This window comes from Desmodus rotundus, chromosome 3 (assembly GCF_022682495.2).
Source record: "Desmodus rotundus isolate HL8 chromosome 3, HLdesRot8A.1, whole genome shotgun sequence".
Lineage (NCBI taxonomy): Eukaryota > Metazoa > Chordata > Mammalia > Chiroptera > Phyllostomidae > Desmodus > Desmodus rotundus.
This window is the reverse complement of record NC_071389.1, coordinates 132,424,543-132,495,599: the sequence shown is the minus strand read 5'-3', so window position 1 is coordinate 132,495,599 and position 71,057 is coordinate 132,424,543. Positions and strand designations below refer to the sequence as shown.

Here is a 71,057-nt window from a genome sequence, read left to right as displayed (position 1 = left end):
AAAAATACGCAGTTCTCAGATTGCATGTGACGACAAATTTCTAGAAAGAAGCACTGGACTTTTTCATCGGAGGATGCACAATGGGTTTCCAGTGCTCAGTTGACGTATGTTCACCCGGAAGTGTTCTCAAACACAGTCCTCTGTGGTGTTTTATGTCTCTTCGAATCCTTTTGAAACCATGTGGAGATACTTCATAAAATTGAAGGGAAAAAATGATGTTCAAAAATCTTTAGAATTGTATTTTTATTCTGTCTCTGCTACCACCTCTCTGGCTAATCTTGGACAAGACACTCTCACTTGTTGGTAACTACATGCTCGTCTGTAGTGTGAAGTATAATTGACATTCAATAAACTGCAAACATTTAAAAGGTAATTTGATAAGTTTTGACATAGATATATACAATAGTGAAACTGTCACTGCAATCAAGAGCATAAAAATATTTATCTTTCCCTAAAGTTTTTGTGTGCCATTTTCTTTCTCCTTCCTCCTGCCCCCCATCCCCCCTACCCTCTCTTATCCTCAGGTAGCCACTGGTGTGCTTTCTGTCACTATAAATTCGTTTGCATTTACAGAGAAGAACATAAATTTTAGGCTAACTAGTTTAAGAGACTAAAATAAGATATGGAAAAACTTAAAATATGTTTAAATATTACAAAAACATTTTTTGAGATCTCCTGTCTTGAAGCCTGAGGCAGCAATGTGATGCTATGTTTAAAGACCATAACTTTAGAGTCAGCAGCCATGAACTGAGTGTGGGCTCTGTCATTTACTAGCTGCGTGACCTTGGGCAAATTGCTCAACATCCTAACTGGGGTTAACAGTTTCCTCATAATTAGAGGAAAGGATAATAATAGCATCTATCCTCGTAAAGATGTTGTGAAATTGTATGCAGAGCAATTAGCTCGGTGCTGGGCTTGCACATAAAATACACCCAACCAAACGATAGCCTGTCTCTAGACATTTCAAAGAGCACCCGGGCAATGTCAGAGAAAGGGAATGATGGCCCTGACCATGCGGCCAGGTTAATCTTAAGGCGATCATTGTAGAAGTTGCACATGAGGATTGAAACATTCACTGTGCTAGATGACTCTGACTCGAGTCCCTTTCGTAAGCTCCCATTAGTTCTCCGTCCTAGCCACACGTGGTTTTCCTCGTAACTCTTCTCCCAATTGTCAGATTTTCCTTCCTTTGTGTTTCCATCCCTACCCCGCCCCCAAACATATGACCTGACTGTCATTTCAGCTTCATGATTTGACAAATGCCTTGGCCAGAACAGAGTCAATGATAGTTACTCCACCAGAGCAGAGTGAATGGTAGTCACTGCTTGAGGTGACATGAAGGCAGAGATAACTGAAGGAACTGCTGTTTTGTGATAAATGTTCCTTAATGGTTTTCTCCTTCATGTTTAAGTATCTCTGTTGCTTTCTTTGAGCTTTCCAGCTCTGCCAGGTTGATATTTTATAAAATTCTCTCTCTGCAACAGAAACTAAGTGAGCTCCACTTGCCAGCCTAGTCCAATCTAGTGTCCAGTGAGGGTTCTGGCTTTATGAACGAGAGAGTTAAGATACTATATCTTGGAATGCTTTTGTGTGCTTCGTTAAAAATAGTCTAGGGAATTTATATGGGAAATGGGATTGGGGGCATCATTCTGTGGGGAGAACTTCCTGCTTACCACCCCTCCTATTTTGTAGGATACCATTTATGCAGGTTTATGCTCCTTCTAGCTTAATCTGAACTCCACAAGAAATTAGAGTCTGAGACGGTAACTTGTGTGCAGGTAGTTGACTGCGGGAGGGGACCCTGGTGAACAGGAGTGGAGAACTGGGAAACCAAAACATGGATGGAAGGAAAGCCATTCAAGGGTACATTATCAGTCTAAGTGTTGCTCTAGGCTTCTAGGCCTTGGTTTTTGAGATCTTCGATTAGTTGTTTAGAATTCATCTAGAATTGTCTGCCTGAGGAAGAAGCGGGGAGTATCTATCCACTTGTTTCCACCCCCATTGTTGGGTGTGGCAGAGAGACCCTAAGATAACTAACTCCCAATGATCTCTGCCTCCCGGTATTAATGGTCTTCTTTAAGCTCCTATCCCTGAATGTAGGTAGAGCCTGTGAATTGCTTCCAACCAACAGAATACAGCAAAGGTAATGGGATGCTTCTCCCATAATTACATTACATTATATTACATTATATGCCTGATGGGGTGGGATACGTTACTCCCATCATGATGCTCCATTTCCTAAGAATGCATCCTGCTGGCAGAATTGTTCTGTTTCACTTTCCTGCTGGCTTTGAAGAAGCAAGACACTGTATTATGAACTGCTTACGGAGAGGCATGTGGCAAGGAATTCAGATGGCCTCTAGAAGCTGAGGACAGCCTCTGGCTGACAGCCAGCAAAAATCTCTGAAGCTCTCAGCTGTACAACTGCAAGGAAATTAAGTCTGCCAACAACCTGAAAGAGTCTGGAAGCAGATTCTTCTCTCAGTCAAGACTCCAGATGGGAACACAGTCTAGCCAACACATTTAATGCAGCCTGGGGAAACCCAAAAGTGGAAACCCGACTAAGCTGTGCCCAGACGCTTTACCCGCAGAAACAGAGATAATAAGTATGTGTCTTGTTTTGTGCTGCTACGGTTATGGGATTTGTTACACAGAAATAGAAAACTAATGCAGGTCTGGTACCTAGAAGTGGGGCACTGTTATAACAAACGCCTAAAACGTGTGTCTGTGGTTTGGGAATGGAGCAGTGAGTGGGGCAGGAAGAAGGTGAAGAGCGTGACGGAGAAGGCCTAAATCACCACGCCCAGATCATCAATAGAATGATGGGCACTGAGGACACTGCTATGGAGGACTCAAAAAGAAAGGGAGGAACACGTTCGTGGCAGCTAGAAGAAAGGCAATTCTTGTTATGTGGTGTCAGAAACTCAGTGACGTTGTCTCCTGCAGTTCTACTGAAAGCAGAACCTGTAAGTAATGAACTTGGTTATATAGTTAAGGAGATTTCCAAGTGAAGTGCTGAAGGTGACACCTGGTTTATTCTGGCTACTTGTAGTGAAATGAAAGAAAGGAGAGACAATTTAAAGAAAGAACTATTAAACAAAAAGGGATCAGGACTTAATGATTTTGGAAATCTTCATCTTCCCCGGGTGGTAAAAAACTACCAACACCAGGAGACGGCTTCTGAGCACTGCCAGGAAAGCCTGCTCTAGAGAAAGTGTCCGGGAGTTAACTCCATTACCTTTTGTACAACTTCAACATTGATTCAAAGGTCAGGGAGCTTAAAGTTATTTACACAAAGGGACATTTCAAGAGATTAAGGATATGTCTCAGATATTCTCAATCAAACCATTGGCCCTCTAAGAAATTTAAAGGTATTTTCCTGAGCTTTAGGTTCTCAGCAGGAGCCAAAGATAGAGACTGGAGTGTATTGAAACAATCTGTGGATTGTGTAGTTTTTTGTTTAATGTAGTGGAGCCCATTGAAATGCAGCAAGACTCACAAAGTTCTTAAGAAATTTATTAGCAGAAATGATGCCAACTTGGAATTGGAAGCACAGAGAGATACAAAACAAAAGAAGGCTGTCGGACCCCCCCAGTTTCACCCGCAGGAAGCAGGCTGGTAAACCCGCTCATCTTTGAATCCGCGCCACCCTCCGTGAAAAGGAAGGATGACTCCGTGACTCCGAGCGCTGAGCCAGGAACCCAGAGGGCAGAGCCAAGAGCGATGGAGGATTACTCCCAAGTCAGAGAACCTAATTGAGGAACTTCCAACATTCACCCAATTGTATTTCAAAACTGTTGTGGACCAGAGACTCCTTTTACCTTCATTTTAAAAGGGTTTATTTATTTATTTTTAGAGAGAGGGGAAGGGAGGGAGAAAGAGAGGGAGAGAAACATCAATTGGTTGCCTCTTGCACACCCCCAACCGGGGACCTGAGCTGCAACCCAGGCACGTGCCCTGACCAGGAATCTAACCCCTGACCTTTCAGTTAGTGGGACAACACCCAGCCCACTGAGCCACACCAGTCAGGGCTTTACCTCCCTTTCCTCCCTTTTGAACTGGAATGTCTATAGCTGTTATCCTGCATCGGTCTCACCATTGAATTCCGGGTATGTCGGAGGCAGATAACTTGTTTTTTTTATTTTCTCAGGTCTAGAGATGAAGAGTAATTGTACCCAGGAGCAATCTTTGTTTCTGAATTCAGTCAAAACTGGCAGCCTTCCAAGTCACTCCAAGTGTTGTACGTGGTGGATCACTGTGCGTTCTTAGTGGCAGGACGCTTTTCCTTTCATTCTCCCCTCCAGTCCCCACCTGTACTTCCTGTTGCCTGAACCTAAACAGAAGCCAACTGGCAAAGCATAGTGAGAAATATAGTTTAGCCTAGACATGTGCTGTGATTCCGAGTAGAGCAAGGAAAGGGCTTGGAATAATGGATCTCACAGCAAATCGGCTAGTGACCACCACAGTCTGAACTTAGAACGCTTTTGACACCTAGAAATTTGGTGCAACTCAGCCCTGATTTGATTTATGTCTCTTCAGAAAGATTGATCCCTCCTCCCCATTTCTATCCATTTCTTTTCGGTGTCCTTTTGCCTCTTTCGTCAACCATCACTTGCTTTTCCTTTATTAACTTTGTCTCGTTGAGAGGCCCATCGCCTATCATCAAGACAAATAACTAGACCGTTTTTCCTTTCACTACTGAGCCCCCTTATACCAACCACAGAGCTGTGGACCTTCCAATGCCAGACCTCCCTTTCCCATAGGCCGCGTTTTTCATTTTCCTCATCCTTCATCCCGTCACTGCCCTTTGCCGTGCAGGACTAATTTGGGGAGCTATGAACCATTCGAACCGATGTACAAATGCTCAGTCATCAAATGAAGCAGGCCCCAGGGTCTAATCCAACTTAAATATGGGAAACTCTTGCAGACAGGACACTAAGTTTGGGGCTCTTTATTACCTCTCATTCCGAATACCCTCTAAAGCAGGGGTGTCAAACTCATTTTCACCAGTGGCCTCATCAGCGTCGTGGTTGCCTTCAAAGGGCTGAATGTAATTTTAGGACTGTGTAAATGTAACACTCCTCAACTAGGGGCAAGGAGCTCGGTGCTGCCGCTGGATAGAAACAAGGTGCAGGGCCGGATAAAACAAGGTGGAGAGCTGAATTCGGCCCACGGGCCTTGTGTTTGCCTGTGCTCTAAAGATCATCCAGTCTCTTCTTGGGCCTCCTTCCCACCATCAAAATCATAAAACTACAGCTCCTCCCCATTTTCTATTGCTGTCCCATATTTCACCAGTGTCTCCTCTTCTAAAGCAAAAAAAGCACCCAGTTTCCTGCAGTGCGTATTCTTTACTCCCATTCTGGTGAATGATGTAGATTGTGAGTTTAGGCCATCTGATGTCTAACTATAGTGGAGATACTTGTAGTTTTATTAACTAGAAAGGATATGGTTAGAAGAACAACACTAGACCCTCAGCACTCGAATATACACACTGCAACTAGTCTGGGAGAGTCTCTTGCCATTAACCTTGCCTAAAACATATTTTTCTGCCTTTATTTCAGGCTCCTTCATTCTGTGAAAAGGAAAGGCAGGGGGGAAATCAATGACTAAGTAACTCAGGAGAACCATAGACCTCATGTTCTCTAAAGAAGAGTAGGGAGAATAACACCCTAAGCAGTAGAGGTGAATTGTTCTTCCCTCAGTTAGTGTCTGGCAAGAATCCCAGAAACCAGGAAAAATCAAAGCCTTGAATATTATGAGATGGTTGAATAAGGCATCCTAATTTCCTTGACATGATTACCGATAAAACCAGAATGGCATTCTAGGTAAGCTGGACGATCCACAAAACAAATTTAAAAGGACCTGCATTGGATTTCATATCTATTAATATCTGTATATCATACCTAATACCTACATTATACTTGCTCATTGAATAAATATTTATGAATTCCCTCCTCCATGCCAGGCACTTGGGGATACAGTATTTATAAGGCAGATACAATTCTTTATGCACTGGTAGTCTGCTAGGGAAAACAAGCATTAAATAAACAACTGCATTCATTTTTACCTGTATAACTGTGTAAAAAATGAACGAATATTTTTGAGGTATTATGCCAGGTGTAGGAGATACAAAAACAGCCATCCTCAAGAAGTGCAAGTTGAGTCTCCCTGGCTGTGCATGTATTACGTCAGCATCAAACGTTTCCAGCTGTCACCCTTGATACCTAATAATGCGTCTCCTTCGCCTCCTCATGATTCAACTCAAACCCCCTTTCTGTTGGAATCCCCATCTCGATCCACTTGCACCAATGACGGAATACTATCACTTCTTACCTCTGAAGGTCAGTCGAAGGAGCTTGTGAATTCTTCCATTAAACGGAATTTCTCTGCCATACTGAACCTCAGCTGATGTGAAACAGGCCAATCCATTCCTGTTTCAGAAAGCAGAGGGCTGCACGTTCTTTGATCTGAGGGTTATGGAACCCATACAATCTGAAAATCCTGTTTTAGAATGTGGCACAGTAGAGAGCTTTATGTCTAGGACTTAGCCTTCAGCGTTAACAAGAGATTTGGATTTAAAACACGAATTCCCTCACATTTATCCTTTAGGCCTCTTTATGGCAGTGTAACTGAAGGCAAAGGTAAGCTCATCACCCTGCCCTCAGAAACATCAGAGGGACTATTTCTGAGCCATCAGACAAATACAACAAGAACTTACAGCTCGGCAGTCCACCCCTTTAAACACAGACTAGGAAAGTCTCAAAGAGCATATTTCTCCATTGAAGCATATATAAAGCTTTTAGATTCCTGGGTCCTGACTTTGGAGCTGTATAGCCATTCTTTGAACCTATTAGCTGACAATCATTATTACAAGAAATCCAAAAGCCAAGACTGGTAATGGTTCTACTAAGACTGCCACAGTTTGAGATATTTTACTTTTATGTAGTAATTTTAATAATGAATAATCTTCTTAACATTCAGTTGGGCTCCCCCAACTAAAAGAAAAAATATAGAAAACTAAAATAGCTTTTCCTAAAAGATTTCGTGGTCTTCTAAATTTTGAAATGTGTGTTTAAGCAAAACAATTTTTTAAACAAGTATTTCATGGAATGTATTTTTTTTAATCGGTGGAATTTTGAGAAAAGAGATATGTGCATGGTGTGCTGGTAAACTGACCTTCTGAACAAAAAACTCTGGTTTGACATTTTTGTTGATTTGTTTTAGTATAAATACTTCTACGTGGCCAGTTTCAAGCTATCAACCTGCAATCTCTGAACTCAGGCTTGGGAGGAGATGTGCTCTCCATGAGGCAGCCTGAGCCAATTCCAGCGCAAGCTGGCTGCTACCCGGGGTGGGCGGGGGTGGGGGGTTCCTGTCAAAGAGCCCGAAGGCTACATCCTCTCTGATGTAGTTCCCCGAAAATGCAGTTTTTGAAATTATACTTAAAATTTCAAAATATACTTATAATTTTTGATTTTATAACTACAAAACTAGATTCCTTTCATAAACCTTTTCACTGCTGCACATTTGGTGTGGCAGTCAACTTTCCCCAATGAGAGACATAAAGAGGTAAGTGTTTGCCAGTAAGACACATAATAAAAGTTGTGTTACTCGTCTCGGCCGCCACATTTCCAGTCCATTGGATGAGGTACATTCACAGTGCTTTCCATGACTGTCCACCAGATGGCAGACAATTCACAGCAGCCTTAAAATAAGGCGCATCTCTTCTGCTGCTAACAGTAATGTCTGAAGATGCGAAAGGAGATAAAAGCACATCTGATTAAACAACAACAAAGGCAGAAGCGCAGTTACAACTCGAAAGTGCACTCTTATTTTTTCCCTCTTCAGCACGCACCTCTCTCTCTGGGGTTCCAGAGGGCTTTATCCTGCTGCTCTTTCCCGATGTTTTCATCAGGAAACTTCTGCATTTGAACATGGCTAAAACTGAACTTTTGATCTTTCCTTCCCCTCCAATTCCACTTCTCTTGCAGCCTATACTTCCAGCTGCTCATCCCAGAAACCTGGAACTCATCTTTGATGATTTTACTGTTCTTACCTTTCATAGCTAATCCATCGTCAGATATTATCGATTCTTGTCTACCATCTTTCCTTGGGATTACTGCACCATAGCCTCCTGACTCCTCGCCCTTCTTCTATTTTATTTTATTTTTTTAAAATTTTTATTGTTATTCAATTACAGTTGTATGCCTTTTCTCCCCACCCCTCTACCCCACCCCAGCTGAACCCACCTCCCTCCCTCACCTCCACCCTCCCCCTTGGTTTTGTCCATGTGTCCTTTATAGTAGTTCCTGTACCTTCTTCTATTTTATACACCACAGAAACACCATTATTTTAAAATGTAAACCAGAACATGTTATTCTTTTGTTTAAATCCTTCATGGCTTTCTTTGACTTTTTTACTTTAAAGTAATTAACATGTTACTTCTTGTAGCAAAGTCTCAGAATAAACTAGCAAATGTGAGTAGATAAAAGCAAAAGGAATAGCCTTCACTAGCCCACTGGATACAGCTACTTGGTTCATGAGGGTAGTGCCGATGCTTACAACAGGAAATAAGTTGATACTCAGTGTCCTCAAGGTCATGATCTACCGTCCCCGTCCCACAGGGAAATCATCTGCTTGCTCACCTCCAAGAGGTTAAAGGCCGATCTCAGGGTTTTGTTTTGAAGGTGTGAAAGTCCCTTGAGAGGAATTGTGAAAGGAACTTTGGGATGATGGTTAGATCTGAAGACAGTGATATTAAGTGTTTCCTCTGCCCTCTCCCCCTTCCCTCCTCTACTCCTCCCCTGCCCCTTCCCTCCCAGTGCTTATTAGCTTGAAAACACACTTTTAATTTTTTAGTGAGAGTTCATGTGGGTCAGAATTACACATTAGCTCATAAACTTGTATTTTCCAAATAAATCCGTTGAAGTGTGAGCATTAATTTATTGGAGTGGGGCTGTCAATGCTGAGCTAAAAACCAAACCATCACAAATAAGCACTGAGAGCAAGCCTGAGATGTTTCCATACAGATGTACATGTGCTGGGGTGACTTTACCCACGAACGGTAGAAATGCCATCGCCTGGGAGAGGGTCGTTTTGCAAGAATCTGCCTAGGAGTTGGAGAGGCAGCCACAGCATATCTGCCGTGCCCAGCCCTCCAGCTTCCTGGGAACTGAACTCTTCCTCCACATTCTGGGAATCTGGGGCTCACCTTCCTACACCATAGAAAGGTACATTCTTTCTAAACCATGATGCTCTTCCCCTCTCTCGGGGACGGACACTCAACCTGGGGATCAGGCTGGACCAACGATGCTCCTCCCTTGGAGATGTGGAATCAGGGACGGAAGATTCCAACAGTCTAGAACAGAGAGAGAGAGATAACCTGAAAAGGGAGCTGTTGGCAGGGGATGGTTTCTGCCCTTGGTCTGGAGAACAGAGACAGCCGGTGTGCAAGGAGGAGGAGAATGGACACTTGGAGAGGAAGCAGAGACCGGGGCAGAGAGTCTCTACTGACGTCCCAGGGGTGCTCCAGAACCTGGTTGCAGGTGACAGCCGAGGTCCTGCTGCGTCTCTGCCCTTGGGTTCTGGGAGGCAGTCTACTGAACCTCCTACTGAATTCCCCTGTTCCCTCTTCATGCAGCTCTGTTGGGTCTCTATCAGTTGCCACTGGAGGTTCTAACAAGCATGCTTTTCTTTAGAAGTTTAGGCTTCTCAAGCCCGCCCTTTTCTCTCTGATGCCCCTGAACATTTTCAGAAAAGCAGAGGAGGCTTTCTTTTCCCTCGCAGAGAAGCAGACAGTGTGCAGCAGCATAAAGATGTTTTTAATGCACTTGTAGAGATATTGTAACCTGTACTGCTTTCTATTATTATACAACAAAACTCTCTTTGAAAGGTATGTATAGAAAGGAGTCTTTTAAAAACAGCCAGACTTGAGGGATTGTTGCTGTGTACTCTGAAAAGCTCGCTGCAACAGTCTGCGATTCCCTAGTAATTGTATTAAAATGGACAGCTCTACTTTTTAAAAGGTAATTAACTGTGAGGTTTCTTTGTGAGGTCAAGAAGAGTTCTAGAGTGTTCTTTACCCCCTTTGCACACAAGTGAACAGCACACCCACCACTCCTGGTTTCTTTATTCAAACAACTAGGGAAGAGCTTCTGTCTGCTTAATGGGGCCCAGTCGGGGCTGCCACTGCTTTCCGGCTCAAACCCCTTCTCATTGCTCTCACTCAGTGTATTCGAATGAACCGATCCTCTAATACTGGCAAAAGTATTTTAATTCTACGGGTATTTATTTCTATTGCTTCCCAAACGATATTAGAAGTTGGGAGTTTTCATTTCTGTAGCATAAACTCACTGCTTATCAGAACCCTGGGCCCTAAGCATGAGTGCTGGTGGAAGAAAAATAACTTGATTTCTGTAGTCTCTTAGGGGAGCGGAAAACGCTCTGTAAAATCGTTTTGTGAGAAAAGCAAGCTCACTTTCGGGTGCATTTTCAAGTAGTATTTATCTTATCTTGTGTGCTTGAATGGTATCTCTTGAATCTGAGGGACCTGCTTGGTTCTGTGGGTACTGGACGCACAGTCCGGGCCTGGACAGCACAGAGCGGAGAAGGGGGCCGACCCGCTGCTGGTGGCCTGAGGTCACACACCTTCGATGAAACTGGGCCGGCATGTCCCTTCAACTGAAGCTGCCCGGGGTTTCCCAAGCACTTACTTTTTTTTTGCCATATTCGTCTGAAAATGGGCTTTGCCTTCTCTTTTCTTCATCACCCTTGACCCCTGCTGGGTCATCTACCTATCACATTTCAGCCAGGCATTGAAGGCACAAAGCTGTTGGATATGGGCGAATCTTGGTGCACATATTACATACACAAAAGCAATCGGATTCACAGACTCTAGTTCCCTCATTTCCCTCCAGTCCAGGCAGAGAACTCTCTTTTCCTGATTTCGTAGGAAGTGAGATTTCTTTCCTTCATTGTTTTTCTAGGTTAACTTGTGGGCTCAGAATGAAGTTCATTTTATGACAGCTTGTAACCTCCTGTATATTTATATCCTTTTACTCTCTCACTCACTGAAGCTCCTCTTAATCATTTCCTCATTTTCCTGGGCCTGTGGGCTGCATAATTCTCTTTATATTTTTCCTTTTTAAAAAGAATTTCCCAGTTGTTAGATCCTCAAGGACACATCCTATTGGAGAGCAACAATGAGAAGGGCCTTTTCCACTGGGGAGAGGTCCACCAGGCAGTGAATGACGTTGACTTGGCACACGCTGACTTCCAGGTCCTGCAGCTCTACCCCAGCAACAAAGCCACCAAGGCCCAGCTGGCTGGCTGCCATCAGTGGGTCCGCAAGCAGCTCGCACGGGTGAAGCAGCTCTGTGACTGCCCCGAGGTCAAACTGCAGCACCCCAGCTCATGTACCCCCACCTAATCCTGCAGGTTCTGGAGAACTACTTCTGTGTGCCTGACCTGGGCCAAGTGCCCGAGATCGACGGGCCATGACAGCTGCCTAACCTGCCAGGCATCGCCGATGACCTCAGGTACAGAGCGGATCTGGGCCCTGGCATTGCCCTCTCTGCCCCAGGTACCATTCCAGAGCTGCCTGCTTCCCCACAGAGGTGGCCAAGCCTTTCCAGCCAGGTGAGCCAGAGTCAGGAATGGGATTTGGGCCACTTTCTTCCTCAGATACCTCACGTTTCTCACACCTGTTACAGACCTAGAAGATAGGGTGCTCCTGGGATCCACCCTGCCTGGTTTCAGAAGCTGTAACCTCCCACGGCTAAGGCTAAGTGAGAGGCCTTGGGACCATAAGCCACTTGGAGACAAAGCTTATCTCCCTGGCAGGGGTGCTGCCTCTGCCGACTTTACTGTTGCTTGGCCCTGAGCCAGTTAGCCAATGATGAGTAAGATTCCTCAAGGGAAGGACGACCTAAGACAGGCACAGTCACGAAGGGGCCCTCAGGGAAGGACTTGGGGGGCTATAGAAAAAGGGGGTGATGGACCCTTGCCCCTCGGCTTTAACATAGCCTGAGTCCTCATTCTGTCTGCAAGAAGTCTCCTAATCTCTTGGCTGCCTTACTTCCCCTGCCTGATTTAAGCCTGAAACAATGACAGAGGGCAGTGCAGTCCTGTGTTGGAAAGGGCGGATTCCCCAGGGTGATCAGGCCTAAGAAAGAATACATAAAACCCTGTGAAACCTGCTTTGCTAAGAATGCCCTGTTTTCTGATAAGGGTCCAAGCATGAAATGAGTTTGTTTCCCAAAGTTTTATAGCCCTGTAGCTAACTGACGCTGACTCAGAACAAGCCCTCAAGAGTTCTTTGTATGTTATCTATGCTTCGATCCTTACTGCCTGACAATGACTGATGAGCTTTACCTGTATTCCTGTGCAAACTGAATGCAATAAAAGCCCATTGAGGAAAAGGCTCTTGGTCCTTCTTCTTTGAGAGATCCGCCACCTTTCTCCCCAAGCAGATCATATCTTGGTAGACTTATTTTCATCTGCGGTGGACGGGGGGCTCTGTGGGCAAAGCTCCCTCACAGGGTGCTAATAGCAGCACCCCCCCCACCCCCAACTGCCTCTCCCAGCTCCAGCAGTGCTGGTTCAGTGCTCCCTCACCCCCACTGCAGACCCTGGCCTCTCCAGGAGGCTGACAGCAGCTCTTCTCCTTCAGGCAGGAGCAGGGGCAGGGCCCATGGGCTTGTGTTGGCGGGGGGGGGGGGGGGGGGGGGGTAGGGCACTCTCTTTGAGGGTACCTCCAAGTTTCTGGACCCCTGAAGGATTTTCTGTAGTTTGGTTAAGTGGCCATAAATTCTACAGTTTCAGGACAGTTCTAATTTTAAATCTTGTTCCACTGGGGTCATTAATGATGGTTTTCAAACCGTGTCCATAGAGCTCCAGAATTCTACCCTCTAGGGTGGAGAGAGCCCAGGCAGATGGGGCTGTGGGTCCCCCACTGACACCAGTGGAAAAAGAGGGGCCGCTAAAATCATTGAAAACTGCAGCAACAATATATCCATGTGTTTCTTAAATTGCAGAATTTCAGTTCTAATGTATCTCCCCCTTCCAGAAGTAGCACAAAAATTCCTTGTTGGATCACGTGTCATGTTTAGATATTCACCGTATCAGAAATTCTCAGGGCTCCTTCTGCAGGTGGCAGCTAAGCTGGGTGGGGATCAGAGAGGGTCCTGGGCTCCTGGACACGACTTCCTGAGCTCGGGTGGATGCAGTCAGCATCCAGGCTTCACCAGCCGGCTTCCTATTCACGGAGAGCCCCTCCTCACAGTCAGACTGCTGATGGCTCCTTGGGACCCCCAGAACCTTACACTGGGTAGGGCTGTCCCACAGCCCAGCCCTGCCTGAACAGCCTTTCTTCCCAGTCCAGGGAGCTCCCAAGGAAGTGGTGGACCCCTCCAATGGCCGGGCCCCTCTGTTGCAGTCCATTGCCAGGCTGGGGGCACCGGCAAGCCCACACTCCGGAGTGTCAGGGAGCACAAGGTAGAGAATAAGAAAGAGGAGGAGCAGGAGCAAGGTGAGGGGACTCTGCTGCACCGACTCCAGGAGGGCTCTGAGAAAAGGCCGCCTCTTCCAACCACCACCAGACTCCAACAGGGTGCTCCTTGCCACCCATGTCGAAAGGCCAGCCCCCTGCTGTCCCCTGGGTGCTTGCTGGAAATCCTGGGTGGCCACCTTAACATCCTCTTCTCTGCTGCCTGGGCAATGGGCTCCTGCTGGGTTTGGGAGTTGCTTAGTGGAACTTTCCTCTCTAAGCTGGTAGGCGACAGAGCCTCATCCAGCTCCAAGTACAAGAGAGAATCTTCTCATACTCTGCCAGTTGCCTGAGGAACGGACAATGTCTCTGGTCGGGACCTGAGATATTTTAGAAACAGAGGACCCGGAGGAGTAGCTCGGTCCTGCTTCTCTAAGCCCCTGGGGCTACAGATTTCTTCCGCTGGGACGCTGGCATAAATGTAACACCTGGGCAAGAAGCAACACTCCTGCGCGTGAGTCCCCGCTTGGCTTCTGAACTTTGCACTGTGACCCGGGCAAACTCCCTGACCACTCTGGGCGCCTCACACACTGGGGCTGCTCGTTGGCACCCCTTCATCTCACACGGTGGCTATGATGGTGTTACTCAAATGTTAACCATTTTCTATCAGTGCCCTGGTGCCGGATCCACTGACAGACTGAAACTCCAGGAGCCCGTGGTGACCTGGTGGCTGTGGAGAGGGCTGGGGTGTGTCAGTAGTGAAGGAAAGAGGACAAATGTGACTGAACCCTGAGGTTGTCACCCAGGAGCAGGTTTCATACCTGGTCCCTTCGTCCTTCCTCTCTGGTGGTTTCTCCGGTTGCAGTGACAGCCACAGGCCAAGGTGGGGCCTGATGTCACGTCTCTCCAACATGCTGGTCCTGAGGCACACAGGTAGGTGGAGCACCGCTGCCTTCCAGGGAGCTGGGGTGCAGTGCACCGTGCACACTCTGCCTTTTCTTGTCTCTAAGTCTTCAGGGGCTTCTAAGTCTCTAGGGGCTGGGTGAACTGGTGCCCCAGAGCAACCTCCTCACCCTCCATCTTTTCCCTCCCAGGCATCTCTGGAAAAGGACCTGGGTCCAGGGCCAGTGAGGGACCAGGGAGGAGCCTGCGCTCTAATGTGAGACTCCATCCCGCCTCCCTCAGAGCAGCCACCTGGAGAGGAAGATGAAGATGACTGGGAAATTAGGGGCTCAGTGGCTCCTTCTCCCCAAACCCAGGCTGAGGCTCTTGCCCTCACATGGAAGCAGCTGGGATGGGCTCCTTAGCCTGCAGGTCTCTCAGCCCCTGCTGCCCTTGGAGCGGTGGGGATCCTGGAGGACCACCAGGGCTGTGGCTGGGCCCTCTTGAATAGCAGGGAGGCTGGCTCCTGAGGGGTGGGGAGGGGGCCCTGGCTCCATGCCCGTGAGCCACCCACCTCCTTCACTGGTGTGCTCCGCTCCTTCCTGAGACTCTGAGATACAGCAGTGCACGAATCAACAAAGAAATAGAAAGCAGAGCTGGGCATCAACCGACAGTGCACTTTTAATTAAAGAACTAGAGCCATGCAGAATGCAAACTCCTCCACGCCAGGGCCTGTGCTCCTGCTACCACTGGTCTCAGGCAATGGGGCCGGGTGCCCAGGGGACCAAGGCCCCTTTCTCTGGGGTCAGGGAGAGAAGAGGTGTAGTCAACAGGGGCAGTTGTTGCAGATGGGGGCTGGGGTATTCTCACACAGGAAAAAATGCCTGGCTGGCAGACACAGAGTGTGTAAAAGTAGTCGTGCTGAAAGCCTAATGACCCTCGGTGTAGCTGCTGGTGTCAGGGGAAGAGGTGTCTCGGAGTCTGCCCAAGTGTTTGCGAAGGGGAGAGATGCTACAGACTTGCAGGACCTGGTACCCATCCAGGGGGATAAGGATGCTGTGCAGGGCCTGAACAGGCTAGGGAGCAGCCTAGAAGTAAAGAAGTGAGGCCAGCAGGTGGCGCAGCAGCACATTGGGCCCTGCTCCCAGTTCTCAGTGACTTCAGTGCCTGATTTCTCAGAGGTGGTGCTTAATCCCCAGATGGCAGTTGGATGAAGAAACCAGAAGCCTGAGGGCAGAGGAGCCCTGGACACCAGGGGTGCTGGGGATGGGGAACGTCCTTAATTTTGAGGAAAGGGTGAAGGTCTCAAACAGCTAATTTGAGCTAGGCAAGGGGGAGGAGGACAAAAGGGAGGCAGCAAAGGCCTGCTCCACCTCACCTCTGATGAAGTAGATGCTGAGAAACGAGCAGGGACAGAGACCCCCGCAGTGGAAGGTGCAGCTTCCACAGCCGCCCAGAAAGGCTGGCCAGGAAGCAGGGCAGGGAGCTCACTGGGCTGTGGTGAACAGGAGGAAAGATCCCAAGGATGGCAGGACCCAGTGTTCACGAGTAACCTAGTTTTCGCTTATTGGCCTCTGTGCCTATTCCTGGGTCCTGGTGGTCCAGTGATTCCAGAAGGGGTCTGGTCTGCATGCCAGACAAGTGTGGACGTCCTTCAGGAGAGGCCAGACTTCTCGTGATGAAACTGGGGAGAGAGGGCAAGACCATGAAACACTAGATGGGGGTCTTGGTGGGGAGTTCTCCGGGAAGGGAAAGGCAGGACTGACCTTCCGCAAAGCAGCGAAGGCGGGGCCAAAGGTGGCTTTGACCTCTACACGGTCTCGGATCCAGGCAGGCAGTTTTGCCAGGATAGGTGGACGGGCATACCGCTGGTCCAGGAGCACTATGCTGGCGAAATCCTTCTGGTGCCTGATGGCCCTGCCTGGATGGGAACAGGTCGGGGCTCTGATTAAACCTGCCTCCCGGACAGAGCACTGCTGTTGTGTCCCTTTCCCTTCCTCAGCCCCCAGAATGGAGAGATGGCCAGTGAGAGACCCCATCTTGTCACCTCCCTCTTCCTCTCTCCCTCCCCAACGATTCATCCTGATAGCTAGGAACAGTCCCAGGCTCACCTATAGACTGATTGACAGCCTTCATACACAGATTCTCCACCAAAGCCTTTCCTGGGGCGGGCTGACCTGGGGTTCGGGGCTGGGAAGGGCAAAGGAGATGACCTATCGGAACTGTTTCTTGCCTCCTGCCTAGTGTCCTGAAAAAATGACACTCCTGGGGTGTGAGCAAGACCAGTAGCTTCTGGGGTGCAATGCCAGCAGCTGATAGGATGATGTCACGTGCGGCTCCAGAGGGCACGGAGGACGCCACCATCCCTCTGAGCAAACAGGAAACTGGCACACAGCAAGGGGCGGTGGGAAGTCCCAGTGTACCGTAGTCCTTGGGGCTACTGAGCAATCCCTGCCCTCTCCCCTCATCCTCCGAACACTGGAGGTACTCACAAGGGTCTGATCCAGGTAGGCCATCTTCTCTCGGAGCTCTGGAGACTTGATGTTGGGGTAGGGCATGCCCACCATGACCACACACCTGGGGTGGAGGCACACCGGAAGGGCTGGGTCCTCACCCACACGTGACAAAGCCTGCGTCTACCACTCCCGCAGTCCTCAAGCTATGCTCAGCGGCTCTGCATCTTCCTCCCCACCCTAAACCTACCACCTGGAAAGGGGTTTTTTGCCTAAGAGATCCCAGCTAGATCAAGGAACTGAGTTCAGTACAGTTTGAGTCTGCCTCATTTTTCACCTGGCCTCAAAGGGGCAAACCCAAAGCTGCCGAACCACTTCCCCATGTAGCTGACAGACCTGCACGGTCAGCCCAAGTGCAGACTCAGATGGCAGCAGATTGCAAAGGGCTTGGGGGGCGTGGTGGAGAGAAGCTTGGAGTGGGGGGTGGGTGGGTATCAGTGTTCCAGGAGACATGGAGCACACTACTTACCGGCCGAGGTTGTCAGAGAAGTTGATGCCTTCGCTCATCTTGCCTCCGACCACTGAGAGCAACAAGGCCCCTGTCACCGTGCCTCCTGCCTGAACAAGGCACTGTGGGGACCACCCAAAGCTGGGACGTCATCAAAGCGTTTTTAGACGCCAACCCCATGAGTCTGGACCCAAGGCCTGAGTTCCACCTCTCACCTGAATGCACTTGGAATACTCTGTCAGCACCTGTTCCACCTGGTTTGCTCTCTTAGGTTCCTGAAATATCTGGACATAAAGAGATGTTTCCCAGAACAGGGTTTCGGGATGCCTGGCTCACAGGTCTGCTCCAGGCCTTGTTTGCCAGCCCGTAGAGCCCCGGGGGCTTCACAGACTCCTCTGGTCGGTCCTCAGGGATCAGAAGTGGCAGGAGAAGCCCCCATGTGTGAGGCCCGACCATCTGGATTGATGTGCACGAGAAATCCCAGGAGGAACTCTGGGTTCGCTGTCCCCACAGTGGAAGGTCCTGCTAAGGGGTAGCTCACCTTTTTCCTGACAGCCAGGCGAGCCAGCAGGCCACTCTTGTCCCAGTGGGCATGGACCTGGTGTTGGTACTCATAAGAGGGGAAGAAGCAGATCACCCCTCCGGGGACCACATTGCACAAGTTACAGAGGATGCGACCTATCTCATCCATCTAAGAAAAGAAGACAAGGAGCCCTCCAGGAGGTCACTCCTGAAGCCACGCCCCCCAAAGGCTCCTAACCTTAGTGTTCAGAGCCAAGTACAGAGACCCACAGATGAATGCAGTCAGGGAGGCCTGCAGCTGGGCAACGCCCCCACGGCTGGGAATCAGATTGAAACGTGCCACCCTCCCTACCAAACACACCCAAGGGACGTCCCGGTGACTGGCGGCATCTGACACACCGCTGCAAGAGTACAGCAGAGCTGCACTGCTGTGGGTGTGTGCCAAGGCCGCCCTACCCCAGCTCCCCATGTCCTGTGGGCAACTTGGGATTAAGCACCGTCTGTGACAGATCGGGCACTGAAAACCCGAGGTATGCCACTAGAGAAGTGCCCCCACACCTGCGTCCCTGCCAGGCAGGAGCCAATATAACCAAATGACAAGAGAAGCGAAGGGAATGAGCCACTTTCTCCTGAGTGAGCTTCATCCTATGGGGATGGCTGGAGGTGTCAGGAAAACTTACTTAGCAGCCCAAGGGGTGAGGGGTGCGGAGAAACTCAGACCTTCCTCGATAAACATCTAGATACTATTCGTCCTGTGCCAGCTCTGGACTGGCCAGCGTGCCCCCGAACCCAGAAATCTCCTTCCCACCCCAGCAAAGGTAGCGGTGAAGCTGGCTGGCTGGTACTGACCATGTGAGGCAGCTCTCTCTTCAGGTATGTGAATTCCAGCTGCTGGTTGGAGGGCCCAGTGCAGATGACCAGGGGCAGGATGTTGTCTGGAGGGATCACGTGACCTGCGGAGGCCCAGGGAGGGTCTGAACACAGGAGGTACAGACTTCTGCAAGGCAGATGCCACAAGGAGCACTGCCCTAGTCTTCTAGACTAGGGGTGGCAATTTTCAACGCTCACCCACCCATCCCCTTTCCACAGTAAAACAGCGATGCTCAGGCCTCTCCCATTAAGTGGAGGGACACAGACAGCTGGCAACCCATGGTCCCCTCAGTGCCTTAGGCCTGCTAACAGCATATGGCTCAATTCTAACACAGCCCATGACGTGACCATGTGGCCCACTCCACCCTGGACACGGATCCTCACCGCAGGAAAACTCCACCAGTCGCTCAGCTGCCACCCCAGCACATGCCAGCAGCTGCTCCCGAAAGTCAGACACCTGAAGACCACAACATCAAGGCTCTGTGACCTCCCAGGGGTCCAGGGACAGGGACCTCGGGTCTGAGCAGACAGGGGCCTTGGCAGGGAGGGGAAGAGGGAATAAGTTGCAAAGACAGAAGTCAGGGTGAGGAGGCAGCAAGGACCTAGGAACAGAAGAGAGGTCAAAGGAAAGGCTGATAACGAATTAGCAAACACGAAAAACCAGTTTAATGATGCCGGTGTTGGCAGTCTCATTTAAACTACTCGCAGCAATGGCAAAGGGAATTCGGCAAATTTGGCAGTGAGTCTCAGCTCTGGATGTGCAACAAAATCAGAGTGGGAATTTAAAATATATACATACATACATACATGGCTGGCCCCAGCCCAGACTACTGAATAACAATCTCTAGGGGGAGCCCTGGCTGGTGTGGCTCAGTGGAATGGGCGCAGGCCTGCAAATCAAAGGCTTGCAGGTTCGATTCTCAGTTAGGGCACACACCTGAGTTGTGGGTCAGGTCCCCAGGACAGGGCGCATGAGAGGCAACCACACATTGATGTTTCTCTCCCTCTCTCCTTTCCTCCCCCTCTCTCTAAAAATAAATAAAATCTTTTTAAAAACAAAAAATAAAAATAAAGAATCTCTAGGGGGAGGAATAAGCTTTTGTATCTTGTATTTAAAGAGCTCCATCTGGGTTTTTCACCTATCAAATGGGCACAAATCCTAAAGTTGGACCACTCTGGAGAAACTGGCCTCTTACACTCTGGGTGGGATACAGAATGGTGCTGCTCCAGGCTGAGGGCATCCGGACAATATTTAACAAATGAGGTACATAGTTACTTTTTAGGCCAGCAACCCCACATTCAGGAGTCTCCCCTGAAGATAGAGCTCAACAAAGCAAATAGCACCTGTACAAGGGTATTTCCTGTGAAGTCACGTGTGAGAGCATGACCGCCTTCCCACAGGGACTGGTCCCCTGAGCTGTGCTACACCTGCCCAACAGAAAACTGCGCAGCCCAGCACAGGACTGTGGCCCGCTCCGCCCCTGTGTACTGGTGTGGAGGCACTGCCAGAACGTACCAGCACAGAAAAACAGATACTGCCGCCTTTGAGGTAAGTAAAAAAGAAAAGGGAGAAAGAATAAGGACATACATCTGCTTATTTTTGTGAAAACATCACATGAAACAGTGGGAAGATAGACCATCAGCTAATAAAACATGCTCATCACCTACAGGAATGGGGAACAGGTTGGACAGGGGTGGAAGTGAGACTTGCTGAAACTTTTTCTAGTTTCAACTTTGGAACCACACACGTTTTCATCTTCTTCTTTTTTTTTTTTTTTAATTTATTTATTGTTATTTAATTACAGTTGTATGCCTTTTCCCCCCATCCCTTCACCCCACCCCAGGTGAACCCACTTCCCTCCCCCCTCTCCACCCTCCCCCTTGGATTTGTTCATGTGTCCTTTATAGTAGTTCCTGTAATCCCCTCTACCCACTGTCCCCGCCCCCACCCCCCCACCCCCGCCCTTGCTATTGTTACATTGTTCTTAACTTCAATGTCTCTGGTTATATTTTGTTTGCTTTTTCCTTCTATTGCTTATGTTCCAGTTAAAGGTGAGATCATATGGTATTTGTCCCTCACTTCCTGGCTTATTTCACTTAGCATAATGCTCTCCAGTTTCATCCATAAGCTCCTTCTTTCTCTCTGCTGCGTAGAATTCCATTGTGTAAATATACCATAGTTTTTGGATCCACTCGTTTGCTGATGGGCACTTCGGTTGCTTCCAGTACTTGGCTATTGTAAATTGTGCTGCTATGAACATTGAGGTGCACAGATTCTTTTGGATTGGTGTTTCAGTGTTCTTAGGGTATAATCCCAGCAGCGGAATTACTGGGTCAAAGGGCAGTTCCATTTTTAGTTTTCTGAGGAAATTCCATACTGTTTTCCACAGTGGCCTCACCAGTCTGCATTCCCACCAACAGTGCACGAGGGTTCCCTTTTCTCCGCATCCTCTCCAACATTTGTTTGTGGATTTGTTTATGTTGGCCATTCTGACTGGTGTGAGATGATACCTCATTGTGGTTTTAATTTGCATCTCTCTGATGGCTAGTGATGCTGAGCATCTTTTCATATGTCTCTGGGCCTTCTGTATGTCTTCCTTGGAGAAGTGTCTGTTCAAGTCCTTTGCCCATTTTTTAATTGGGTTGTTTGTCTTCCTGGAGTGGAGTTGTGTGAGTTCTTTATATATTTTGGAGATCAGGCCCTTGTCTGAGGTATCATTGGCAAATATGTTTTCCCATATTGTTGGTTCTCTTTGTAATTTGGTGCTGTTTTCTTTAGCCATGCAGAAGCTTTTTATTTTGATGAGGTCCCATTTGTTTATTCTTTCCTTTATGTCCCTTGCTTTAGGGGATGTGTCTGTGAGGATGTTGCTGCGTGGAATGTCTGAGATTTTCCTGCCAATGTTTTCCTCAAGGACTTTTATGGTGTTACGGCTTATATTTAAGTCTTTTATCCATCTTGAGTTTATTTTCGTGTATGGCGTAAGTTGGTGATCGAGTTTCATTTTTTTGCACGTAGCTGTCCAGATCTCCCAACACCATCTGTTGAAGAGACTGTTTTTGCTCCATTTTATGCTCCTGCCTCCTTTGTCAAATATTAATTGATTGTATAGATTTGAGTTTATTTCTGGGCTCTCTATTCTGTTCCATAGGTCTATGTGCCTGTTTTTATGCCAGTACCAGGCTGTTTTGATTACCGTGGCCTTGTAATACAGTTTGATATCAGGTATTGTGATACCTCCTGCTTTGTCCTTCTTTCTCAAAATTGCTGCTGCTATTCGAGGTCGTTTATGGTTCCATATGAATTTCTGCAATGTTTGTTCTATATCTGTGAAATATGTCATGGGTACTCTAATAGGGATTGCATTGAATCTATAAATTGCTTTGGGTAGTATGGCCATTTTGATGATGTTAATTCTTCCAATCCATGAACATGGTACATGCTTCCATTTGTTTGTATCTTCCTTAATTTCTTTCTTCAGTGTTGTGTAGTTTTCTGAGTACAGGTCTTTTACCTCCTTGGTTAGGTTTATTCCTAGGTACTTTATTTTTCTTGTTGCTATATCGAATGGGATTTTTTTCCTGATTTGTGTTTCTGCAGTTTCGTTGTTGGTGTACAGGAATGCCTTTGATTTCTGGGTATTGACTCTGTATCCAGCTATTTTGCCAAATTCATTTATTAGGTCGAGTAGTTTTTGAGTGGAGTCTATAGGGTTTTCCATGTACACTATCATGTCGTCTGCAAACAGTGACAGTTTCATTTCCTCCTTTCCAATTTGGATGCCTTTTATTGCTTTTTCTTGTCTGATTGCTGTGGCTAGGACTTCCAATACTATGTTGAATAGGAGTGGTGAGAGAGGGCATCCTTGTCTTGTTCCTGATCTTAGTGGGAAAGCTCTAAGTTTTTGTCCATTGAATGTGATGTTGGCTGTAGGTCTCTCATATATGGCCTTAATTATGTTGAGGACTGCTCCCTTTATTCCCACTTTGCTGAGTGTTTTTATCAGAAATGGGTGCTGTATCTTATCGAATGCTTTTCCCGCATCTATTGATATGATCATGTGATTTTTGTCTTTGCTGTTGTTGATGTGATGTATTATGTTTATTGATTTGCGAATATTGTACCATCCTTGCATCCCTGGGATGAATCCCACTTGGTCATGGTGGATGATCTTTTTAATATATTGCTGGATGCGGTTTGCTAATATTTTGTTGAGAATTTTAGCATCTATGTTCATCAGCGATATTGGCCTGAAGTTTTCTTTCTTCGTTGTGTCTTTATCTGGTTTTGGGATTAGGATGATGTTGGCTTCATAAAAAGAGTTTGGGAGTCTTCCATCAGTTTGGATTTTTTCGAATAGTCTGTGAAGGATAGGGGTTAGTTCTTCCTTAAATGCTTTGTAGAAATCTCCTGTGAAACCATCTGGTCCAGGGCTTTTGTGTGATGGGAGTTTCTTGATGACTGCTTCAATTTCCTTTGCTGATATTGGTCTGTTCAGGTTTTCTGCTTCTTCTTCATTCAGTTTTGGAAGATTATATTTTTCTAGAAATGTGTCCATTTCATCTAGGTTTTCAAATTTCTTAGCATATAGGTCTTCATAGTAATTTCTTACGATCCTTTGTATTTCTGTGGTATCAGTGGTAATCTCTCCACTTTCATTTCTAATTCTGTTTATTTGGATCCTCTCTCTTTTCTTCTTGATAAGCCTACTTAAAGGCTTGTCGATTTTGTTTATCTTTTCAAAGAACCAGCTTCTGGATTCATTGATCCTTACAATTGTGCTTTTAGTCTCTATGTCATTTAGTTCTGCTCTGATCTTGGTTATTTCCTTCCTTCTGCTTGCTCTGGGCTGTCTTTGTTGTTGTTCCTCCAGTTCTTGTAGGCGTAGGGTTAGGTTGTTTGTGTGAACTGTTTCTAACTTCTTAAGGTAGGCCTGTATTGCTATGAATTTCCCTCTCAGGACTGCCTTTGCTGTGTCCCATAGGTTTTGGGTTGTTGTGAGTTCGTTTTCATTTGTTTCCAGGAAGTTTTTGATTTCTTCCCTAATCTCATTCTTGACCCATTCATTGTTTAATAGCATGCTATTCAGTCTCCATGATTTTGAGTGTTTTGGGTTTTTACCCTTGGGGTTGGTTTCTAGTTTCAGACCCTTGTGGTCAGAGAAGATGCTTGATATGATTTCAATTTTCTTGAATTTGTTGAGGGTTGCTTTGTGTCCTATCATGTGGTCTATCTTTGAAAAAGTTCCATGGACACTTGAAAAGAATGTGTATTTTGCTTCTTTGGGATGAAAAGCTCTGTATATATCAGTTAAGTCCATTTCCTCTAGGGTATTGTTAAGTGACACAATATCTTTGTTAATCTTTTGTTTGGAAGACCTGTCCATTTTTGATAGTGGGGTGTTAAAATCCCCTACTATAATTGTGTTGCTGTCAATATCTTTCTTGAAATCCTCCAAGATTTTCTTTATGTATTTGGGTGCTCCTATGTTGGGTGCATATATATTTATAATGTTTATGTCTTCTTGGTGGATTCTTCCTTTGAGTATTATGAAGTGACCTTCTGGGTCTCTCTTTATGGCCCTTCTTTGGAAGTCTATTTTGTCTGATATGAGTATTGCTACCCCTGCTTTTTTTTCCTGTCCGTTTGCTTGGAAGATTTGTTTCCAGCCCTTCACTTTCAGTCTGTGTAAGTCTTTTGTCCTGAGATGGGTTTCTTGTAGGCAGCATATGTGTGGGTCATGTTTTCTTATCCATTCAGCTGTTCTATGTCTTTTGATTGGAGCATTTAATCCATTTACATTTAAGGTTATTATCGATAGGTAGTTATTCATTGCCATTATTTCCTATCTGTGTTCCTCTGTCTTTCTCTTTTCCTTCCTTGCCTTAAAGCAGTCCCTTTAGCATCTCTTGCAGAGCTGGTTTGGTGGAGCTGTATTCTTTTAGACTTCTTTTGTCTGGGAAGCTCTTTATTTGGTCTTCTATCTTGATTGAGAGCCTTGCTGGGTAAAGTAGTCTTGGTTGGAGGCCTCTGGTTCTCATTACTTGGAATATTTTTTGCCATTCTCTTCTGGCTTGGAGCGTTTCCATTGAGAAGTCAGTTGCTAACCTTATTGGGGCTCCCTTGTATGTTACTTCCTTTTTCTCCCTTGCTGCCTTTAAGATCCTCTCTTTGTCTTGGAAATTTGCCATTTTAATTATGATGTGTCTTGCAGTGGGTCTCTTTGGGTTCCTCTTGTTTGGGACTCTCTGTGATTCCTGGATTTGGGTGACTTTTTCTCTCCTCAGATTAGGGAAATTTTCCATCATTACTTTTTCAAACAGGTTTTCTATCCCTTGCTCTTCTTCTTCTCCTTCTGGTATTCCTATTATACGGATATTGTTACGTTTCATGTTGTCCTGCATTTCCCTTATTGCCTCTTCATTCTTTCTGAGCCTCTTTTCCTTTTCTTGCTCCTTCTGGGTGTTTTTTTCTACTTTATCCTCCAGCTCGCTGATCCGATCCTCTGCTTCATCAAGTCTGCTTTTAATTCCTTCTACTGTGTTCTTCAATTCAGAAATTGTATTCTTCATTTCCTCTTGGCTCTTGTTGATATTTTCTATTTCCTTTTTCATGTTGATATAGTTTGCAGTGAGTTCATTGTAGTTTCCTTGTAGTTTCTGGTAGTTCTCTTTAAGCTCAGAGAGCTCAGTGAGCTTCCTGATGACCATTGCTTTGAACTCAGTATCTGATAGTTGACTTGCCTCTTTTTCGGTTAGTATTCTTTCTGAGACTTCCTCCTTTCCTTTCATTTGGGAATTGTTTCTTTGTCTTCCCATTGTTTGTGAGGCTCTTCTTGTTGGCCTCTGCTTCTTAAATTGCTTTGTTCTGAATCCCTGGGTTTATGATATGAACTTCTATGGTAGAATGCCAATGAGATTCGGTGGTGCTGTCTCCTTACTCTCCTGTGCTCACTGGTCTTGAGCTGACGTTTATGTGTTTAACACGGTCTAACTCTAGTCTTTTCAGCACTCCAGGTTTTGTTGTCGCACCGTCAGATCTTTCAATGTCCTCTATCTTTGGTCTCTAATCTTCGTATATGCTGGAGTACTGTTGGCTGTTCGCTCTGCTCCTCAGATCAGCTAGGTATTTCCCTGGCGCTGAGGGGAAGTGGATTCCGCTCCCACCTATGTTGCCGCCATCTTCCCTCTCCCACGTTTTCATCTTCTAAAAACAGAATGAAGTCAACAAAAAAAGCAAACTCTGAAACTGAAAACAGACTGCAACAAAGAAAGCCTGATACCAAGTGAGTTCATATCTTTTGTTTTAAATCCTCAACCGAGGACTTGCTTATTGATTTTAAAGAGAGGGGCAGGGAGAGAGAGAGAGAAGAGAGTGAGAGAAACATCGATTGGTCGCCTCTCCCACGTGCCCCAACTGGGGACCGACCCCGCAAACTTTCGGTTTGTGGGATGACACTCCAACCACCTGAGTGAGCCACACCGGCCAGGGCCTGACTTCATATCCTTAGCGACCATGTATCCTTAGTAGGATATACTACTCTAAAGGCAAAAAATAAATGCAAAGAAATAAAATTTTAATCAACAGTGTACTGTTAGAATATTGGTATTATATTTTGGACACTATTTTGAGTATATTGTGGGATAGAGCAAATAAGTAATTATGTGAATACAAGAAACCAAAAGTAGAGCCCGAGAGAAAAGAGATGCAGCATACGGTCAAATAAATGGATTGATTTTGACTCAGAAGTATCAATATGGACTCACGATGTCTGAAAAGGTATTTCCTAGGTCTGCACTGAAAAGGCCTGCAGACAGTAATCACCCCGGAAGGCTGCAAACAGCGCAGCAGCCAGACCGCGGCTCCTCAGCAGCCATCCCCAGTGGAAGAACCCAGGGCACCGTGGAGAAATGGATGATTCCCGATCGGGGCCAAAGACAGCATCAGGTGGCCCAGCGCGCTCTCCTTGTGCCAGAAAGCAGGAAAGCCTTCCAAGGCCAAGGGGGCCACACCCAGAGGACCTGAGGCAGCAAGGTGGTTCCCATAGGCCAAGCTTGAGACAACTTGAGCATCAAAAGCCACAAGGGCTACAGATTATTTTATACACAAATAAATTAAAATCTACAAGTCTATATACAAGAAATGAAAAAAAAAAAAAAAAAAAAAAGCTACAGGGGTGGTCAGACAGCTGAGGTCAGCCCAGGTGGCTTGAGGGCTTTGAGAAGCTTTCCGAGCGCCAAGTCCTGATCTCGGAGACATAACTACTGTGCAGAGACGGGTCACATTTACCACGCCACCGTTCACACAGGAAAACTAGAAATCACCTGAACATCTGACTAAAGAAGAGCGGTTACATAAAATATATTCATGCAATAGGATAAAGTACAGCTAGGGTATGGCGAATAAATACTTATTTGTTGAGAAGAAAAAATGTGTATGGCATTCTGTTGCTGAGTGGGGGGAAAAATCAAATTATAACAATAGCACATACAGATAGTACTGTACCATTTTTTTATTTTCAAAAATATGTATGTGTATTTGTAAAAATTATGCAAACACTATTATAATGATGTGCACAACAAAACAAATCTTTTGCTGGTCAAATTATGATCCTTTTTCCTGTTTTTGTTTGTCTCTGCTTTCCACAATTGAAAATATAATACTTTTCCAAAAATACCACATTTTGCTGTGTGTAATGCACACGTTTCTGCCCAAATTCCTGAGGGAAACGTGAGGATGTGCACTGTCGTGGGAATGATGATCACACACCGCGGGTGTAACAGTCCCGGGTGGTGTGCAGGGCGCACGGCATCCACGGGAGCGCCTGACACACGGCACATTCGCTATGTTTACATTTATAAGAGAGGGGAGGTTACAGCTGTGGTGGCCACAGGCGGCCGTGGCACTGAGGCAACTCTGTGAGAGGAAGGACCTCCAGAAGGGCTTTCTCTGCACAAGTGTGATCCCACTGCTAGGGACACACTGGAGCGTGGCAGTGCCCTGTCCCTACAGCCTGAAAGGGCAGTGTGACAGTACAGCAATGCCACCTGGTGGACATTGCTTGGACTGCTCAAGCCTTCCCCTTTCTGGGTCGGGAACCCAAGGGATGATAAGGTGAAGAGGCCCGACTGTGCACCCTTCCCAGTCACTGTCCCATCCAGACCCAGCGTAAAAGGCCGGGTCTGGTATCCTCACCGGCTGCATGGTGCCCCCGGCAATGACCATCGCCCGGCACTCCTTCACCACCTGGGCAAAAGGCACAGCTGGATTCAGCAGCAAGAATTTGAGGCTGCTCTGACTGAGGCTGCCTGGTAAAAAGACAAATGAAAGACTATTACATGGGAAGGGGGCAGGTACGGGCCCAACAGATAAGTCTCCCAGTCTAAGGCAAAGGAGAGTTCCAGCTGGGTCCGGGTAGGAGGCACGAGCGACAGCACTTTCTCTTTAAACCCCCTTTACTGTCCAGGACCACCCTGAGGCAGAGAGTAGGGCCATCTCCCTTTTCACACCAGGAACCTGAGGTTCAGAGACAAAGAAACTGGTCCATGATACGCAGCTGGTAGGTGATGGAACCAAGACTCAAAGCGAAGCTCATATAAGCTTCACCATGAGGCTGCACAGCCTCTCTCGCACCCTCGCCTGAGATAGCCGACCATCCCAGCACGGTGGCATCCCTCCTCACTACCCCACCGCCTGCCCAGGTCATAGGAGGCTAGGTATCACCACCCTTACTCCTCGTCCTGACCCAGGGAGGTGCCAGGCTGGAAGGACAGACTCCTTACATGCTCTGGCCTCCCAGCTCCAGGCGGGCCCCTCCTTGGCTTACCTTGGCGGCTCAGAATGACCCTGCCGTCCTGGTTGGCGGTGGTGAGAGCTGCAAGGAAGCCTTCGATGTGCATCAGCGGGGAAGCGGGCCGCGGTGCCGTGGCCTCCCCCTCCTCCACAGGGGCTGTGGGAGCTGCACAGAGCAGGAGGAAGAGTGTCTGGGGCCATAGACAAGGGCCGAGAGCTGCTCTGCAGATGGGCTAAAGTGGTTCTCTGGGGAAGACCAGCCCACGTGTGAGACAGGAACATTCTTGCCCAGGGCCTGTGGCCCTGCCTCTAGCCTCCTGCCTCACCTTCGGTCAGTGTGGGCTGCAGGCTCTGTAGGAAGTGCTGGAACCCAGCCAGTCTGGGCTGCTCCCCGGGGGGTGCAAGGACGGTCCCCCACCTCTCCGTGAAGCCAAAGAGCTGAGCAGGGATGAGAGCAATGAAGACTAATGAGGGCAGCAGCGCTGAGGGAGACCGAACTGGACAAGAGGCTTCCATCTCTCACCCACAGCTCAACCAGCAACCCCCCAGCAACCCCAGGTGTCCTGGCAGCGCCTCCCCACCCAGCAAGGCTGCACCACAATGAGGGCCGTGGAGACAGGGCTGCCTCTGTGAGGGCGGAAGCAGGGTGATGCCAGACCCTGCCCAGGTCCCAAGGGAGGGAGGCTGTACCTTCCTGCTGACCATGCTCTTCTCGCAGTAGCGCCGCACCTGCAAGACCAAGCCCGCAACAGGTGCATGGGAACCTTAGGCCAAGAAACAAAAGGACCCCTTTCCAAAACCCAGAGAGCAGGACCCACCACCACCACCTTCCCAGGAGCCAGGAGCCCCCTGAGGCCAATGGTGTCATCCTCCTTCCTGAGGTCACTCCTCCCCCAGTGTCCCCACACCAACCAGCCCTCTCCCACGGCAGGGCCTCCTTACAAAGCAGGCTGAATGGCCCCAACCCTCCTAAAGGTGCCCAGTGATAGCTCTGTCCTCTCCACTTTCCTTCAACATGACAGCACCTAAGCTACACCTTGAAGGACTGTTAGGTTAAAAATAAAAAGAAACCCCAGGAGCCAAGGCACAAAGGAGGTGAAGCTTGGGATTTATTCAGGCGATGCCTGGAGTGTGGTTCAGTAGGCGTGTGGCTGGGAATGCAAGACGATGACTTTGAAGCCTTTCAAGATTTCTGAAAAGAACAGTACCTTTCAATTAAGAGTCACTAGCCTGTAGTTCATAAAAGCCATTAGAAGGAAACAGAAAGAAATGAAATAAGACCAGAAAGAAGGCAGAGGAAAAAGAGCCACAATGAAGTAGGAGCTGTGGAAATGACAAGGTGGGGTAAATGCAAGCTATTTCAGGCTATGGGGCCAGGCAACTGTTGGGATGTGGGACAACGGGAAAAAGAAAGGACTCAAAAATGACAGGACTGCCAGCCTGTCTGAGGCGGGTAATGGCGTAACCATGACCAAAATGGGTAAGCCAGGGGCAAGCGGGCTTGAAACGCAAAGTCAGGACAGAAAGCAAGCAGGGTCCTGAGTGTGTGCAGCTGGGTTCACACACTGGCTCCGCCACCCACCATTTGTTTCCCTGTGTGTGGCTCATGGGCATCGCCCTCCTGAGGTGACCTCACCCAGCCTCCGTTTCCTGTGCTCTGGAATGGTGGCGGCACACCCCACCCTGGAGTCACAGAAGTCGGCACACAGCCTCAAACACAGTAACCGATCCGTTCCGGTCAGGAAACTAGAATTGCTGGTGTTGCAGGTTCAGTGCCAGTGGCTGTGCCCCACCTGGGAGAGCACTGAACGTGTGGGCCCGGGACAAGCAGAGAACTGGGGCTGCAATCAGGAAAGACCAAGCAAGTGGCCCAGCTGTGTCCTTACTCACCTCAGCCCAAGGGCAGGGTCACGCTCACAAAATTAACTTCCTGCTCTGCCCAGCAGACCAGAGAAACACCGTGCCCAACGAAGACGAAGACGCAAAAGTCGCAGGGCCCAGGCCTCCCTACTTCTGCTTATCAGGTACAAAAGCAGGCACCATTTTTTTCCTAATCTCTCTGACCCTTTGACCCTAGGGGGAGGATTTTCTTCTTACTGATGCAGTGCTTTTTTTAAGAGTTAATGACAGGCGTGCACTGTGGATCCTCAGCCCTCCCGACTGCTGGACTGCTCGAGGACAGAAGGAATTTACTTTTCATTCCTTCCAGTGTTAACCTAGAGCTCTGCCCACAGGTGGTGGTAAGGATAAGATGTGATGTGCTAACGTGAACAGGTAAAACCTCTACCTTGAATAGGTTGATGTTGTCGATCTGGCTCTGAAAGAGAAAGTCATTGATGGTCTTCAGCTCGGTCCCTAAGGGCAAACAAAAGAGAGCCTGGGAGTCCTGCTCTGAGCCCACAGCTCTGGGGCCCCAGAGGGAAGATCAGAACTGGCTCAGACCAGCTCTGAGCCCACGAGGGCTGCCCCTTTACCTGTCTGTGAGAGGCTCTGTGTGTTGGGATTTTGTTTAATGTTCCCTAAAAGAGAATGCAAACAGGTCAGGATGGTGGTCCCCTACCCCCATCTTCTCACACTCCACTATGGACCAGTCACGTAAGAACACTTGTGTTTGAACAGGTTTTTTTTTTTTTTTTTTTTTTTGCAGTTTTTAGAATCCAGAGCACAGGAGGACCCAGAAAGCCTCAAAGTCTGACCCACATGTGATTTCATTCCTTTCACACCTCCTCCGAGGAGGCAGAAAGACTGGCCCACTTCATGCAAGTGCCACAGGACGTGCCCAGGCTGCACTGGGACAGGGGCAAAGCAAAGACGGAAGTGAAGAGCAGCGACTGGACACAAAATCCCTGCAGGGCAAACCCTGCTGGCATTCTTGACTTCCACTTCTGCAGAAGCCTTCAAAGGGATCACCGAGGAAGGACAGGGTTGTTGCACAGAATGGTGGAGAGTCACCTGGCACCTGGAGCCGGCAGATTCTAGTTCCTCTCACTGGGCTCAGGGACCAGACGCAGGTCATTTGTCTGCTCTTAGCTTTCCTTTCCTCCTCTGTCACTGAGGGTTAATGCGCCTGCGCCGCCTCTTCACCGGAGCAGTCCAAGCTGCTATCGCTATTGCATAAAGCGCCCTCCACTTATACTATGTTATTATTACCACTGCAGAATGGTGGCAAATAAACCAAGCTTCTAAAAAAAGGTCTAAGTCAGACAATTCAATTAAGCTCTGTAAAATAAGAATTTTCTTGATGAATGGCCCAGACAATCTAAGGACACAGAACACCCAGATGCCCTGTTGGCACCCAGGGAACCGGGTCTGGCCCGCTGAGCAGGCTGGAGTTGGGCGGGCACGGGGCTCCTTACCACCCAGCACAGTCACAAACTTCTCCAGCAGATACAGGATCTGCTTGATGTACATCAGGTTCTTGGCCTTCAGACGCTTCCTGAGGACAGACCAGTGGACAGCAAGCAGGGTTATTCCAACAGCAATTCCCTTCTAAGTGCCCTGAGCTGAGGCCTTTCTGTCTGGTGTCTTTCCAACTACGTCACGAGCTACAGACACCCTCCTAGAAAAAGAGGCCATGGGCACGTAGGGCCATTCCGCACTGAGCCTGGCCGGAGATGGCAACCTGTGCTTCGGCTCAGAGGCCCACTTCGGGGTGCTGAGGTGAGTGGGATTTTCCCCTTGCCTGCAGGCGGCGGTGTCTCACCTGTATCGTTCCATGTACTGGAGCAATTGGGAATGTGCTTGGCAGAGCTGGGGAGAGAAGAAATGGGCATGAAGGCAGGCCAGGCTCTGGGCAAGCGGCCTAGGGCTGTGCCAGTGACATTTAGACTGTGCCCAGAAAATGCCAGCCCAGGATACACAGGAGGCAATTGGGAGGGGAGAAGGGCTGGGAACACACAAAGCTATGGGTTTCAAAGGCCCTGAGGCTGGTGGGACCTTAGAGGGAGAGAAAGGAAAGTACGTTCTGCCGCAGTGTCCACTTTGTGCCAGGGCAAAGAGCAAGGGGCTGAATTTCCCAGGTCATGAAGCCCCCTGCTAGTTTTTACTAGGTTGGGAAAAGGTGGATTGTGTACTAAGAGTGATGGTTCAAGTTATCCGTCATGTTCTGGCCTAAGGTCAACCCAGGCACTGGTCAGCAGACGTGGTGGGAGGTCATGTGGGGCCAGGGTCAGAAAGCAGTGGTCGAATCCCAGCTCCCCACTACTAGCTGTGTGACCTTAGGTACTGCTTAAACCTTTCTGCATGTCTGAGTTCTCAGTGTACAATGGGAATGCCAGCCCGTGCAGAGTAGGTATGGCACATAGTAGGTAATAAATAAATAGTGGTTTTCAGAAACCTTGAGCAATCCTCAATTAAATCCCCTCAAAGCAACAGCAATAACAATAACATCCAAGTACACGCAGGCTCTGCTTCTCTCACGCCATTATCCGGAATCATGGAGACTATAGTTAGCAGCATCCTGGGCTGAAGGGACTCAGCATGACACAGGCCAGTGAAGATCAAGGGAACGGGCCACTTTGCCTGAGCCAGATGGATCCCCACAGTTCTGGGATCTGCTGGAAAGCCAGAGTCAGCCTCTCATGAGGCCACTGCCTTGACCTAGTGCACTGCTGGCAAGCTCCGTCTCTGGAGGAATCCCAGCTCCAGGCAGTTAGAGGAACGTCCCTACCTGGGCACCGCTGACCTCCGTACTGTGGATGCCCGTGATGGTGTCGATCAAGTTGTGCGCCTCGTCGATGATCACTACCTGGCCCTGTAGGCGGATCCCCGCGGCCTGCCGGGTGGCCGTGTGCAGCAACATCTGGTAGGGCAGCACCACCACCTGGGAGGGCGAGATGGCGGCCCCCTGAGTGGTGGCTGGACAGCCTCCACAGCAGGTTCACCCAGCCAACTCCAAGTTCCTGGTGGGCAGTTTTACTTCCTGCCCAGAATACGTGCAGAGTGAAAGCTAATGTGTCATACTGTGCTTTCAGCAACAGGCTCTTTCCTCAAAAGTTTTATGCTGAATGTCAAACGCATGAAACATAAAAGTGCAGCCGACCCACCTTCTGACTGAGTGGGGATGAGAGAGAGGAGTGAGACCCCTGCTGCTTAGCCGCGTCCACGCCCCAGGGCAGCCCCCGAGGTACCCGAGCTTCCTCAAAACGCTGTGAACACCCCCCCCCCCCCCCCCCCGGTGTACCAGAAGGCAGCCCAGGGCTCTGGTCCTGGAGCTGCCACTCCCCAGCTGTGATTCTGACAGTCACGTAACCTCATGAGCCTGGTTTCCTCATCTGCAAATTGGGCTTGATAAACCCCATGTGAAGACTGAGTTAAGGAGTGGGGTTGGGGTAACAAAACTGTTAGTGTGTTCTAGGGGCTGTGGTGTTATGACGACTTTCCAGTTAAAGGAACACTGATAAACAAAGTGAAAATGCAGGAAACTGGAAACTTAAGACCCAGGTTTTAACAGTGGTTCCATTCCTCACTTGCTGTGAGAAAACAGATAAATGACCTAACCCTCCTGGACCCCAGCGTTCCCACGAGTAGAATACAGAAAGTGTCTGTCGTAGCTATCTCAATGGGATACCACAAAAGCCGAAATGAGGTGAAAAGTGCCGTAAGAAGTCAAGATCATGACAATTTCCGGGGACTTGTAACCGTCCTGGCACACAGCATCGATGGACTAACCCTCCGCATGGCACACAGAGCCTGGGCAGGGCGGGGACGGCCGGGAGGCCCTGGACTCCTCTGTGAGTGCCACACACACGCTGCAGGGTAGGACACAGAAGCCCAGTCACTGCCACGTGAAGTGCTCACTCATACAGTTCCCAGAAACTTTTAAAATCGACTTTAACCTTTTCTTGATAACACAGAATTCTCCACAAATAATAGCCTATTTCCAAAAGTCACTCAAATGAAGGAAGTAGTAAGAAAACAGGTAAGTCATACCAAATGACAAAGACATCAGTTTTGGCCTGTCAAATTGGCAGATTTCCCCACTTAAATTACACTCCACATGGCCAGTCTAGAAAACAGGACTCACATGCAGCAGGCAGGTGCAGAGTTACGACAGGCACTCTGGAAGGCCATTCAGAAGCAGATGTACGTTCTGTATCTCCCTTACTCCATTCCTCTCAGTTCCCGCCCTGGCATCTCTCACTGTGGTTTCAACTAGTCGTGCACACTCCTTCCTGGCTCTGACCTGCTTGCTGTGCCCCATCGTGCCAACAGTCCCTGCAGCCCAGAGTTACCAGGAGCCCAGGGCCTCCAGCAACCCCGTGCACCAGGAGAGCGGGTTACATGTCGTCAGTGTGCAGTGCAGTTGGTCAGTGCAGCCATGGCTGGTGGCATGTTCCCAAACTAAGAGGACTAAAGGGTTCCCTCACAGCCTAGGCTGCAGTTGGAGCCAAGAGCCACTGGCCAGCCCTCCGTGGTGTTCACCTGGGCCGCTGGAATGGCAAACCGGCTCCCGTAATAGGGACAGGCCCCAGCCTTCTTCCCCAGGGTCACTAGCTGCTCGATGTCCTTCACCTCCAGCAGGACCTCATCCCGGAGGAGCTGCAGCTGTGTGTGGTGGTAGAAGGGACAGGCAGCCCGGGGCTCCTTCCTTCTCCTCTTGAGCCCCTCGTGCTCGGCTCTGCTCTTGCTCTCTGTGGGGGGCACCAGCACGGGGGAGAGGCAGAAAGAATGGTAACTGTCCTGTGGCCAGGAGCAGGCCTGGAAGGTCAAGTCTACAAAACCCTTTTATGAACTATTCATTCTGGTCTCATCATAACATTCTGGTGTTTTGCTCTGTGTTCAAAGCCAGGGTTTCGGAATTAACACTGACCCAGAAAGCAAAAAATCCTCTTCCCAAGGAGAAGACCTTTAGGAAGAAACCATCACTTCCATTAAGATGCTCTCTGTTATTTCCTGTGGCCCCCGTCCATTCCCCCACCTGCCCCCTCACTCCCAATACTGCCTGAGGCCACACGATGGTTCGAGGCTGCTCCTTTAGGTCGAGGGTGGCTACCATGTCTGCCCCTCTGCAGCTCCACACAGCGGTCGTTGATCAGCTGCACAGAAGCCAGGTTTTTCACGTCTTTGTTTATACACAGAGTCTGTATGACAGAGGAGAAAGGGTTAAAGAACCGGTGCTGGCTGCCTAAACGACACACAGCAACCCATCCTCTTCTGTTTCCTTCCAGGGGCCAGCAAGGCCAGGGGAGGGGCTGTCCTCCCTCTGCTTGGCCTGCCTTGAACCCACCCTTCCTCCAGGCCTGGGAGGGGAAGACAAAGGCACAGAGAAGGAAGCAGATGGCACCTGGGCTGAGACACCCTGCTTCTGCCTACCTGCCGAGAGCCGAGGGAGACGAGCCGGGTGTCCTTGCCAAAGGGGCTCTTCTGTACCTCGCGCACAAACTGGGCCAGCTGGGAGTGGGTCCGACTGCAGTAGTAAATCTGCTCCAGGGAAAAGCAGGGGATTTCAAAGGGACTACAGCATCCTTGGGTACTCTCTGCACATCAAGGAATGCCATGGCCTGAAGGGCCGAGGGAATAGAGAGACTGGCCACGAATATACACACCTAAGGCAATGGCTCTGTTTCACAGAAGATCTTGGCAAATACAAGGCCCAGGGCCTCCCCACCTCACTCTCAACTCCTAAAGTTCAAGAGAATGCCTACAGGACAGGACTTTTCCGCTCGGTCACGCTCAGCCTCTAATCCCACTGTTCTGGAGGGCTTGGTCATGTTAGGAAAGGCTACTTCCCTCAGTGCTGACTCTTGACATGGAAAAGGTTCCTAAGATCCTGGGGAATGCGTGAGGGGGCTGTTCCACATCCCCCCTGCCCCTGCCCAGAGGGCTTGGAGGATGGGCTGGCCGTAAAGCAGGAGGCCCAGCTGAACACACTCCCTCTCAACTCTGCCAAGATTTAGAAGAGCGAGGAGAGAAAAAGAGAAAATAGCGGGCGAAATATCTAATTTCAACAGAGAAAACAGAAGTCTTGCATTAATGGAACCCAGCGATTGGACATTTGAGTTGGGTCAGCACCGCACGTGCACCATGGCACTCCACGCAAGTGAAAGGATGAAAAGAGGAGCAGCCGTCAGACATCCACAGGCAGAGATCTCTCACTCTGACCGGCCTCCCCTGCCCCCGCAATGGAGAGAGAAACCCAGGACCCGTGGCCCAGAATGGCTGCTCTTCAATGCCCTGGGGTGCCTGAGCCCAGCTTTGCTCCCAGGACAGGTCTCCCCAGGTGCCCAGCCGAGCTGGCCAGTGAGCACCTACAGAGCAAGGTCTGGGCCTGGGGAGATGGAGCCAGTGGGCTGGAGGGACTTCACGGTCTCCCTGGGGATGGAGAGCCCTGGACTCAAGACCGATCACAGCAGAAGGCCCAGGCCATGGCATCTTACCTTAGTTACATGTTCTTCCTCCAGGTCATCTTCATCCTCCTCCAATCTGAGAGAGGGAAAAACAGAACACAGAAAAAACAGTCACCTCAGAGAACTCGGGTCAACTGGAGATACATTTACTGAGCGTCTACCACATGCCACCGATCAGCCCTAGACCGAAGCAAACAAGGATGGAACTGAGGATGGAGCTCGGCGCCGGAAGGACAGACACCTACCAGCAGTGAAGTTCCACCAAAGCAGCAGGTGCGCGCTTGTCCCTTGGTCAGAGATGCCCAGGCTGACACCGAAGCCATCCTCCCACTGCCACTCAGGAGAGGACAGAGAAAGCACATGGTATTCCCACAGCCAAAGTTCAATGTTTGACTGCCATAGAAGGCTACTCTCCCCTTGCTGTCCAACCTCCAGCAAACTGGACTTGTCTCATCTCAGTGCCCCAGAGCCGGGGACATGCTGAGCTCTGTGCCTGGAATGCTCTCTCCCCCCACTTCCTCCTTTGACCGAGCCAAATCCTAGTCAACTCCTAGTCAACCTCAAGAACTCCATAAAAATATCACCTCCTCCGGGCCACCTTCCTCCATCTCCCCTGGCAGGCTTGGCTGCCCTGTGACACAGCGCCACGGCCCCTGCACCTGTTCTCTGCAAACTCATCTCATTCAAAGCCGTTTCTTCTCCTTCTGTCTCCTCGACCACACCGTCACGTCCACAGGCAGGACCAGGGTGTGCCTCGTTTCTGCGGAGTACCGCCCCCCGACCCCGACCCTGCACACAGCAGGAACTCCACGCACATTTGTGAGTGAGTGAATAAAAGGTGCTGTCATTCATGACCACACAAATCTCTGCTTTCCTCAATCTACCCTTTCTAGGAATGAACAAGGAGCCCATGAACACTGGGGACTGGTGAGTCAACCCTGCCATACTTGGCTGGGTGATTAGTCAACAGTGTTAGTCTAAGCTCCCTAGAAGACACAAAATCCTTTCACAGATACACTCCTCCTGTGTCTAAGGTGGGGCTATCACGTGGATTTGTAGTTGTTGTTCACCTAGCCAATTCAGTTTTTTAAAAATTGCCTTGGGCTAAGAGAAAAGGAGGTATCTACAGGGGTGGCTTCCTGGTCAGTAAAGAACTGTTTGGTCAGCTTTGTCAAAAAGGCCTGGGTTGGAATCACGCGCCACATAGTGAACAGCTCAGCAGGATCTAGCTGCGTAGCAGACAGACTGTGAAGGAGCGTCGTTCCATCCTTCACGAGTCAACCAAGGGTTTCAGGCCTTGAAGTTACACTTCACACACACACGATGACCACAGTATTGATGAAAATGTGGGACACATAGGGCCTGTTGTCACCTTCAGAGGACAGGAAAGACCTCTTCCAAGCTGGGGGCCTATGACGGATAATCTGTAGAAGCACTCACACCTTAGAGGAAGAGCCACTGAACCTCAAGGTCATAATAACCTTTCTAATGTCCAAATCCACTCCCTTGCTTGAAACCTCCCACAGAGTCCCACTGCGCTGACAGGAACACCCAAGCGCCTCACTACCAGCTGCCTCATCTTTGGCCATTTCTTCCCCTCTTCCTCAACCTCTCGCTGCTCAACACACAGGCCTTCTTTCTCTTCCCCAAACACACCAAACCCGTTCCATGTCTGGACCACCGCACTGACAGGTCTCTGACCACAACTCTCCCCTCCCAGCTCTTCCCATGAATCTTTCTCCTGCGTCAGGCCTCGGCACAAACATCACCTCTTCAGAGGGCGTTCTCTAACTTGTCCACCTGGAGGTGCAACCCACACCCCACCCACTTTACGCTGTTTCACTGCCCTCATAGGTAAATGTGCTACTTTTAAATAAGGGCTGTTTTCACACTCTCTGTCTCCCTCCACTAAACTCAAGTTCTCTGAGGGCAGGGGACACGTCTGTCTAATTCAGCTCCATGTCCACAGCACCCACAGCATCTAGAAACGCGCCACACCCAGAGCAGACACTCAAAGGTCATTTGTGAGGCTAACGCGTGAATGAAAAAGGAGGATCTCACGAGGGGCAGTGTGGTCCAGAAATGTGCCTACTTGTTATCTGTGTTTCTAGTTCACCCATGTGTTATAGCCCATAAATTAGAGCTATAAACCTGGACCAACAGGTACCTGAGACTGAAAAGAAGAACAGCTAAGGATGCCTTGATGGGTCAGGTCACAAATCTGACCTACTGTGGTTTGGTACTTAAGAGCCCGAGATCTAGAGCTGGGTGCGAGGGTTCAAGTCTCAGCTCCCTTCTTCTGGGCCTTGTGTTCTTGGCCAAGGTATCACTCCTTGTTGGACCACAGTGTCCTCAGGTGTAAAAGGAAGAGACTTCCGGTCAAGAAGGTGGCACAGCCAGCCATGGCTCACCTCTTTGCACAACCACATCAAAATTGCAACTAAAATACAGAACAGCCATCACTCAGAACTGTCAGAAATTGAGTTGAAGAGAAGTCGGAAGCACAAAGAGTCCCAATCAAGATGGATGCAAAGAGGCCCACTCCAAGACACATCATATAATAAAATGCCAAAGGTTAAAGATAACGAGAGAATCTTAAAAGCAGCAAGAGAAAAGCAGTTAGTTACCCACAGTGGGGTTCCCATAAGACTGTCAGCTGATTTCTGAAAAGAAACTTTGCAGGCTAGAAGGGATTAACAAGACGTACTGAAAGTCATGAAAAGTGGGGACCTCCCGCCAAGACTGCTGTACCCGGCAAAGCTATCATTTAGAATCGAAGGGCAGATAAAGAGCTTCCCAGACAAGAAAAGACTAAAGAAGTTCATCATCACCGAACCATTATTATGTGAAATGTTAAATGGACTTATTTAAGAAAAAGGAGATCAAAACTATGAACAATAAAAGGACAAAAATGCGTATCTATCAGTAATTGAATCCAAAAACCAAACTAAGCAAACGAGAAGAGCAGAGACAGAATCATGGATACGGACAGCCTTCTGATGGTTGCCAGATGGGAGGGGGTGTGGGGAAATGGGTGAAGAGGGGAGGGGTTGAGAAGTAAATAGGTAGTTACAGAATAGGGGCTGTAAGGTACAGTGTAGGAAATGGAGCAGCCAAAGAACTTACAGGTATGACCTGTGGACATGAACAATGGTACGGGCACTGCCTGAGGGCGTGGGGGATCTGAGTGGAGGGGGACAAAGGGAGGAAAATCAATAGCATAATCAATAAAAGATAATTAAAAAAAATAAAAATAAAGGGAAGACACAGGTATTGTTGTGAAAATAACGGCATTAACACACATGCAGCCAGTGCCTGGCAGAGAGAGAGGACTGGCCATCACCGTCAGTATCACTTCGGCACCCTGAGGAGGAGCCCTGCTGAGGGAACAGAAGCAGTGGCTGGCTTTCCATCCCTTCAGATGCCCTAAGAATGACAAAGAAGCCTGCCACTTTCTGGGCAATAAGAAGGAGCGGCCTCCTGGGGAGCCCCCTTGTAGACTCAGCAGGGCGGTGGGTGGGGCAGAAGTGCTATCTCACCCATTAGCTGTTCCTTTCTCCTCATCACTCTCATACTCTGAGAGGACCAGCTCCTCCTCCCCAGCTGCTAGCTGCTCTGGTGGCTCAGCCTCTGTTCCTGCGGCCAGTATGTCCTTGCTGAGGCGCAGGAGACGCTCGGTCTCTTCTTCTTCCAGTCTCTGTTCAGAGCATTGCAGGTGGGGAAAGAGGACAAGCTCAGTGATGGTGCCCCCACTCCCGTGACAGAGTCAGCCTCAGCGTGGCTATCCCCCAGGACAACACACACACGCCATTAACACAGGCCTTGCTGTCTTACTGGTATCAATGCCTCAGCTCAAGCTGCCCAACCACTGGGTGAGAAGAACTTAGCCAGTGGGGGGCAGGGAGAGGAGTCCGAGGTCCCAGCCACACACCCAAGGGAGCCACACCTCGAGACCCCAAGCAGCCACTCCGGAAGAGGATGCTCACCTCACGTTTGGCGGCATACTTGAGCTGTGTATTGTGGCGGAGTTGTAGCAGGCGTTCTTCTCGCTGCTTTCTCCTGATCTGCTCCTTCTAAAAGGTAAAGAAGCCATGAAGGAGACTCCAGCAGGAAGCCCCAAATCGAGGCCTTTCTTAAAGAGTCTGGGGCTGCTTGGCTTAGTGCCTCTTCACACAGGGTAGTTCACCTCCCTTGGCCAGCACTTCTCATCAGACCCTGAACTTGGCCAGATCCCAGGATCACTGCTCACTGCAGGAAGTCTGTATACTCCCTTCAAAGTCCACACTCTCAATCAAATGCATTCCTTAATTGAGTTAGTAGCCACAAAACCCTATGGCCAATGGCAACAGTGAGGAAGGGTCCTTTCCCAAGTGGTAATGAATGGGAACTGCAAGTCCCTGGTCTAGAGACAGCTGTGGTAATCTGTTGACATCAGTTTAAAAGAGACAGCAAGGGTGCAGCCCCACTGACCCAAGAAAGTTGCCAGGAGAGCTCAGAGGCACTGCAAAAGCAAAGAACACATGATATCTAAATCCAAAATGACTGTTGCAGTCCTGTTTCCTAGCTCACTCCACTTCCTGTTGTCCCGGATCTCACCTTCAGTCGATCCACCAGGTCCCTTTCTTCTTTCTTCTGCACAAACTGCGTGACCCAGTCAGGCTCTCCAGCAGGCCTCAGGGTGTCTGGCGGCTCTCGACAAGAGGATGAAATAAACGGGGGATGTTCCTTCCCATCGTGTAAGGGGGCAGTTCCAGTTTCAAGGAGTCGTGCCTCTTCTTGGTGTTTCTTCTGTTCGAAGTCACGGAGCCAGGTAAGAGCCCCACAAATAAGACTTAAGGATTTTCCCTATGAGAAAATAAATGTTTTCAGAAACAGAGAACAAAAGCAAAGCTCCCCAAAACAACCTTGTCCATTCTACTAAAGCTTCAAGGAAGGCCTGAGTTTAAATATTAGAGGGTGCTCTAACCAGCCTGGGGAAGGAAGGAAATTAGCAAGAGAATAGCCAGGAAAAGTAGGACCAAAGATGAAATAAAAATGAAGTTCTTTGCTTAATTATACTGCTCACAATTCCTAAAACAATTTAAAGTGACTTATCAGGTTACATATAATTTCTGCAAGTTAACATAATCAGAAGAAGGTAAGAAATTAGATAAATAGCCCCCAAAAGAATCAAGTCCGAAAAAAGCAGAGCGTGAAACCCCGCCCATGTGCTGAGGAGGGGCCACCTTGACTCGCCCTTTAAAGCAGCCAGTGTACAGACAGCACACAAGCAGTCCCGGGAGTCCCAGCGTTCAAAACCCTGCTAGAGCAAACCAATGACTCTGGAGAACACGGCTCTTGATTTAAAGACCAGAATTTTCCCTGTGGGTCTGTGTTACGGGTTGAATTGTGTCTCCCCGAAATTCATATATCATAGCTCCAAGTCCCCACATCTCAGAATGTGGCCTTATTTGGAAGCAGGGTCATCGCCAATGTATTTAGTTAGATGAGAAGGGCCCGAATCCAGAATGACTGGTGTCCTCATAAAAAGGGGAAATTGTTTTTTTGAGAAAATGTTACCTTTTAGTTCATTTGCTTTTAATTGCACCGTCCCCATACAAAAAACATTCTCAAGTGGAAGCAACAGGGAATAACGTAAACTCTGCAGAAACTGAAGTTTCTTTCAAACTTGGTGGAGGTACTTTGACTGAACACTTATGCTCGGTTGTGACCACCATTTCTCCGGCACTGCGTAACACTACACCTCAAATTCACTTTCTTCTCTAACTGAGGCCAAAAGGCAGGGAGCAGTTTGAGTTTCAAGAGCCTGAATCGGGCCCTGTGAAAGTCTCACTCATTTAGAACAAGCTCTCACTTGCTCTGTTTCTGTCTTGAGGTCTATGCTGTAAAAGCAGGGCTGTGTGGGCAGTCTGGGCATGCTGCTCATCGTTCCAACCAAAGGGTAAAGGAACCCAGAGCCTATGCGGGCCTGGACAATCACTAATGGGTAAAATGAAATCCCGGGGTACACCTTTCTTGCCAAGGTGGTGGAAAAGAGAAAGATGGGTCTTTGGCATGTAGACGGACAAATTTCCAAAATCCTGTAACATTTAACGCTCAATTTTGGATTGTGCCTCAGGACAGAGGTTGATAACTCTGGCCCCATAGACAGGCCAAGCAATGGGTCCTTATCTTTTCCACAGCTGGAAGCTGAACGTCATAAAAAAAGGGGATATCTGGACGCAGAGCCATGCATGGAAGGAAGGTGATGGACAGGGAGGAGACAGCCATCTATAAACCAAGGACACAGGCCTGAGCAGCTCCTTCTCTCGTTGCCCTCGGAAAGAACCAACCCTGTCAATGTCTTGATTTCAGACTGCTGGCCTCCAGAACTGCGAGAGGATAAATTTCTGTTGTTCAAGCCACTCAGGTTTGTGGGATTTGTTACAGCAGCGTGAACAGACGAACATAGTCCTTCTAGACCGGAGGGTGCAGTGAGTTTCACAAAGCTGCCTCTTCTGGTGTCCAAAGAGCAGTTCATTTCAGGTGAGTCTCAGGTGGGGCCAAAACCTTTGGGTCCTGGCCATCAGCTCCCCATGCCTGCTTCACCCAGGGCTGATCTTAATTTGTTCGGGCTTGAATGAACTGTTGGTGAAATGCACGTGTTTCTAGAGTTGGGGGAAGCAGCAGAGCACGCTGGATAAAGCTTCAGATTCAGATTCCACAGCCAGGTAACCTGGGCCAAAAACTGGCTCCTCCACTTCTCAGTTCTGTGACCTTAGACTAACCTCTCTAGGTTTCTTTCTACAAATGCAAAGTGGGGATAATAGTAGGACTTTCCGCAGAGTTGCTGCAAGCATTAAGTAAGTTAACACACATAAAGAATATCTACGCCCAGGTTAGAAGAATGCCTGGGATAAGTGAGCAATTGGAGTCTCCCCCTCTCTCTTTGCTAGTGAGTAGTACTAAAATTACTATTAACTTAGATGAGGATCTACTAGCTGTCATCCAATTCTCAGAAGGCCCTGTGACAGACTGATACTCCTGAAGAATGGATGGTTCACATGTCTTTGGAAAATCCCCATCTGTTCCATTTCTCAGTTTTTGATAAATAGTGGTGGCAAAGATGTGCAGAGAGCCGTCCCCAAGAGAACCCAGGACAGCCATTCTGTGCTGCCTGTGGGTGGGGAGCCATCGGCTTCGGCTGTCTTCAAGCTCAGAGTAGGAAAGAGGGCCCATAAAAACGGCCCAGGGACAGATGCCTTGTTAGAGAGCCAGCCTCCTCCTCTTGAAAGCAAGCTTTGGAATTTTTTGAGGGGATGGTCTAAGTTACCTTCCAGAAACAATGGGGGGTATATTCTAACACAAAGATAAAAGATAATTAAAGCCCTGCAGGTCTTTATTCTGTAATAAGGCCAAAAGATTGTACACTGGAAAATATTCAAGGGAAACATAAGCAAACGCTCACCTCAGCTATGAAATAAAATTAATATAGTACCCAAAGTATACCTAGCTTTGTGCAATGTTATTTCCTGGGGGTTTTGTTAAGAAAATACCGTTCAAATTTATGGAGAGACAAATAAATTCATTCATTCTAAACACCTACGTTGCAGCAAGCACTGGGCTCCTTGCCGGGAACACAGACCTCCCTACAAAGTGCCCATAAGCACAAACTTAAACATGTGACTAGAAGGGCTTCCTGAACCCATGCGGGACATGGAATCCAGGTTTTAGAAATCCCAGAGCTGCAATGCTACACAAGGCACAGCGGACACACAGGTGAGAGGTCAACGCAATGTGGGGCACTCATGAAAATCTTCAAAAGGTGACTCTTAAAAAGGAAACAGGCATAATCAAGCCGCTAAAGGGGGGAACTGGGCACCTGAGGCAGAGGACAAGCAGGTGAGGCACAGCCTGAAAGAGCATGACACCCCCTGCAGGTACTGGGGCACAAGGGCAAGAGAGGAGCTCTATTAGGGGTGTGATGTGAAGACATTGTATGTGAAGGTCACTGAAACACCACAAGCAGAGAAGGTCACAGAACCAAGAGCATCAACATAAAGGGCTGAGCAGAGGAAGAGGATGCCTGGAATGGGCAAGGGGCTGAGGCGGGAAGACCAGAGAGGGCAGAGGTGGTGGACTTTCAGGTTAAAGAAGGTGGAATGAACATGTGCTCTCCTACATCCTTTTCTGACACGCACTAAAATTACACCAAAGAAATCAAAGAGGCTTACACGCCCCAAAACACAGAAGGTGGAAGAAGGAACAAGTTTTAGGAGGGAAAAAACAGAAAAATGGAACTGACTTAGAAGGGTAAAGGACACTGAGCCTAGGTGCCTACAGAGATCTCCCCAGGGTCCCCTCTGGAATGCTCAGAACCAGCAGGACTAACACAGGGCACTGAAAACAGAGGATGAACTGAAATTCTTTTAAAGAATAATTAGAGGGAGTCACAAGATGGCACCTCCTCTAGGAACCAAGGTGGAAATAGAACTAAATAGGGGAACAGTCACCTGGAATTACCAAGTGAAGACGACCCAAAGAGACTTTTAACCAAGGGTGGGCAGAAACCACTTTGAGACCAGTAGGATGGGGAGGGTCACAAATGGGCTGGCCCGCTCCTATAGGCAACAGGCCAAGGTTCTGGAGGGACAGCACAGCTGTGGGGGCTTCCCACTGAGAGGAGTGAAGCCTACACCCCAAACTGCACTCCCTGGCACTGAATGCCACAGTCGGATCAGCCGCCCCTGTAGCATCCAGTGCTGAATGGTACGGGGCTCTACCTGCCAGATGCAGAGAGCCTGATGAAGACAAAGCTGTTCTTTTTGAGGACCAAAGCACAAGTTTTTTTGGTCTGCACCACTCACCCTGGGCTCCAGTGAAGGGAGGGCAGTGGGAACTGGAGTCACCTGAGGAAAGCCTAGAGTGGGAGGCACTCGGGGAGACGGGGTGGGAGGAATGGCTGCCAGGATCCCTGTGCGGGGTCATCCCCCGCATATCACAACAGCCATTTTTCTGGAGAAGAGCAAGCCCTTCCCAGGGTAATCAGCTGGGGAAGAAGCAATTACCGCGCCCTCTGGGATACTGCTTGTCCCACCCTCTAGAATGCTGCTTGCCCCAACATGCATCTTAAATTTGCTGAAGAGATAGCAACATATGTAGACTCAGAGGGTATCAGACACTTGCTTCGGGGCATGGCCATTCCCTACACCTCCCCAAGAACCAGACTGGTGCTCCCCCTCAAGGGACAGCCAACAGAAACACCCGCAGACCCAAACTCCGGGCTCCAGAGGCCCCACCTACCTGCCTACTACAGGCTCCGCCCTCCTGAGCTCAGGGAGACAATCTGAACAGCCTACCATCTTCCCTGAAGTCTGTAGTGTACCTCTGCCTTATGGGAGCTCCAGGAGTTCCATCCCCAGATTCTGCCACAAGCCCTTTCAGAAACAGCCATTTCAGTGACTGTGGTTGACAGCCGCTGGCAGGCAGAGGTGGGGGAGGCAGATCCTGCGGTGCCTCAGGACATTTGCTCACCTACTCGTGGGCCCCGTGCTAGTAAAAGCTAGCTTTGGAGCACAGCTTGGCCCCTCCCATGGGCAGCCAAGCCCGTTACAGGCAGCCACAAACTGTAGATCACCTGTAGCTTCAAACAAGCTGTTGAGGCACTCACATGGACAGCATCTGACATTGGCTTGCACCAGTTTCAGACATCAACCGCATCCAAAGGGATACCCCAGCAGGCAGGCACTAAACTCTGCTGAGACGAATTCCAGTTTGTTCTTTTTCATTAACTTATCTTTTTCATAGCTTTATTATTTTTTCTCTTTTTCTTTCCTTCTCTCTTTTCATATCTCTTATTGTACTCTTCTTTTCTCTTACTCTGTCTTTTCCTCTTCTTTCCTTTTCTTAGTTTTTCTTTTTCCCTTTTCTTTTCTCAGTTTTCTCTTGGAAATTCTTAATCTTATTGTTTCTCTTCCTTCTTTTCTTTCATAACCTTTCTTCTTTCCTTTTGTCTTCTCATATTCTTTTTCTTTTACTATTTTTTTTGTTTTCTTATTTTTTTCTCTTTGTTGTTTTTACTATTGTTGTTGGGGGTTTTGTGTTGTTTTTGTTCCATCAGCACCTGTATAACAGCTTGCAAGAAACTGTTGTGGTTGAGCTTCTAAATCAGCCAGCCAGAGGGGAGGTACCACCCACAAACAGGCCAACAGCAGTCAAGACCCAGTTACAATAGGAGAGCTCACATAACCCACACAAAGGACATTCATAGAGCATCCAGCTCAGGAGATCAAGGACACTGCACACTGAGTCACACAGGACTCCTATCACTTAAGGCCACCCCACGAAGACTGGGAGTCAAAGCAGATCTAATACATAGACACAAACACAAGGAAAGAACTAATATGGGGAGATAAAGAAACAACCCCCAAATGAAAGAAAAGAACAATCTTTAGAAAAACAACTAAATGAAATGGAGGCAAGCAATTTATCAGACACAGAGCTCAAAGTAATTGTTTCAAGGATGCTCAAGGAACTTAGAACTAAAAGGAACTTTATGGAAACTACAAGGAACTTAGTGAGAATGACATCAGCATGAAAAAGGACATAGAAAACACAAATAAGAAACAGTTGGAAAGGAAGACTACAATATCTGAAATGACGAGTACTCTAGGAAGAATTAAAAGTAGGCTAAATGAAGCAGAGGATCAAATTAGCAATTTGGAAGACAAGGTAGGAAAAATACCCATTCAGAGCAACAACAACAAACAGAATTAAAAAGAACAAGGATAGTTTAAGGCAACTTGGGGACAACATGAAACATAACAATATCCACATAACATGGGTACCAAAAGAAGAAAGTGAGCAAGGGATAGAAAACCTGTTTGGGGAAATAATGACAGGAAACTCCCCCAACTTGGTGAAGGAAAAAGTCATACAACTTCAGAAAGAACAGAGAGTCCCATGCAAGACGAACCCAATGAGACCCATCATAATTAAAATGGCAAAGTTGAAAGACAAAGAGAGAATCTTAAATGCAACAAGAAAGAAAGTTACCTGGAAGGAAGCTCCCGAAAGGCGGTCAGCTGATTTCTCAACAGAAACACCACAGGCCAGAATGGATTGCCATGAAGTATTCAAAGTAATAAAAGGCAAGGACCTACAACCAAGACTACTCTATCCAGCAAAGCTATCATTTAAAATTGAAAGTGAAATAAACAGTTTCCCAGGAAAAAAGAAAGGCTAAAGGAGTTCACAACCACTAAACCAGCATTGCAAGAAATGTGAATGAGACTGCTTTAAGAAGAAATAGAGAGAAGAACATAGATAGAGAGAAGAACAAAATGGCAATGAATAAGTACCCATCAGTAGTAACCTTAAATGTAAATGGATTAAATACTCCAGTCAAAAGATATACGGTAGCTGAATGGATAAGAAAACATGACCCTAGAGATGCTGTCTACCACAGGTGCACCACAGAACAAAATTTTCGCACAGGCTGACAATGAAGGGATGGGAAACAAATATGCCATGCAGACGGAGAGAAAAAAAAGTTGGGGTGGCAATACTTACATCTGAAAAAATAGACTTCAAAACAAAGGCCATAACAAAAGACAGAAAAGTCACTACATCATACTAAAGAGGCTGATGCAACAAGAGGGCATAACCCTTGTAAACATATATGAGCCCAGTATAGGAGCACCTAAAAATATAAAGAAAATCTTGGTGGAATTTAAGGAAGAAATCGACAGCAGTACAGTCACAGTATGGGATTTTAACACCTCATGGTCATCATTGGATAGGTCTTCCAGACAAAATAATCGACAAGGAAACAGCAGCCTTTAATGACACACTCGACTGAATGGGTTTAAATGATATTTACAGAACATTTCATCCCACAGCAGCAGAATACACATTCTTTTCAAATACACATGCATCATTCTCAAAGATACATCACATATTAGGACACAGAATAAATCTTAACAAATTCAAGAAGTCTGAAATCATATCAAGCATTTTCTTGGATCACAATGGCATGAAACTAGAAATCAACTTCACTTAAAAAAATTCAAAAACATTCAAATTCATGGAGGCTAAATCTCATGTTATTAAATAACGAATGGGTTATCAATGACATCAAGGAAGAAATCAAAAATTACCTGGAAACAATGAAAATGAACATAAAACCACCCCAAACCTATGGGACAAAGAGACGGCAGTCCTGAGACGGAAGTTCACAGCATTACAGGCCTACCTCAAGAAGCAAGAAAAATCTTAAATAAATAATCTAACTCTACACCTAAAACACCTAGTAAAACAACAACAAACAAAGCCCAGACTGAGTGGAAGGAAGGAAATAATCAAGATCAGAGCGAAAATAATCAAGATCAGAGTGAAAATAAGTGACATAGAGACTTAAAAAACAATTTGAAAGATCAATGAACTCAGCAATGGTTCTTTGAAAAGATCAACAAAATTGACAAACCTTTAACCAGACTCATCAAGAGAAAAAGAGAGGACCCAAACATATAAAATCAAAAATGAAAGAGGATAAGTTAACAACTGGTATCACAGAGATACAAAGGATTGTAAGAAAACACTATGAACAACTATACGCCAAGAATTTGGACAACCTGGGCAAAATGGATACATTTCTAGAAGCATACAATCTTCCAAACCTGAATCAGGAAGAAGCAGAAAACCTGAAGAGACTGGTAACAACTGATGAAATTGAAGCAGTAATCAAAAAAAGTCCTAGCAAACAAAAATCCTAGACCGGATGACTTCACAGGCAAATTTTACCAATCATTCAAAGAAATACTAACATCTATCCTTCTCAAACTATTCCAAAGAATTCAAGAGGAGGAAAGACTTCCAAGATCTTTTTCAAAGCCAGTACTATCCTAATTCCGAAGCCAGATAAAGACACAACAAAGAAAGAAGATTATAGGCCAATATCCCTGATGAATATAGATGCTAAAATCCTCAAGAAAATGTTAGCAAACTGGACCCAGCAACACATTAAAAAAAATCATACACCATGATCAATTGGGATTTATCCTGGGGTGCAAGGATGGTATAATATTCGCAAATCAATAAACATGATACATCACATTAGAAAAAAAAGATACAAAAATCACATGATCATACCAACAGATCCAAAAACACTTTTGATAAAATCCAGCACCCATTTATGATAAGAACACTCAGCAAAGTGGGAATAGAGGGACCATACCTCAACATAATAAAGGCCATATATGAACAACCTACAAAACCATCACACTCAATGACCAAAAACGAGGACTGTCTCCCTTATAATCAGGAACAAGATATGGATGTCCACTTTCACCACTTTTATTCAACACAGTACTGGAAGTCCTAGCACAGCAATCAGACAAGAACATATAAAAGGCATCCAAGTTGGAAAGGAGGAAGTAAAACTGTCATTATTTGCAGACGACATGATACGGTGCATAGAAAACCCTGTAGACTCTACCAAAAAATTGTCAGACCTAATGAATTTGTTAAGCAGCAGGATACAAAATCAATACTCAGAAATCGATGGCATTTTTATACAACAATAATCAACTATCAGAAAGAGAAGTTAAGAAAACAATCCCGCCCTGGCTGGTATGGCTGTGTGGATTGAGTGCTGGCCTGCAAATCAAAGGCTTGCTGGTTCGATTCCCAGTCTAGGGCACATGCCTGGGTTGCAGGCTAGGTCCCCAGTAGGGGGTGTGTGAGAGGTAAGCACAAGCTGGAAGTTTCTATCCCTCTCTTTCTCCCTCCCTTCCCCTCTCCAAAAATAAATAAATGAAATCTTAAAAAAATAAAATTAAATGAAAAGAAAAAGAAAACAATCCCATTTACTACAACAACAACAAAAACAAATTACGGTAACTAGGATTGAATTTAACCAAAGAGATAAAAGACCTATACTCAGAAAACTGCAAGACACTGAAGAAAGAAACTGAGGAAGCTACAAATCAGTGGAGGCGTATATTCCATGCTCATGGATTGAAAGAATTAACATCATTAAAATGTCCATACTCCCCAAAGCAATCTATACATTCAATGCAATTCCTATTAAAATACTAGTGACATATTTCACAGAGCTAGAACAAGTATTTCAAAAATTTATATAAAACCAAAAGAGACTCTAAATAGCCTAATAATCTTGAGAAAGAACAAAGTTGGCGGTTTCACAATACCTGTTATCAAACTATTCTCTAAGGCCACTGTAATCAAAACAGCCTAGTAGTGGCATGAGAACATGTATATAGATCAATGGAACAGAACATAAAGCCCAGAAATAAACCCACACCTTTATGTTCAGTTAATATTTGATAAAGGAGACAAAAGCATACAATGGAGTAAAGACAGTCTTGTCAATAAATGGTGTTTGATAAACTGGACTGGTTCATGCAAAAAGATAAAACTAGACCACCAACTTACACCATACACAAGAATCAACTCAAAATGGATAAACGGCTTAACTGTAAGCCATGATACCATTAAAATCTTAGCAGAAAACATAGTAAAATTTCAGATAACTTGCACAGCAATGTTTTTGCTGAAATATCTCCCAGGGCAAGGGAAACAAAAGAGAAAATAAACAAATGGGACATCAAATTAGAAAGCTTCTGAACAGCTAGAGAAACCATCATCAGTATGAGAAGTTCCGGCCCAGATGGAGGTGTAGGTAGAAACACTTCACTTCCTCGCACAACCAAAAGAAGGGTATCAATCAATATAGAAACAAAACATAACCAGAACTGCCAGAAAATCAAACTGCATTTAATTCCAACAACCAAGGAGTCAAAGAAACATTCATCCAGACTGGTGGGAAGGGTGGAGATGGGGGCAGAGAGGACGCACGGCAAGGCAAGGCAGGGCAGTGGACCGCACAGGTGAGGTGGGGCTGACTCATGGGAGGGTCCCACATCACATGCAGAGACACCAGGAAGTGTCTCTGGGGAGTATGAGAGACCACAAATCCCAGAGTTTCAATGCAGGAAACAAAAGACTCAAAACCTCTGGCTGTAAAAATCTGTAGGGGCTGCAGTGGAGAGAGAAACACCCAGTCTCAGAGAAGAATTTGTTAGGCCCAAAAGGTCCTAGAACATACATATACTCACCCACCTCCAAATCAGCATCTGAAAGGGTAAAATCCACTTGTAGGAAGCAAGGGAAGTGGCAGACAGTGGAGCAAGAGCCAGGCAAGCATCATTGTTCTGTCTCAGGTGCCTCCCCCATAAATAGCACCACAACAACAGTGAAGCTGGTTGCCCTACCCTGGCCAGTACCTAAGGCTCCACCCCTACCACATAATAGGCCCACCGAGACAAAGAAATATGGTCCAACTGAAAGAACAGATCAAAACCCCAGAAAAAGAACTAAATGAACAGAAGATAGACAACCTATCTGGCGCCTTAGACCACTCAGCCATCCTGATACCCTTAGACGACCTATCTGATTCAGAGTTCAAAACACTGGTAATCAGGATGCTCACAGAAGTGAAAGAGCTCTGTTGCAAAATGAAGGAAGAAACGAAGGCTATACAAGGTCAAATAAAGGAAAACATACAGGGAACCAACAGTGAAGGGAAGGAAACCAGGACTCAAATCAACAATTTGGAACAAAAGGAAGAAATAAATAATGAACCGGAACAGAATGAACAAACAAGAATTCAAAACAATGAGGAGAGGCTGGGGAACCTCTGAGACAACTTTAAATGCTCCAACATCTGAATCATAGGGAGAAGAGGAAGAGCAAGAAGTGGAAAATTTATTTGGAAAAATAATGAAGGAGAACTTTCCCAATCTGGCAAAGGAAATAGACGTGAAGGAAGTCCAGGAAGCTCAGAGAGTCCCAAAGAAGTTGGACCCAAGGAAACACACACCAAGGCACATCATAATTACATTAACCAAGATTAAAGATAAGGAAAGAACCCTAAAAGTAGCAAGAGGAAAGGAGAGAGTTACCTACAGAGGAGTTCCCAAAATACTATCTGTTGATTTCTCAAAAGAAACCTTACAGGGAAGAAGGGGCTGGAAAGAAGTATTCCAAGTCATGAAAGGCAAGGACCTACATCCAAGATGACTCCATCCATCAAAGCTCTTTTAAAATGGAGGGGCAGATAAAGTGCTTCCCAGATAAGGTAAACTTTAAGGAGTTCATCATCAACCAGTCCTAATTATATGAAATGTTAAAGGGGCTTATCTAAGAAATAGAAGATCAAAGACTGAGAACAGTAAAATGACAACAAATTCACAATTATCAACAACTGAACCTAACAAACAAAACCAAAAACTAAGCAAACAACTAGAACAGGAGCAGAATCACAGAAATGGAGATCACATGGAGGGTTATCAGCGGGGAGAGGGAGAAAGGGGCGAAAAGGTACTGGGAATAAGAAGCATAACTGGTAGGTACAAAATAGACAGGGGGAAGTTAAGAATAGTATACGAAATGGAGAAGCCAAAGAGCTTACATGTACGACCCATGGACATGAACTAAGACACGGGGAATGCTGGATGGTGGGGTGGGGGGAGCAGTGCAGGCAGGAGGGGCAGAAAGGGGGTAAAAAATTGGGACAACTGTAATAGCATAATCAATAAAATATACTTTAAAAAGAAGACAAAAGAAAAAGAATGAAAAGGGAACACACTGTATAGGAGAACATATTTGTCAATGATACATCGGACAAGGGTTTACTCTCCACAATATGTAAGAACTTATACAACTCAACACCAGGAAGACAAACAATCCAATTAAAAAATGCGCAAAGGACCTGAGAAGACACTATTCCAAGGAAGACATATGGATGGCACATAGACATTTGAAAAGATGCTCAACATCACTAATCATCAGGGAAATGCAAATTAAAACCAAAATGAGAGATCACCTCACACCTGCCAGAATGGCTACCATGAATAAATCATTAAACAAGTGCTGGAGAGGATGTGGAGAAAAGGGAACCCTAGTGCACTGTTGGTGGGAATGCAGACTGGTACAGCCACTGTGCAAAATAACATGGAGTTTCCTCAAAAAATTAAAAATGGAACTGCCTTTTGACCTTAGCGATTCCACTTCCGGGACTATATCTTAAGAATCCTGAAACACCAATCGGAAAGAATATATTCACCCCATGTTCACAGCAGCATTATTTAGGATACCGAGATCTGGAAGCAGCCTTACTTCCCATCAGTAGATGAGTGGATAAAAAAGCTCTGGTTCATTTACACAATGGAATACTACACAGCAGTGAGAGAGAGGTACCTTGTACCTTTTGCAACAGCATGGATGGACCTGCAGACAATTATGCTAAGTGAAATAAGCCAGTCAGTAAAAGACAAATATATGATCTCACTTACATGTGGAATCTAATGAACAAAATAAAGTAACAAGCAAAACAGAATCTGAGGCATAGAAACATGGGACAGACTGACAGCTGTAAGAGGGGTGGTGTGAGGTGGGGACTGTTTGAGAGAAGGTGAAGAGATTAGCCAACCAAAGAACATATACGCATGACCCATGGACATGGACAACAGTGGGGACTGTCTGAGGGAGTGAGGAGACTGGGTACAGGGGTGCAAGAGGAAAAAATTGGGACAACTCTAATACCAAAAACTAAAAATTTCTTTTTAATTTAACAAAACAGAAAAAATTACATTCCCAACTGTAGTCCCCACTCCTCACAGAAGACAGGAATTTTTTTCTCTGGTGAAGCTGAGCCAGGAGGGCTGTGGAGACAGCAGGTCGAGTGAAGCATGGCGAAGAAGACAGTGTGCCTAAAGCCATTTCTCCAGGACACCCTCAAGGATACTGGTTGTCAGGCTCAGACCCCCTGGGCAAGAATTCAGAGGAGAGGCTTCTCTGGAAAAAACTGCTGGATGGCTCTAGGGAATTCTACAAATACTGACACCTGGAAGCCCCGACAGAGAGGCTCAGCCTGTGGGTCCACAGCCAGCTTATACCACAGACCTTTCACTCAGCCTTCAGCACTTTTCTGGGACACCAACAGATGACAGCCGTGGACTGCCGGACATTCGAGGAAAGCCTCAGAACAAAACACATAACCAAAACTGGTGTGGGGTGGGCAGGATGGGACAAGACCATGCAACGGAAAAAAACTACAGAACTACCCTAATCGATATCTTCAGAAAGACAGTATTTCCATGACACTAAACAGGATGCTACTTTTTAAAAATTACAGAACAAGTTCTTGAATGTTTCAGAGATGGCAGCCAAAATAAACTAAACAGAAAGACTGGGCAATAAAGGTAAAAAAGTCTTGATGAAGTAGAACTGAAGGCAAAAACAAAACAAAAACCATGCTGCCCCAAAAGATGGGCAATTAGAAGAAAACAATTATAGGTGAACCAGGAGGTCCAAAACCAATGAATGGGAGTATCAGAAGATTATTATCAAACAGAAGAAAATGTTTCAGGAATAAGGGGTCAAAGTCCCCAGATGGAAAGTGCTCACCAAGCAGCCCGTGCAAAGAATTCCACACGAACACAGCAGGCCCCTGACCTGCGATCTCGGAGCACAAGGAGAAAGGGAAGGTCCTGAAAACTTTGGAGGGCAAGGTGGGGGTCACGTCAGCCAGCACTGAGTGCGCATTGCCACTGGGCTTCTCAACAGCAGCCTTGGAAACTAGCGCGGAGAGGGAGCAATTGTGAGGGAGAACTGTCTTCAAGCTAGACTTATGTACCCAGCCAAACTATTAACACCAACCAAGTAGAATATTTTCAGAACAGTCAAGTCTTCAACATTTACCTCCGATACAGCCCTTCTCAGGAAGATTCTCTATCAAAACAAGGAAGAAAACCAAGATACAGAGAATCCAACACAGAAAAAATAGGGAACAGATACACATACCAACATGGATAAATCTTAAAAATATTACGCTGTGTAAAAGAAACCAGACACAAAAGAGCACACACAATATGGTTCCATTTTTATGAAACGGTGGGAAGGTAAAATTAATCTGCGGAAACAGGAAGTGGATCAGTGACTGCCTGGGCCTAGGGTGAGGTGGGAATGGAGAAGCAGCAGCAGGGAACAACTTCCGAGAGTTACAAAGAACTTTTGTGGGTGAGGAAAATGTTCTGCGTCTCATTTGTGGTGGTGGTAGTGATGGCATGGGCCGTTCACACCTATCAAAACTCACTGAGGCCCAGTATCCACAGGCCATTACTTGCAGGACCCCCACGGATACAAAAATCAGTACATGCTCACGTCCCTGATATAAAATGACTTAGTATTTGCACATAAGCTGTGTGCATCCTCCAGGATACTTTAAATTGTGTCTAGATTATTTCTTTTGTTCCCAGCTTCCCCCAGCTCCAGGTGGGGAGGTGGAGTCCACAGGGAAGGCTGAGAAGGCCAGGCCTGGCCCTCCAAAGTCCCCAAGGGCAGACAGGCCACCCCCAAAGTGTCCTTAACCCTCCGCTCTGGGACGTGCAAGGTACTTGGATAGCGGGGAGAGAGCGAACGGTCTGGTGAAGAGGCACACGACCCACTGCTACCATCTCCCCTGCCCTGCTGTCTGCGCTGCTGGCAAGTCTGGGCACCAGCGGGGCCTGGAGGGTAAGGGGCGGAGAGGGGCTGCACTGGGCACAGTGGAGGGTGTGAGGGAGGAAACCCAGACAGAGGGGCCTGGCCCTGGGGCCTGGAAGGCGGAGGTTGCCTGGGGCGGGGGCCAGACCCCAGGAGAAGGTGGCTGGACAGCGAACCAGGAGACTTGTCCAGGGTGGGCTGCTGCCAGGTGCACATGCGGGAACTAGTCTGGCCACGGGGAACACCCCGCTGCTTCAGCGCCGCACACCGCCTTCCCCAGATACGCCAGCGCCGGGAAGGTGGGGGGTGGGAGTGGTGCGCATGGCCCGCAGCCCCCTTCCTCCCAGCTCTCTCCACTCTGGTGACAGGAGGTGCCTGAGACCAAGAGGCTAGATTATTATAACACCTAATATAATGTAAATGTTATGTAAATAATTGCTATACTAAAGTCTGTACATGTTCAGCAACCATCGTAGGCCTAACTACTTAGTACATGTCAGCAACAAGGTGGCTTCCACCCCCCAATATTTTTGATCTAAGGTTGATTGAATCCATGGGTGCTGAACTTTCGAAGGCGTAGAAACTTGTATCCTATTGAGACCACTGGCTAATGTGTGAGCAGTTCGCATAATCATATTTTTTAAAGACTTTTAAAGGGCAGTTATTAACTCTAAAAAACCAAAATTACTCAAGAAAAAAAAACAATCATAGTGTACTGACTTAGCAGAGACTAAAAATAGATTACTACATCATATCCATCATAAGAGGAAGGCACCCACGACTAAAATCAAGAAATAGCAGTACACAGCTTACAATTTCGAAATGCGCTATGCAAGTGTATTTCCTAAGACACAGACAAAAGAATTAAAAGCACCTGGCCACCAAATCGATAAGTTTGACTTTGTAAGTAACATGTAGTATTCTGTGGTAACAATTTTTATAGTGCTTTAAACAAAGGAGTTCAACAAAGTCAAACACTGTGGAGTAGTCAAAATAAGGACTTTCAATATCCAGATCTATGAAGCGGGAATTCAATACTGATCTTAAAAGATATTTCAGTGGGTTGGTAGGGGAAGAAGTCACACTGTCCTGGGTTTAAATGGAAGGTTGAAATGCTAGTGGAGTACTATTTAAAAAAACCCCCTCTGCACATTCTATTCCTGACCCGCATTTTGTCCACTGGCACACTTGTTCTCACCTACTCACTAAACATACATGAAAGAATAAAATGAAACAATACCAGTCTGCCCTCCTCCTGTCTCTGGAGATCATGCCATCTCAAGAAACGTGACATGCTTCCATCGGCAAGTGAGAGAAAAGGAATGGGTCACTTTCCTTTATTCATTCAGTCATTAACTTACTAAGAGCCTTTTGGGGACCTAATAGGCCAAGCTCTTCTAGATGACAGGGACACAGAAGTGAGGACCAGAAGGTCCTTATCCTCCAGGAGGTCACAGCCTAGTTGAGGGACCTTCACATCAACACATACATTCTACTATCACGTAGTACTTGCTATAAAAGACAATAAATAAAGTACAAGAGAGAAGCAAGAACTGATCACCTCAGCTCTAGCAATCCTCAATGGCCAATATCTAATAAATCCCTCATTCCAGGCTGGGGAGAAAAAACTTAGGGGTCCTTGACTGGATCCCTCCAGCACTCATAACCTAGTTCCTGGAGATTAAACCAATATGTTCATTATGTGAATGAGCCAAAGGGATTTCTTTGTTGCTCAACATCAGAGCAGTTGTGTGCCCAGGGAAAACTGGAAAGGTTCAGTGCCATGCTTCCATGGCCACTCAATTCTCATTTGCCTTCGGTCTAATTTTCTTGGACCCTGGGATGTGTTTAACAATTCAATAGAGGGGAGTGAGCATTCCTCAGAAAAATAAACTGAGAGAACTCCTTTGCCCAACTTCAAACCACGAAAATCTCTCCTTGGGTAAATAAGCCTCTGACCAGTTGCAATCGAGGTCTCCCAAGACCCCTCTTGGGCCCCACCATTCACACTTACAGTGCCGGTTGGACTCTCAAATATCCCAATCTTGCCGGCCTCCAACACCTGGTAGAGCTCTGCCATGAAGTCTTTCTGGATGGAATAGGGTGTGAAGGGAAAAGGGAAATGGATGCCACCAATCTCCTCGGTTTTATCAGCCATGATCCTGGGGGGGGAGAAAAAAACCTCGTAGTTCTCTGATGAGCCAGAAAGAACTGGCCTGAAAACTAGAACAGTTCTTAACAACAGTCTCAGTACCAGTTATGGAACTTCTCCTTAGGTTGTACATTGTTTTTCTGCAAACACACACCACATTCTCTCCATCATGTGCATGTCCCCACGAAGCCATAGCAAATCATGAAATCCATCTAGCAACATTTAACACAAGAGGCTCTAGAAGAAGGAAGCCTAGGAAAGCCCCTATACGGGAAGCCCCTGCCATTTCACCTGGGATGCTTTTGCTGTGTGGATAGCCGTGTAGTGCCCCCAGGAAAGGCTTGGAGATTTCCTCTGGGATCAAAGGTGTCTGCAGGATTCTCTCCCTTCTCCTCAGGGCAGCATTTGCATGACAAATTTGCTTCACTTTATCCTGTTGCGAAGACCTCTAAGTAAAATCATGGCACACGGGCAGAAAATTACAAGTACCATTACAGCTTTTCTTATGTGGCAGCCAAGGCGAGTGGACTGGAATGCACATGTGTGAAAAATGACTTACTGTACTAGTTAGGGGGTTGGTAGATGCGGTTGAGTGACCATGTGTACTGTGTGGCTGTTGGATTTAAAATGACTGAGCAAGTAGAACAGTGAATCTGCATCAAATTCTGTGTTAAGCTTGAACATTCCTCAGTGGAAACTATCCAGATGATTTAGAAGGCCTCAGCTATGGGCAACTGGGGATTGGCAGCCTCATCAGGACAACACTCCTTCTTATGCATCATGTCTCATGCAGGTTTTTTTTGGCAAAACATCATATCACCCAGCTGATTTGGCTTCCCTGTAGACCACATTTGGTACCCTGCAACTTCTGGCTATTCCCAAAACTAAAATCACCTTGGAAATGGAAGAGATTTCAGACCGTCGATGAGATACAGAAAAATATGTCAGGGCTGCTGATGGCAATTGGGAGAATTGTGTGAGGTCCCAAGGCGCCTCCTCTAAAGGGGACTGAGGTGCCATTGTCCTCTGTACAATGTTTCTTGTATCTTCTTCAGTAAATGTCTTTAGTTTTCATAGTACACGGCTGGGTACCTTCTGGACAGACCTTGTAAGCGGCATACAAGAAGGGACCTTGTCTGTCTTGTTTTCCCCTGTCCTCAGCACTCAAGAGAGCCAGGTGCTTTGGCAACTAGAAGGCATTCAATAAAAATCTGATGTATAAATAAGAAGCCAGTTTGACATGGGGGTTGTAGGTAGAGGTTTCTGTTCTGAGGGGAGGGTGGAGGATGCCCCGTGACTTAAATATCTAGTCTGCAGGACAGTTCTTTCAGTTTCATACTGTCTTCTTATAACCTCACAACAGCCCTGTGTGGCCACTATTTTTATTAGCTCCATTTTACAGATGAAGAAACTGACACTCTGAAATGGTCAGTGATTTGCCCACAGTCAATGAGCCACTGCCTGAACCGGAGCTTTGAATGCACATCTGCCAGACTGTCGAGCCCCTGACCTTGTATTGCCTCACTCTCCCTTCTCACCAGGATAGGTAGGGGGAAGAGACTTGGTTACCAAACGTCAGAGTGACAACAGGAGACAATACAGAAACAGAGTCATTATTATTGCACTCACTGTTGGTGTAATTATGGATCTCATTATTCCAGAAGCAGCACAAAGCTAAGTGAGAAGTTAAAGAAGCGTTTAGCCCCCACCAGGTGGCAGAGCTGGTTGCAACTTTGTCCCATACACCAGAAGGTTGCGGTTCGATTCCCGGTCAGGGCACGTACCTAGGTTGCGGGTTTGGTGCCTGGTTCGGTTGCCTATAGGAGGCAATCAGTCAGTGTTTCTCTCTCACACTGATGTTTCTCTCTCCCTTCTTCTCTCTCTACAATCAATAAACATACTCTCGGGTGAGGATTTAAAAATAAGGGTTAAGATAAATCCATGAATAGTGGGTACACTAAGCACACCTTTTAAGGATGCTTGGTGTTGCTTTTTCTGACCTCTTCAGGTTGGTTGCAGGGAGGACCATCATGACCTCCCACGCAAGGTCTTCCTAGAATTCCTCACCAGGCTGAGGCACAAACCAGCACAGAAAACCTTACGCTCATTAACTGTGAAAGAACCTCAGGTACATACTGTCCTAAAAGTGTTCATGTTCTTCAATCTTCAATTATCACTCGCTATTTACTTGGGTGTAAACTATTGTTACAGACTGAACTGTATCTCAATCCTCCCACAGAGTCATGTGTGAAAGCCCCAACCCCCAACAAGAGACTCTATTTGGAGAAAAGACTTCTAGGAGGTAGTTAATATTAAATGGAAAAGGTAACTGAAATTAAATTAAGTCATTAACAGTGAGGTCCTAATCCTCATAGAAGGAAGAGGGTTCTCGCTGGGGACTGAATAGACGGGGACCTTGGTCTTGGACTTCCCAGCCTCTAAAACTGTAAGAAAAAAAATTCTGTTCTTTAAGCTGCCCAGTGTATGGTATTATGTTATGGAAACCACAGAAGGCAGAAACAACTATGTTCCCCACACTATCCGGCTTTTAAGCTTCTAAAATGCTTTAACTTCACACACCTGAGACAACACCACCTCAAAAGAAAACGTCGCCTGCACCTACTGTGAATCCAGAGCCACAATATGCGGCAGAGCAGCAATGTCCCGCAGCTGGGCACACGGCCGGCCCCCACAACCTTGCTCTGGCCTTCTGTCTCCCTCCCAGCCCCATACTCAGAGCTCTCACACTGTGTAGGAAAAACCTGCTAATTAGTATTTACTTGCACTTTTCATGGAACATCCTCCAACAATGTGGTCAGTTCCACTCATCCGAATCCTTGACTTGGACCTCACTCCACCTTGATTTCTGAAGGGCAGACACTAGGGCAGAGCCATTCATTAACACTGCGGGCTCTGGGGTCACACTGCCAAATTTGGGATTCCAGCTGTATTCGTGCCTCAGTTAACACCCCTAACCCTCAGTTTCCTCATCTGTAAAGGAGAGGTCAAAGGGCATACTCACAAGGTTGCAGTGACCACTAAACAAGACGTTTTATAAAAAGCGCTTAGCTAACTTGGACTACTGAACGTCTTGGTGCGTGTTAGTTACGGTGCCTCCAAATCACTGCTCCAGTTTAACTGCAGATCAGCCCTCACTCACCTCCCATTCCCCTTCGCATTGGTTTCTCGCCTGTCCATCACACCTTAGCCCCGCCCCTAAAGATCCGGAAGGTTTTTCCCGCTCCGGACTCCTGCACAAGCCCTTTGCAAGCCTCCAGCCTACGCTTACTCCGGAGTTTGCCCTTTCTCACTTCATTTCTCCAGGTCTTAAGCTTTGTTACCACGCGGCACCGTACTCACCCTATCTGCGGGAAGAGCAGCTTTGCTTCAGAGAAGGCTGGTGAGGCATCAGAGCGAACGTAGCTGAATTCAAAATCGCGGTTCCCTAGGACCACACCAACCCCAAAGAGAATGTGTATCGCCGCCACGCCTCCGCGCCACTGCGCGTGCTCACCCGGGGCCTTGGGCGTGTCCTCCCTCTTTGCCCCACTGCGTCTGCGCGACTGGTGCGGAGCGGGCGTGTTTTTTTTCCCCCCGGCAATGGGATCGTTGGATTCTGGGTGAAATGGGCTCTCAGACCCTCTTTTCGGAGCGCAGCCTTTGCGCTTGATGCTGGACTTCCGCTGCCCTGCCGCCCAGTGCAGAATGTTTGATCCTCCGCTAATTAGCGGTAGAGGCACCAAGCGCTCTACAGTGGCTTCACTTGGTCAAAGTGGCGGATATTTACTCGACACGGCAGGGCCAAAGTGCTGTACGACAACTGAGATACTGGTATACCGTCCCCGCCATTGTCGGGCCTTAATATGCATGAACCTGTTATTTTACGTCGGAATGGATGGTGCACACCTCTACAGGGTTGTGCGGGAACTAGGACGTCTTTTTTGTTTTTTCCAATTACAATCGACATCAAATGTTAGTTTCAGGAGTAAGACATACTGATTAGACTTTCATATAAATTATGGAGTGATCACCCTGAAAAGTCTACTACCCACTGATACCACATGCAGTTATTAAAATATTACTGGCTTTTTCTGTACACTCTATTTTACCCCCCTACCCCCGTTATAACTGACAATTTCTACTCCTTAGTCCCTTCACCCTTTTCACCCGTCGCCCAAATCCCCTCCCATTGGGCAACCCTGGCAACCATTGTTCTCTGCATCTGAGTTTGTTTCTCTTTTGTTTATTTTGTTTTGTAGATCCCACATGAGTGAGATCATGGGGTATTTGTCTTTGTCTTATTTCACTGAGAATAATACCTGATAGGTCCCTCCATATTGTCGCAAGTAGCAAGATTTCATTCCTTTTTATGGCTGAGTAATAATCACATTACATATGTACCACATATTTATCCATTTGTCTATGGATGGATACTTTTGTGGCATCCATTTCGTGGCTGTGTGAATAATGATGCAATGGACATAGGGCTGCATATATCTGTTCAAATTAGTGTGTTGGATACTTTTGGATAAATACCCAGAAGTGGAATTGCTGGGTCATAAGGTAGTTCTATTTTAGTTTTTTTGAGGAACTTCCATACTGTTTTCCATGGTGGCTGCACCAATTTACAATCCCAGCAACAGTGCACAAGGATTCTCTTTTCTCCACACCCTCACCAACAATTCTTTGTGGATTAACTGATGCTAGCCATTTTACAGGTATGAAGTGATATGTCATTGCAGTTAATTTGCATTTCTCTGATGATCAGTGATGTTGAGCATCTTCTCATATGTCTATTGGCCATCTGTATGTCTTTTTGGATAAATGTATATTCAGGTCCTTTGCCCATTCTTTAACAGGATTTTTTTGGTGTTGACTTGTATGACTTCTTTATAAATTTTGGATATTAACTACTTATGAGATGTTTCATTGGTGAATATGTTCTCTCATTCAGTGGGTTGCTTTTCATTTTGTTGATGGTTTCTTTTGCTGTGCACACTTTTTTCCCAACACCATTTATTTTATAAATATATATTTTTAAGGCACATTTTAGTGTGGGAAGTCTTTTCTTTCTAGATTTTATTTATTTATTTTTTACAGAGTTGGAAAGGGAGGGAAAAAGAGGAGAGAAACATGAATGTGTGGTTGTCTCTCACCCGCCCCTCACTGGGCACCTGGCTCAAAACCCAGGAATGGGCCCTGACTGGGAATGGAACTGGTGGCCCTGGCACTCTATCCACTGAGCTATACCAGCCAGGGCTTCAAGTGTATTTTTTTGATCATGTTACAACAGTTGCTCATTTTTTTCTCCTTTTTATCCCCCTATGCCCAGTACACACATTCCCTCCAGCATTCCACTTCCCCACCTTAGTTCCTATCAATGGGTTGTACATATAAGTTCTTTGGCTTCTCCACTTCCTATACTATTCTTAACCTCCCCATCTATTTTGTACCTACCAATAATTCTTCTATTCCCTGTACCTTTTCCCCCATTCTCCCCCTTCCCACTTGCCGCTGATAACCCTCCATGTGATCTCTGTTTCTGTGATTCTGATCCTGTTCTACTTGTTTGCTTAGTTCATTTTTATTTATTTTTTTAGTTTTGGTTGTTGATAGCTGTGAGTTTGTTGTCATTTTACTGTTCGTAGTTTTTGATCATCTTTTTCTTAGATAAGTCCCTTTAAAATTTCATATAATAAGGGCTTGGTGATGATGAAGTCCTTTAACTTGACCTTATCTGTGCAGCACTTTATCTGCCCTTCCATTCTAAATGATAGCTTTGCTGGATAGAGTAATCTTGGATGTAGTTCCTTGCTTTTCATCACTTTGAATACTTCTTTCCAGCCCCTTCTTGCCTGCAAGGTTTCTTTTGAGAAATCAGCTGATAGCCTTATGGGAACTCCTTTGTAGGTAAGTCTCTTTTTTTCTGTGGATGCTTTTAAGACTCTCTAAAGAGTCTTTAAACCTTTAACCTATGGCATAGTAATTATGATGTGTCTTGGTGTGGCCCTCTTTGGGTCCATCTTGTTTGGAACTCTTGGAACTCCCTGGACTTGTGTGTCTATTTCCTTTGCCAGATTGGGGAATTTTTCTTTCATTATTTTTTCCAGTAAGTTTTCAATTTCTTGCTCTTCGTCTACTCCTCCTGGCATCCTTATGATTAGGATGTTGGAATGTTTAAAATTGTCCCAGAGATTCCTAAGCCTCTCCTCATTTTTGTGAATTCTTCTTTCTTCCTTCTATTCTGATTGACAGTTTATTTCTTCCCTCTGCTCCAAATTGTTGATTTGAGTCCCAGCCTGCTTCTTTCACTGTTGGTTCCCTGTATATTTTTCTTTATTTCACTTTGTATACCCTTCACTTCTTCCTTTATTTTGCAGCCGTACTCAATCATTTCCCCGAGCATTTTCATTACCAGTGTTTCAAAGTGGACCAATGTGGTGGGCCAAAGGTAGGCAGCAGCTGCCCACACACGCTCCCACCTGGTGGCCCCACAACGGACCCAGCCGCAAGTTGTGTCCCTAGAAGGAAAGCATGGAAGTGAGTGAAGCACAGGGTCCTCAAAGCATGGCCTCCTGTTGTGCCACCTGTTCCCTTTGGGGAAGGTCAGAGATGGTGCAAGGAGGTCTGTGGAGCATAAAAGTGCAGGATTGTTTTGAGTGGAAATTTGAGTGCAGCATGACAGGGTTACATGGTATTGGGGGTGAACAGAGCCTGCGGGCTAGCAGGTCTCCCCCTCCTGGGTTTTAATCAGATCAGGGGTGTGAATGATAAATCTGGAGCTACAAGCACATTGTCTCATGTGATCTCTCTGTCATCATTGCTAAAACAAAATAGGCATTGAAAGAGAAAAATGCTCACTCTCCTGGTGCCATGGGAAGGGGTCCTGTGTGGGACAATCGAGACAGCCTCCTGCAAGTCAGGGTGAGGCCTGCTCAGAGTAGGGAGCAGTACTGAGTCAATGCGGTAACTTTTTTTAATCATTAAATTCACTTTGTTGACTTAAGTTCTAAATTAAGTATCCTATCAATTCCTGCCAGTTAAAGGAGTTATGTTTGTGAAGTGCTTAGAATTGTGCCTGGCATTGTTGGCTATTGTTTTCATAATAATTGTTTTCATTATTGAAGCTACAGTGTTTTGGCTACTGAATTCTGACAGCTTGTATGTAGAAACAGTTCTCAGGGTTACTCGAGGGTGATCAGGGCAATGCTGATTGGTTCAGTGTGCTTGCCTGCTAGGTTTAATAGGCACAGAGGAGGAAAGGTGGAAGTAGCAGCTGGTGCATACTGTTGTTTGTTCTGGCCAAACGTCTTACGTTGGCATCTTCTCTAAATGAAATGCTCTCCAGCCCAGTACCTCCCTTTAACAATGTACCCAGTACACGTGCATGCCCTCTAGGAAGTGTGGAAGCTGCATGCCTATCATTGAAGCAGGAACCTACTGGTTTGCAAAGGTGGGGTAACACTAACATGGTTTCACTGGGGGTGGGCCTGAGGTCTGTCACTCCACTTAGGAGAGCCATCTCTGAGCCACCCTGGGGGTGCCCATGTGATCCACTGGGATTTAGAGACTCAACTGATAAGCCTTCTCTCCAGGCCTGCACCTTGGCCCAGGGGGGAGGGAAGGCCCAGCCCCTCTGGTTCGTACAGGCCCACTGCCCTCCTGGGCCTTGGCCTGCAGATGTTCATAATGTCCAGGAGTGACTTTCCACCATTGTACTACTGGCAAGAGAGGTGGTAAGCCAGGGTCCCCGAGGGTGAGATCCTTTTAGTTAGGTTGCCTGCTCCTGAGCCACATGGCTGTGAAGGACTGACCTGCTCACATACCCACTGCCAGTACCCACAGTCCTTTGCTGTTTGCCCCAATCTACCCAGAGACTCTAATCTCAACTGCCTCTGGGCTTCCTGACCCTTCTCCTGTTTGTAGAATCACCACCAGCCTCAGCTAACCAAACCAAGCCAGCCCTGCCCTCTTTGTCTGGCTCCCTATCCTGACCACCAAGCACCGGCTCACTCTGGCCGCACTGCCTGGGAGAACGTTGTCCACCCCGTTGGGAAAATGGCCATCCTGGTTTGACCTCCATGGTTCACCCTGACACCAGCTTGCACAGGCCCTCTGAGGGGGTTCTGGGAGCCATGGCCCGAGGCTGAGGCCTTAGCTAGCCCTCTTTAATGCAAGCAGTATCAATCTGTCTTCTTTTGGAAGCAGAGTACCAGGCTTCTGTTGGAAAGGGCAGGCTCTCCCCTGGCACTCTGGGCAAATACCAGGGTGTCCTTTGGGTCAATTCAAATGTTGGTGATGGCTGTGAGGGGAATAGTGGGGCAGCAATTACTGGTAGAAAACATTCCTCTTCTCTTCCTTCTCCTCTGTTACATTACATAACTAGCAGGGCCCCACCCCACCCCTTTTTCCAGAGTGGTGTGGATATACTGCTTTTGAGATAAACATTCAACTGCCTTAACCAACTTCTTTGTAGGGAAAAACAACTTCATATGTCTTTGCACGAACTAACCATATAAATCCTTCCTGGAAAATGGGGAGTGAAATCCTTGGTCAGGGGGCATGCTCCTGCTAATGAACCATGAAGGTATGGGCTTTTCCCATCCTTTCCCAGCAGAACGTGTTGACCCAGTTGAACATTCTGGGAAGCCCTGTGAGCCAGCGATAGAGACTGTGTAAGACAGAGAAGAGCACCGAGGGTAGGCGTGGCTGCAGCACTTCAAGTTGTATCAGGATGAGCAGGCAAAGTCTTATTTTTGTTTCCCAGATAGGTTCTTTGTATCAGTGTACCCAAATTAAGAACCAGCCTTCTAAAAATAGAGATAATTGGATAATTTGATGTTAATAATCAGAGCTGTTATTTCTTAATTTCAAAATATCTTAATTTTACTGGGGGCATTACATTTATTTTGTCAGTGTGCATATCTAGTATAGTTTTCATTTTTTCTACACTCTTTCCTATCTTCTCCAAATCTACCATGCTATCTCACAACTCTGTGCCTTTGCTTATGCTGTTCCCACCACCTGGAACACCACCTTCTCTTCCAGTGTCCCTCCCAGTCTCAGTGATCAAATTCCTACTCATTCTTCAAAACTTAACTCAGATGTCCCTTCCTCCAGGAAACCCTGCCTGACTCGACCTCCCTTACCACCCCCAACTTAAGGCTCCTCCCCACTGATGTCACACACCCCATGCTTATATGTCTCTTCTTCCTACCCACAGTTCAACTAAAACTGAAGTTACTCTGTCTCTCTTCCCTTCCAGACAGTAAGCTGTTTGGGAATAGTGACTGCGTTTTGGTCATGGTGGCATTCCTAACAGTGACCAGAAAAACCCTGACACACAGGAGGCTTAAACTGGTATTCCTTACTCTGTGCACTGACCACTTAACTTTGCCTCACTCTGCACCTCCCTTCCTTGAGAAGAGACTACATGCCCTTGGGGACACCTGCCGTGAAATGTTCTCTTCTTTAGAGTGGCCGCTGTGTCGGGCTGCTCAGCAAATTTAGTTTTGTCATCTACACACTCTGTTGTCTATATCAGGAGTTCTGAAACGTTTTAGTCTCAGAAACCCTTTCTAATCTTTCCAGTCATTGAGGACACCAAAAAGCTTTTGTTTATGTGGGCTACATCTACTAGTAGTTACTGAATTATAAATTAGAAGTATGAAATTAGAAAACTATAGTCCCTTAAAAATATAACAAGCCCCATTACATGCTAATGCCAATGTTTTTGAAACAAAAAACTTAGTAAGAGTGGCATGATTTTGTATCAGGGTTTCTCAGCCTTGGCACTATGGAAAGCTTGGACCAGATAATTCTTTGTTGTGGGCTGTGCTGTGCATTGCAGCATCTCTGGCCTCCACCCACTAGATGCTGGGAGCACTCCCTCCTCCCAGTTAGGACAGTCAAAAATACCTCATGTGCCCTGGGGGTGGATAAGGACAACATCACGCTGGTGAGAACCACTGTTATATTTCTGCAAGTCTTTTAACGTCTTAATAGAAGACGGCTCAGTTTTTATTTCTGCTTCCACATTGTCTGTTGCAATGTGTTTTGACTGAAGTATATGAAGAGTTACAGCCGTACACAGCTATGTAGTTGGAAAAGGGGGAGAATATTTTATTAGCTTTTAAAAATACCTGTGCATAGTCTTTGATACTACAGTGAAACTCAACAAAAAAGTGGTGTCTTAAAGGTTAGTTGTCACATGGAATCTGAATCCTATTAATGACCTTTCCCTGTTCTGTGGCATTAGATTTGTCAGTTTATCTTCAGCTTTGAAGGGATCTTTTCCCCTTTTGTAGCATCATACATATTCCTTACTTGGGGAATGTTTATGGAACTCTTTTCCATGTTGACACATCTCATTATATAATATAAAGGAAAATGCATTTGTTACTATTCATTTTATTAGAGAGAAATAAAGTGCTGGAAAGCTATCAAGGTCCCAAAGGCAGGTGCAAATTTTCCCAAATTCAAATTTCCTCTTGAAGCTCAAATGTTGTCACTGGCAAAAACTACTGTTATTTGTATTTGTTGAAGTGACTGGCTCACTTCTTTTTGACACCAGATACCAACGTCTGCATAAGCACAGACCATGAATTGTTCTTTCAAGTGAGAATAACGCCCCGTGTAAGAAGTGGCCAGTGCCGCCCGCCGCCCACACAGCCGCAGGAGCGCTTTCCCGCAGACCGTCGCTTACTCTGATGCGCCGCTGAAGGGCTTTAGGTGCGCTTCCCTTTCTGTTACCGAGTCTTTTAAAGAGTGTGCTCAGGGGTTGACATTTAACAAAATTAGTGTTTGCTGCTTCATCAAGGACAGTCCTAAGTGAAAGTGGCATTTTCCTTCTGCAAGCCCCCGCGTGGGGAACATTGTGGCCAACCCTGCCTCCCGTGGAGCTCAGGCACAGCTGTCCGCCACCCCCTCCCAACCCCCCAGCGTTAGTGTCAGCACAGCGACAAAGGCAAGTAGCATCCTAGTGTTGCTCGCGCTGACCCTTGCAGGGCTTTGGGACCAGATGACATTGCTGGTCATGTTTTACTTTCATCACGAGACTAAACCGTGGCAAGCGTCAGTCTTGAGAAAACAGCAGCTCTATGTATGTGATGAGCTCACGAACTGTCAAGGAGACCGCGGTGGATTCAAAGTTTCGGGCTGGAAGGGCCCTCGGAGATGGTCTAATGTAGCCCCTTTGGTGTAGAGATGAGTATGCGAAGGCCCAGCCAGGGGAGGGAACTCGCCCAGAGCCTCACAGCCAGTTGCGGCAGAACCAGACCTAGAACCCAGGCCTGATTCCCCGTCCAGTGCCGTTTCTCCCATACCCCGCTGTTCTCGGGCACTCTGTATGGTGTCTGACACATGTCCACCTGCAGAAAGATCTTCCTTGTTGAGCTCAGAGTGAACAAGGCTTTCCTATTGCTGGCATATTTACTGTTGGTTCTGTTAGCTTTTGTCCTGCCAACATTCAGGACGTGGCCTATTTTCTCAAGCTGCTTGACCTGTACTTATTTTAATTGGCTACCAGCTGTATGGAGGTGCTTAGTTATGCCTTTGGGCTCTAACAGTTAGACCTCCAATGGCATTGGTTAACCAAGAGAACCCTGTGGATTTTTCCACTCAATTAGGCCATACCACAATTTGTGGTTACTTAAGACCACCACCTCTCCACCTGCAACTTGGCTCACTTAAAAGAAACCTCTGGAACATTTTCCATGGGAACTGCCTTGTGGTTGCTAATTTTCTTAATCTTAGCCATCTCTCTGAACTATGGTGCCTCAGGGCATTTCAGAAGAAAACTGGCCGTTTTTCTCTGACAGTTTGGAAGTAGAGAAGGTGGATATGACTCTCCACATAAATAAGCTGCAGACCACCAAGTCAGAATTATTAATAACAGTTAAGAGGAAATGTCTTTCCAGTGGCCTGCAATGTTTTTTAAGAAGAAAGTGCCAGACCTGTTTGGTTTTCACACCATGGAGTTAAAAAATAAGGATGCTTTCTTTTGGCTGCTTTCAAGCACCGTGAAGAGAGGATGCACTGGCAAAATGCAAAAGCACAGAAAGTTTTACAACAAGAGTCTGAAATGGAACTTGAAAATTATTTCTAGCCATGTTTTCCTTGCATTTTCCCCACTGGATTAATCCGAGAGCTAATTTCCCAAGTGATCTTTTTGGTAGCTGCCCTAGCTGGGGCTCCCCTGTCCAGGGCCAGAGGCTGGGCTGGGAGGCCTCTCCTGGTGGCCGCCAGTACTCCGCTGATCCTTCTACCAGATGCGGGCCCACATCGAGGACTTAACGTGAAGGGCAGCTCTGTGGCCCTGAAGCAGCTTGTTTCACAAACACCCCTGCCGCAGTGCCCCCTCCCCTGGTGTCCCAGACCCCCCAGGCTTATGGATGGGGTCTGCTAGCTTCCGGGACTCTTCCCAGGACTCTTGCCTCTCCAGGAGTGGCTTCCCAGGTCAGGCCTCCCAAGATGGTGAAGCCCCGAGGTTGTAAAACT

The 71,057-nt window shown here is 47.0% G+C and overlaps 1 protein-coding gene across 10 annotated transcripts; it reads right to left on the bottom strand.

Annotated features, from left to right (window-relative positions):
• Positions 1-15,030: 15,030 nt before the first annotated feature.
• Positions 15,031-62,075, bottom strand: DDX11 (DEAD/H-box helicase 11). Of its 10 annotated transcripts, none has more exons than XR_008426457.2 (28): positions 61,920-62,074; positions 58,422-58,569; positions 41,459-41,707; positions 40,849-40,935; positions 40,402-40,559; positions 36,893-36,938; positions 35,829-35,936; positions 35,509-35,596; positions 34,938-35,146; positions 33,184-33,336; positions 32,218-32,264; positions 31,871-31,950; positions 30,989-31,033; positions 30,802-30,869; positions 29,205-29,243; positions 28,841-28,952; positions 28,549-28,680; positions 27,918-28,030; positions 19,106-19,178; positions 18,701-18,804; positions 17,871-18,020; positions 17,545-17,613; positions 17,351-17,451; positions 16,861-16,945; positions 16,480-16,558; positions 16,135-16,289; positions 15,747-16,052; positions 15,031-15,456 (listed from the first exon to the last, which is right to left on the bottom strand). XR_008426457.2 is itself a non-coding variant. In XM_053921077.2 (28 exons), the coding sequence occupies exons 3-28, from the start codon at positions 58,563-58,565 to the stop codon at positions 16,023-16,025; spliced, it is 2,724 nt and encodes a 907-aa protein (XP_053777052.1). In that variant the 5' UTR covers positions 58,566-58,569; positions 60,344-60,441; positions 61,920-62,075; the 3' UTR covers positions 15,031-16,022. The 10 variants fall into 10 exon arrangements, 7 of the variants coding, with proteins under 7 accessions (XP_053777052.1, XP_053777051.1, XP_053777050.1 ...); XM_053921077.2 differs by adding an exon at positions 60,344-60,441 and having other exon boundaries at positions 15,031-16,052; positions 61,920-62,075; XM_053921076.2 differs by adding an exon at positions 58,851-59,007 and having other exon boundaries at positions 15,031-16,052; positions 61,920-62,075.
• Between the last annotated feature and the right edge of the window lie 8,982 nt (positions 62,076-71,057).

Excerpts from the sequence above, each read along its gene's own strand:
- DDX11 (XM_071221004.1), bottom strand. The coding sequence starts at position 58,565 with ATGGCTGATAAAACCGAGGAGATTGGTGGCATCCATTTCCCTTTTCCC. Across the intron at positions 35,597-35,828 it reads TCTCCCTCGGCTCTCGGCAG|ACTCTGTGTATAAACAAAGA; the intron begins GTAGGCAGAAGC and ends TCTGTCATACAG. Across the intron at positions 29,244-30,801 it reads ACAACATCAACCTATTCAAG|GTGCGGCGCTACTGCGAGAA; the intron begins GTAGAGGTTTTA and ends TTGGTCTTGCAG.